General features: G+C 49.5%; 1 protein-coding gene across 1 annotated transcript; it reads right to left on the reverse strand.

Annotated features, from left to right (window-relative positions):
• Positions 1-5,886: 5,886 nt before the first annotated feature.
• LRRC38 (leucine rich repeat containing 38) lies at positions 5,887-39,771 on the reverse strand (the record flags this gene model as incomplete). The annotated part of the gene is made up of 2 exons (XM_079940254.1): positions 39,051-39,771; positions 5,887-6,140 (listed from the first exon to the last, which is right to left on the reverse strand). The coding sequence occupies exons 1-2, from the start codon at positions 39,691-39,693 to the stop codon at positions 5,887-5,889; spliced, it is 897 nt and encodes a 298-aa protein (XP_079796380.1). The 5' UTR covers positions 39,694-39,771.
• Between the last annotated feature and the right edge of the window lie 32,318 nt (positions 39,772-72,089).

Below are 72,089 nucleotides of genomic sequence, written 5' to 3' on the forward strand. Positions count from 1 at the left end.
AAACTGCTAAGAAAACGTTCCACCCAGCTACCTTGACAAAAATACCTTCCTAATGACTTGGAAGACCAGGTTTAAATGATGATTCTTGAATTCCTGGAAATCTGCACCAGAATATGGCAGTGTGGGGAGAGCTGAGCCGTATAAGACCTTCCCCTTTCTCTTCCCAGCCCTGGCTCCATCCTGAGCCTCTAAGGGTCTTGTGTACCCATATGTGGATACCTCAGCCTACACATCCAGCCTCTGTTCACATGCCTAGCCAACATCCACTGCCTGGCCGCTCAGTTCACCCTGGAGGAGGGATGCTGGGAAGGGACCCACCCCCGAGCTTGGGGTCATTTGTGCAGAGAATTCTGGGATCCTGAGGATGTGCTAAAATAGGGCACTGGTACTGGGTGGGAGTGTGCCCTTGGCCTCACAGATTCTTTACCCCAGAGGAAGAGGACAACTGGAGGAGAGCTGGAACAAGGCCCTCTAACGCACTGGACCCAAATAGGGGTCCATTGCCCAGGTCCAAGGGCCACACTGGTGGTTCCTGCTGTGTTCACAATGAGAGGAATTCATTTGTGATGCTGCCGTAACCTTCTGGTCATCAGATCTTAACGAGAGCAAGATGGTAAGACAAGATACTTTGGTGGTTTTGATTCTCCTGAATAGGTCTGAGATGTTGAACTTGAGGCTTAAAATAAACTCATTCTGGGTGCACCTAGCAAGTGCAGGTTGCTTTTCCTGGAGTCTAGCATACAACCCCAGGAAATGTGCCATTCTGTGCTGTCCCTGCCAGCCCAGCTCCTGCTGACCCGAGAAGGGAATATGCAGTTGGGCGTAGAGAGGGCATGCAGTGGTCAGAGCACAAAGCCTACTCCAACACTAACTAGCTTTGTCCCACCAGGTAAGTTATTCCCAAGACCAAATCAGATCTCTCAATGACCACATGGAGGTGATGGATCCATAAAGGTGAGACAATAATGGTACCTGCCTGTAATGGTTTATTTTACATGTCAAGTTGGCTAGGCCACGGTGCCCAGACGTGAGGTCAAACATTATTCCGGATGTTTCTATGAGGGTGTTTTTAGATGAAATTAACATTTCAATCAGTGGACTTTGAGTAAAGCAGATTGCCCTCCATAATGTGGGTGGGCCTCATCTCATAAGTTGAAGGCCTTAATAGAATAAAAGACTGACCGCCCCTGGGCAAGAGGGTGTGTGCAGCAGATGCCTCCAGACTTGAACTGCTACACTGGCTCTTCCCTGGGTCTCCAGCCTGCTGGCCTGTCCTGCAGATTGTGGACTTGTGAGCCTCCACAATCACATGAGCGAATTCCTTAAAATAAATCATATATATATATATATATATATATATATATATATATATATATATATATATATATATACGCATCCTATTGGAGAACCTGACAAATATACTGCCTTTACAGGGGTGAGTTGTACAAAGGGCTTGGTTCAGCACCTAGCATGGACAGTGCTCTCGATACACATGAACTATTATAACCGAGAGCACAGCTTTGGAGTCCTACAGCCACAAATCTGTTCTGGCTCTGTCATGTCCTGTCATCCACCACCTTCTCTGAGCTTTGGTTTGCTCACCTATGAAACTGAGAAATGGAATATTGCCTGCCATGTCAGTAAACAAAGGATGCACAGTCATCAGTGATTGTAGCCAGGGCCATGGCGATCCGGTGAGCCCTGAGGGAACTCAAGAAGGAAAAGAATACCTGCTATCTAGCAGCCATCAGACTGCAGCCACTCCCCCTCGGTGAGCCCCGAGGAAACTCAGGATATGAAAACACAGGATACTGGCCCCAGATAGGTGAGGTGCATATCAAAGGAATAATTTCAGTGAGCCCAGACTCTTGCACCTTCCCATATATAGAAAAGCACTAAATTCCTTCAGAGGTCTGGTTTTCTTTAATTAACAATAATCTTTCGACGTTCAGACTACCTACCCTTTGTTGCAAAATTCCTACATATCCTAGCTGCCCACTGTTGCCTCCTTGGAGCAGTTCTCAGGGCTCCTTGAGATGCTCCCTCCCCGGCTTGAAGTCCTAAACCTTCCCACCGCATAAAACATAACTCTCAGTTTTTAGGTTGTGCAGTTTTTTTCAGTCGGCAAAATGAGGACGATAGCAGCTCTCCACCTGAGTTGTGAGTATGCTTAAGTAGAGCTCAGGTTTTTAGAGCTTCTAGTACTGTGCCTGGAATTCATTTGTTTGCTTTTGCACCCCACATGCATACTGGTTGTGCCACTACTGTTCAAATGCTGGAGACACGAAGGGCCTGAGTTCCTGCCCTTGGGGAGCTCATGTTCTAGTTCAGAAAAGGTAGACAATAAACATGTAAACAAACAGGTGGGGTAACTTCACACCATGGTACACGCTGTGCAAAAGATAATACAGGATGGCGTGATGAGAGTGGCTCTGAGGAGGTGACACTTGAGACCCAGATGACACTAGTGGAGATCTGGGAGAGGGGGATGTCCGGAGCAGAGGAGGCCCTCAACTGGTATGCAGCATTACCACTGTTGTTAATGATAACTTGAGATGATACAGCAACAGAGAGCACTAAATCATCACCTGCTGCTTGTGCAATGTCACTTCTCCAAGGCGTTTCCCCAGTTGAGCTGTGGCTCCTGGTCAGTATATTTCCTTGGATTTGACCACAGATGTCCCTAATGTCCCCATGTCCCCAGTGTTTCACGGGAACTTTATATCCAGGAGATGACTGTTTCAACTGCCAATACTTGAAAACTCTTCTTCTTCCCCCAAATCATGTTCTTTTCAAAACTCTAGGTTGCAGTCCGCAGAAATGATGGTTCATTGGCACCCAGCAAGCCTTGGGGCCCCTCCCTTGCTCACTCATCCATTCAGTAAATGACCACCAGCCCCTACACTCTGCAGGGTGTGTGTCTTCCGAGCAAAGAGCTGAGCCTGCTGACCACAATGAACCACTTGAAGTGGACCGAAGGATTAAAATAGACTTATTAAGAGGGAATTCATCTATCAGAACCTATCATAACAAGGGTCTAGTGCAGTTTCCACAACTTGGGGTATCACCTCCCTAGGATTCTGGGAAAAACACAGTGTGCCTTCGGTGGGGGCCCAGTTGGATCCAGGGCCTTTAGTTGTGTCCCTGGTAGGATGCTCCCGGGAATGGCAATTGGAGACTGTGATGACAGACCGTAATTCCAACCCCGCACAAGTCTCAGCTGAGTCTGTGGCCAGGCTGGGGAGGTGCTGGTGTTAGATTGTTTCGTGTCCTCTGAGCACTCGGCCCCCCACTCCATGGTCTTTTCTATCTCCCCTATGATGGCCCATCAGTGCAGTTCTCTCTCCTGACTGAAAACTGTCTCCAGGAACCTTCATTCACAATAAGGTACAAATGATGGCTGGAACCTTTCGACAGGAATTCGAGCAGCACCTAACGGTTCGTGATGACCATTTTGTTTGTCTATATTGTTTCATCAATGGAAGCGTTACCTGCACTGAGGGTGGGGCCCACGGAGGTTGCCATGGAATCTGGGAAGATGCTGGCCCACTTCTCCATTTGCCCAGCGACTCTGAGAAGACAGCTCCTCTGAGCCAGGGGTCTCCTCCACTGGAGCCAGCAATGCTGGGGGCTAGAAAGGTGACCGGGAGTCTCCTTGAGGGTGAAGAGGAGAAAGAAGAGTAGAGACAGAGAGTGGAAGAGGAGGAAAGGAGAGAAGGGGAGAGGGAAGCAAGGAGGTGGGAGAAGGAGGCAGGATTCAGCTCAAAACGACCCAATTAGAGGCCCCCGAGTGACAGCTGATGTTATGCATCAATTTGACTGGGTCATAGGGTGCCAGTTATTTGGTTAAACATTCTTTCTGGGTGTGTCTGTGAGGGTGTTTCTGGATGAGATTAGGATTTGAATCTGTAGACTGAGTAAAGCGGATGCCCCTCCCCAAAGTGGGTGGGCAGCACCGAATCCATCAGGACCTGAATAGAACAAAAAGGCGGAGAAAGGAGGAATTTCTCTCTCTCTCTCTCTCTCTCTCCCTCCCTCCCTCCCTCCCTCCCTCCCTCCCTCTCCCTCCCTCCCTCCCTCTCCCTCCCTCCCTCCCTCTCCCTCCCTCCCTCCCTCCCTCTCTCCCTCTCTCTCTCTCTCTCCCCTTCCTCTCCCTCTGCCTGACTACTTGACCTAAGTTTTCTCCTGCCCTCAAACTAGAACTTAACCATTGCCTCTCCTGGCTATCAGGCCTTTGGACTCAGACCAGAACTGCACCACCAGCATTCCTTGGGTTTCCAGCTGGCTGGCTGCAGACTGTGGGACTTCTCAGTTCCCATAACTGCCCGAGCCAATTCCTTGTAATGCACATAGATGGATACGCAGAGCTCCAATTGATCCTGTTTCTCTAGAGAGCCCTGCCTAATACACCCATCCATCCACTCTTGACCGGTTCCTCCCACTTACTCTCTGTCACAAGGTCTCATTTCTTTCCTTCATGGCGCTTATCACTACCTACAATTATAGTTTTGTTTACTTGTTTGTTTTATATTCTACCCATAAGATTATTGAGGCCCAAGCGAGCTGGGGCCCCACCTTCCTTCTGGAAGGTGTACCCACAATTCCTGGACCAGGGCACTTAGCAAGCACTCAGTAATTCTTTGTGGAGGCAGAGATGCAAGAGAGCAATGAGGAAGAAACATAAGGAATATATTATGGGAAACAATGGAAAGATGCTTCCCCAAATATCCCAGGAGCTTCTCACCAGCCCCTCGTCTAAGTGTCAGCCCCCAGCAAGGTCCGACGCTGCCGATACCCATCATCTTGCATCAACCTGCTGGGTGCATGGCATTGTTTCATACTGTCTCCGAACCAAAGTGCTGCAGTCCACATCCTGGAAAACACTGCCTGTCACAGCCTATGCTCCAAAGAATGTCACACACACCCTAAGGCCACTGATGGAGGTTCTACAGAAGCCAAGTCCCAGGTTTTTTTGTTGTTTTCTTTTTTTAACATTTTATTGGTCCGATATAACCTGCTTTTTGGAATCCTGGCCTCCAGGAAAGTTTATCACAAGTTCTGGAGATGACAAGTCTGGAACGGTGCCAGCACAGAGAATGAACAGGCGTTATTCAGTTGAGGTGGGACTCGAGGCTGAAGGAGGTGGCGGGTCAAGATGGAAACAACTGCTGTGCTTCAGAGGGAAGAGTGACTCTCAGCAGAGGCCATCACAATTGTGCAGAAACGACTGTTCTTCCTTTACCAGTTGCCACCTCTTAGGATAAGGATCGGGGTTTGAGTTCTGTCAACAAATGTTTTTCTGACCTGCTCACCAAAATATAACAACAGACACCCTTTGGCCAGGTCCTAGCTTTTTCCTCGGTGCCACTTTAGCCACATGTGGGGCTGTTCTCTGCGTAACACCCTAAGGCGGCCGAAGCCCATTCCAGAAGGGGCAGAAGTCCCACTCCCGTGGAGACGGACCTGAACTCCAATCCCCACTGTCTAGGCTGCTGCCTCTCAGGAGGAAGGAGAAGCTGCCTGGTTCTGCGGTCCAGGTCAGAGAAATGGACGGCGCAAAGTCACCTTTGCAGGTGAGAGCTGCCAGTCTTCACATCCCCCGTGCTGTTTTCAGCTGTCACCTCTGAAACCTGACTCGGTCATCTTCTGCCCACACGCACCTCAAGCCGAGAGGCAGGCTCTCCTCGGGGAATCCTTCCTGGGCTCCTTCGCTCTGCGGATTCTAAACTCTGAGATCAGCGGTCTCAGCGGGTGCGCCCAGGGGGCAAGGCTCAGAGCAGGCGCTGCTCTGGTCACTGATGGTCAATTCTTCTCCGTTTTCAGCATTTCCCTCGGAGGAGCGCCACCTGCTGGGGGTCTGGAGAGCGAGGAGGGGGTGCAGGTGGTTCAGTCGTCCTCATCCTCATCTTCGTCCTCAGTGTCTTTGTTGGGGGCGCACCTCTGGAAGCATTGCACCACGGTGGCCAGAAAAAAGCTGGAGATGATGGCGGCGATGGACACAGCCACGCCAGAGAAGATGATGATGAACAGGTCTGTGAGCGAGAGGCTGAACTTGCACTCGCTGAAGCTGGCCTCCGACAGCTCTTGCAGGAATATCCTCCTGTTCTCCATGGGCAGGGAGCATTGGATTTCGTCAAGGCCTGTGAGAAAGGCAGGCAGAACGAGAGAGAGGTTTAGGCTGCAGCCCAGGATTGCCTACAAGTTAGCAAGGTGAGTGCTTACCAGGTGCAAAGCAGGCGCGTGCCCCCAAACACAAAAGGGGGAAAAAGTTGACTTGAATGCAATTTAAACGTTTTCAGAAAGCCTCAGGGGAATCACATGGAAGAAGCCAGAATGTGCTGGTCTCCCTTTCTTTAAGGTGTGGCACTCTTGATTTTGAATCACTCAAGGTGTTGATGGAAGGGAGCATAATCTTTTTAGGGTTTAGAAGCTCTGTAAACCGTAATCCAGATCTGGTAATACCCAGCGCCCTCGGGGCAGAGGGCAGGGCAAGGCTGTGGGATGCGGAGGGGCGGTGCCAACCAATGGCAGTACCCTCTAGTGTGTAAGGCAGCTTCCCAAGAAGAATGCCAGCCTCCTTTCCACTGCCACCCAGGAGAAACTGAACAGAGGATCAGTGTAGCGCTGTAGAAACTCCACTCACTACCCTAGAAGGGTTTTCCCTTGGCAGGAGTGGGGAAAATAAATATGTAGTTACGATGCTTGCATGAGCTCCTCTGTGCTTCAGAATCACCTGAAGACTATACCGAAATCCAGATTCCCAGGCTCCGCCCCCTGGAGAATCCAATTCAGCAGGCTGCACTGGGACCCCAGCCTCTGCATTTTTAAAATCCAGGTGATTCTGATGCCGCTGGTCCACGAGGCACACGTGAAAACATTATCTTCTAGTTGGTGAGAGAGACTGAGGGGTTTGAGAGAGAGTTCCTGGGACACCCACCCCGCTACAACCAGAAGAGCCCTTGTAAACTCTGTTTTATATATTGGGGTTCCCTTTAAGATCTCATGTGAAAAGTGTCTGGCTAATTTAAAAAGAAGTTTCAAATCCACAGGTCAAAAAAAATGTTACATCTGGGTATGTGCTGAGACAGGGCTTCATAGCAACAGCAATAAATGCAATCTAGAGCTTACCATGGGCCAGGCACTGTTCTAAGCACTTCACACATAATAAATAGTTTAATCCTCACAACTCTGTGAGATAGGTCCTGCCATCATCCCCATTTTACAGATGAGGAAACAGGCTCAGAGAGGTAAAGTAACTTGTCCAAAGTGGCACAGCTAGTAAGTGGCCTAGCTTGGACTCTAACTCAAACCATTGCCTCCAGAGACCTGGCCTGCAGCCACTGTGCCTCCAAAAGGAACAGAAAGCAGGTGTGGGGCTGGAGAGGAAAGCCAGGAAGAGAGGGGCCAGGGACATAGGAAGCCAACATTGTCTTCTCATGGCTGCCACCAAGAGGAGTGGTGGTGACAGCAGTTGTCGGTCACCTGGGGGTGAGGGACATGTTCTTAGTGTAATGGATTCATGGCATTTTAGAGATACCGCTGTATGACTGCTCCTCTATCAGTTAGCGGTTCCCCTCGGGGTACCCCATCTACCATCAAGTGAAATGGGAGGGCAGCTACAAGGACTGCAGGCCGGTGAATTTTACCCCTTCTACTTACTCGTAGGAGCCCAAAGCTGAGACTTGCCTGGGACAAAGGACCATCTGTAGATAGGGTGTCAACTAAGGTCTAAAGGATGAGATGGAAGCAGTTATGGAAGAACAGTCCAGGTAGAGAAGAAGGAAGCTGGCAAAGAACTTGGAGTTCGGGGAACCATGCAGCTGGGGCATCAGAGTGAGTTCATTCAGCATGAGCTGGGGCGGGAGAGATGGGCATGTGCTGAGATGAAGCCCCTGAGAACCGGGGTCTTCAAACAAATACTATGAAGAAAGGCCCACCTCCACCCCCAATCCTGTTATGGACTGGATTGTATCTCCCCCCACCCCAAATTCATATGTTGAAGCCCTAACCTCCAATGTGACTATATTTGGACATAGGGTCTCTAGGGAGGTAATTAAGGTTAAATGGGGTCATAAGGGTGGGGCCCTGATCAATAGGATTGGTGTCTTTATAAGAAGAGGAAGAGATAACAGAGAGCTCTCTCTTTCTCTGTGTGTGTGCATAGAGGAAAGGCCATGTGAAGAAACAGCGAGAAGGTGGCCATCTGCAAGCCAGGAAAACAGGCCTCAGCAGAAACCAAGCCTGCACACACCTTGATCTTGGACTTCTAGCCTCTGGAACTGTGATAAAATAAATTTCTGTTGTTTAAGCCACCTGATCTGTGGTATTTTGTTATGGCAACCCTAGTAGACTAAAAACAATCCTCACTGGACAAGAACAAAAGATACAGACTTGTGTTAGCATTAAGCTTTAAAGACTGTTCGTTATCAAGCATAATCTGCACATCCTGATGGATATACAATATGAACTACATACAAAGTCAAGTTACTGTCATAATTTCACGAACTTCGAATATAAGAAAATGCATGATATTAAAATGCATAAAAAGGTCAGACCTGTCTTTGATCTGGAAGAGGAGAGAAAAATAAAGTAATAGTACCTAATATTCATATTGCACTTACTACATGCAAACACTGTTCTAAGTTCTATATGCATATTAACTCTTAATTCTCACAACAACTATTATTCACCCATTTTATGAATGAGAAAACTGAAGCACAGAGAATTTACACACCTTGCCTTCAGCAACACAGCTTCACAGGGATGTGAAGACACCGTTTTGACGTTAAGCTCACCTGCCTGCAATTTCTGTGTATCTTTGGCATCCTTGCAGTTCTCAGGAAACCTTCAATTATTCTTTTTCAGTGCTTCCTGGTTTCAGAAAGCTGCCTTCAACCCATATCTAGCATAATCTGAAAGTCAGAATGATTCCTCACACCTCACTAATTAGCTGGTTTCTGTTCTGCAAAGAGCAGCCCTGCTAATTGCACAGCAATCCTGCCACCACCCTTTGGGTCTTTATTGTGTATCTTCCCTTCTAGCTCAGAAACAGAAGGTGGAGGAAGAATGACCGAGCTTCCTCCTTCCATCTGTCCTGACCCATCTTTTATGCAGTCTATAGCCAACCCACTGATGCTCTTCTCCCCATGGGAACTGTTGCTCAGCAACCATACTCATGTTCCCTCCTCTCCCTGAATGGATGCCTACCTTAGATATCCAAGGAATTAGCTGGACCAAAGCTCTGCAGGTTTCTCCAGTTTACACTTGACTACGTTTTTGACAATTTCTTTTCTTAAGCCAAGCTTTTGTTTACTTCTGAGCATTTTAAATGCATTTGAACAGAACAGGAGAGCTTTATGAAGAGTTATTGTGGGGTTCCCTTGCAGACATTATTTTTTTCAATGGAAAAGCAGGAAAATCAATTGACCTGCCCCTTCTTAACATCCACCCCACCCCTCCCTGCCAGCCAAAGATGTTACAAAAATAAAAAAGATGGACACTGATGGACACCATTGGACTACGTGAAGCTCAGTTTCTAAAACGAAGATAATATTTGCCATTTTCAAACCCATAACAGGTCATTATTAAAGAGAGAAAAGGTCTAGAAGTCATTTTTTCAATGAGCTGTATTAACTGGCAAACACCACCCCAACAAAACAACACAAGCCCACAGAGCCTGCCATTTGAATCCAACCTTTGCTGGCCACGACTCCTCAAGTCGCTTCTGATTTCTACGGTGTTCTTTGTGCCTTGAGATTACGCCTGGCATTTTTACAAAGCGACACTTTTACAAACTGTCATATCACATTTCTCTGTGGCTAGAGGAAGCAGGCTTGCTTGAAAAACCCCACACACAAGCCCACCAGGAGTGGGAGGCTCTGGACCCACGCTCAATGGAGCCATCACAAGATACACTGACTTAATGGGTTTCCGTAGCTCACAAAGGGCAGAGAAAAGAGAGTCAGCAGGACCCAGCAGAGGGGGGCAGGGCACCACTGCCGGCTGCTGTAAGAACACAGTCAAGGCCAACTGCAGAACTCAGGAGTTGGAGTAATCTGACTTTGGGGTCCCCTCTTCTCTCCTGCCGGAGCTACTCTAGACCAGGGTTTCTCAACCTCCGCGCTACCAACATTCGGGCCTGGATAATTCTTTGAGGTAGGAGGCTGTCCTATATACTGCAGGATGTTTATCATTATCCCTGTCCTCTACCCACGAGATGCCAGTAGCATCCCCACCCAGTGTGACAATCAATAATGTCTCCAGACAGTGCCACATGTCCCCAGGAGGAGGTCGGGGAAGGAGACAGAATTCCCTGGTTGAGAACCGCTGTTTTAGACTGAAATGCTCAGCTAAGTAGGTAAGCTTCTAAGGCAGGGCTGCTCTTGGCTACTAGGCAGACATTTAGTTGTTAAATGGATTTTTAATTCATGAATTAAACAAAATGGGTAAAGCTTAATGTTAGATACCAAAAAAGAAAAGAAAAGAAAGGAGAGAGAGAAAGAAAGGACAAAAGAAAGAAGGCAGGAAGGGGTGGGGAGGGAGGGAGGGAGGGAAAGAGGGAGGAGAGAAAAAGAGGAAGATGCAGTCCTGGCCTCAAGGAACTTAGGTCTAATAGGGGCAGCAGGACACAAGCATAAATAGTGATATTTTAGGAGAGAGAGTGAGAAGTCGCACAAGAGGTCCAGTGAAAGCCGGAGAGAAGTTGTGAGGAGAGTGCGGGGTAGGGGTCTCTGGGGGGAGGCCCGGAGGGACAGAGGGAGGATGGCTGGTCATGAGCTGTGGAGGGGAGGAGGGGAGTCCATGTGATGTCCCTACTTGATTTGGAATGTTCTCCCTCCTTTTCTTTTCTTTTTTTTTTTTCTTTTTTTTTTTGAGGTACGCGGGCCTCTCACTGTTGTGGCCTCTCCCGTTGCAGAGCACAGGCTCCGGACACACAGGCTCAGCGGCCATGGCTCACGGGCCCAGCCGCTCCGCGGCATGTGGGATCTTCCCAGACCAGGGCACGAACCCGTGTCCCCTGCATCGGCAGGCGGACTCTCAACCACTGCACCACCAGGGAAGCCCCTCCCTCCTTTTCTGAGCCCACCTCCTCAGCTGTCTGAGTTAAGAATAGTAAACAAGAACCAGTATTTATGGGGCACTTCATGTGTGCCAGGCCCTGCTCTTAGGGCTTTATACACATTAGCTCACTGAATCCTCAGGCCAACCCAAAGAGGAGCCTCTAGTCATCCCCACTTTACAGATGTTCAAACTGAGACACAGGGAAGTCAAGTGACTTGCCCAAGGCCACACTGCCAGGAAACAGACAGAGCCTAGACTGACACCAGCCACTATGCACTCCCACCCATTTTCCCTGTCAAGGAGACCTAAGGCTGAACCAGCCCCACCCAGGGCCTCAGAACAAGTTCCCTCCTCCAGGCAGCGGCTTTTTTTTTTTTTTTTTTATGGTGTAGAGCATTCCTTTCTTTCTTTTTTTTTTTAACATCTTTATTGGAGTATAATTGCTTTACAATGGTGTGTTAGTTTCTGCTTTATAACAAAGTGAATCAGCTATACATATACATATATCCCCATATCTCCTCCCCCTTGAGTCTCCCTCACACCCTCCCTATCCCACCCCTCTAGGTGGTCACAAAGCTCTGAGCTGATCGCCCTGTGCTATGTGGCCACTTCCCAATATCTGTCTATTTTACATTTGGTAGTATATGTATGTCCATGGCACTCTCTCACTTTGTCCGAGCTTACCCTTCCCTCTTGCGGGCCCTCAAGTCCATTCTCTAGTAGGCCTATGTCTTTATTCCTGTCCTGTTCCTAGGTTCTTCACGACCATTTTTTTTTTTTAGATTCCATATATATATGTCAGCATATGGTATTTGTTTTTCTCTTTCTGACTTACTTCACTCTGTATGACAGACTCTAGGTCCATCCACCTCACTACAAATAACTCAATTTCGTTTCTTTTTATGGCTGAGTAATATTCCACTGTATATATGTGCCACATCTTCTTTATCCATTCATCTGTCGATGGACACTTAGGTTGCTTCCATGTCCAGGCTATTGTAAATAGAGCTGCAATGAACATCGTGCATGACTCTTTTTGAATTATGGTTTTCTCTGGGTATATGCCCAGTAGTGGGATTGCTGGGTCGTATGGTAGTTCTATTTCAAGTGTTTTAAGGAACCTCCATACTGTTCTCCATAGTGGCTGTATCAATTTACATTCCCACCAACAGTGCAAGGGGTTCCCTTTTCTCCACACCCTCTCCAGCATTTATTGTTTGTAGATTTTTTCATGATGGCCACTCTGACGGGTGTGAGGTGATACCTCACTGTAGTTTTGACTTGCATTTCTCTAATGATTAGGGATGTTGAGCAACCTTTCATGTGTTTGTAGGCAATCTGTATATCTTCTTTGGAGAAATGCCTATTTAGGTCTTCTGCCCATTTTTGGATTGCATTGTTTGTTTTTTTGATATTGAGCTGCATGAGCTGCTTATAAGTTTTGGAGATTAATCCTTTGTCAGTTGCTTCATTTGCAAATATTTTCTCCCATTCTGAGGGTTGTCTTTTCGTCTTGTTTATGGTTTCCTTTGCTGTGCAAAAGCTTTTAAGTTTCATTAGGTCCCATTTGTTTATTTTTGTTTTTATTTCCATTTCTCTAGGAGGTGGGTCAAAAAGGATCTTGGTGTGATTTATGTCATAGAGTGTTCTGCCTATGTTCTCCTCTAAGAGTTTTATAGTGTCTGGCCTTATATTTAGGTCTTTAATCCATTTGGAGTTTATTTTTGTGTATGGTGTTAGGGAGCATTCTAAGTTCATTCTTTTACATGTAGCTGTCCAGTTTTCCCAGCACCACTTATTGAAGAGGATGTCTTTTCTCCATTGTATATTCTTGTGTCCTTTATCAAAATAAGGTGACCATATGCACATGGGTTTACCTCTGAGCTTTCTATCCTATTCCATTGATCTATATTTCTGTTTTTGTGCCAGTACCATACTCTCTGGATTTCTGTAGCTTTGTAGTATATTCTGAAGTCCAGGAGCTTGATTCCTCCAGCTCCGTTTTTCTTTCTCAAGATTTCTTTGGCTATTTGGGGTCTTTTGTGTTTCCATACAAATTGTGCAATTTTTTGTTCTAGTTCTGTGAAAAATGCCAGTGGTAGTTTGATAGGGATTGCATTGAATCTGTAGATTGCTTTGGGTAGTATAGTCATTTTCACAATGTTGATTCTTCCAATCCAGGAACATGGTATATCTCTCCATCTGTTTGTGTCATCTTTAATTTCTTTCATCAGTGTCTTATAATTTTCTGCATACAGGTTTTTGTCTCCTTAGGTACGTTTATTCCTAGGTATTTCATTCTATTTGTTGCAATCGTCTTTTAAAGAGATGTTCTGGAACTCTCCAGCAACCCTCCTGGTCCCCAGGCCCTGACCTGGAAAGGTCAAGGTGCTGGCATAGCCTCTCCCTGGTCAGGAGAAGTGCTCTGTGGGTACTGTGAAGTGCAGATGTGGAGGGAAACCATCCTGTGAGTGTTCGAACAGACCTCCGGGGGGGCCCTGGCTCTACCTCCTGATATCCTATGATCCTGGCCCAGGTCCTGTCTCCCCAAGCAGTGCCTTGTGATGATGCTCTGAGCATGTAATGAGGGGATATCTGAAAAGCTCTTACCAGGGTGCCTGGCCACCATTCAAGCTTGAAAAAGCCACTGTTAGTATCATACAGATTTTCAAGGTTTCAAATTGTGAGCAGGCCTGACTCCTGGTATCTGATGAGGGTGGCTTTGTTAGTCAGGGTTCTCCAAAGAAACAGAACCAATAGGATGAGTATACACGGAGATACTTATTATAAGGAATTGGCTCATGGAACTATGGAGCTGACAAGCCCCAAGATCTGCAGTCGGGAAGCTGGAGACCCAGGAAAGCTGGTGGTATAGTTACAGTACGAATGCCCACTGGCTCAGGACCCAGGGAGGGCCAGTGTTACCGTTCTATCCGAAGGCAAGAAGGAACTGATGTCCCAGCCCTAGGCAGTCATGCAGGAGGGGTTCCCCCCTACTCGAAGGAGGGTCAGCCTTTTTGCTGTAATCAGGCCTTTAACTGATTGGATGAGGTCCACCCACATTAGGAAGGGTCATCTGCTTTACTCAGTCTACTGATTCAAGTGTTAATTTCATCCCCAAACACCCTCACAGACACACCCAGAATAATGTCTGACCAAATATCAGGGGACCCACGACCCAGTCAAGTTGACACATAAACTCAGCCATCACAGTGCTCTCTACACTTGCAGCAGCAGCAGGAGAGATGCTTCTCTAATTACATTAGGATGAGGCAGAAATTTAAACGAAACTCTCCTTTCCTCTACTTGCTCAAGACATCTGAGATAGGGAGGTGGAACTCGTTAAGGATCCTTAATGCCAGAAAGATCTGCATGTCCAGAGTCATCCTGACTACAGAGCCAGTGGAGCCTCCTTCTCTGCTCTTCCTCCATCTCCTCCCTCCTCCTCCTCCCTTTCCTTTCCTTCTCTGTCTTATTCTTTGCAATTTTAAAATTTTGGTAAAATATGCATAACATAATGGTTATCATTTTAACTATTTTTAAGTGTATAAATTCATTGGCATTAAGTACATATACCATGATGTATGACCATCACCACTATTTATTTCCAAAACTTTGTCATCCCCCAAACTCTGTACCCATTAAACCGTAACTCCCCTTGCCTCATTCCCAGCCCCTGGCAACCACTCCCTACTTTCTGTCTCCATGAACTGCCTAATCATATAAGTGGAATCATACAATATTTGTCATTTTGTGACTGGCTTATTTCACCTAGCATAATGTCTGCGAGGTCCAGCCATGTTGTAGCATGTATCAGAAATTCCTTCTTTTTTTTTTTTTTTTTTTTTTTTTTTTTTGCGATACGCGGGCCTCTCACTGTTGTGGCCTCTCCCGTTGCAGAGCGCAGGCTCCAGACGTGCAGGCTCAGCAGCCATGGCTCACGGGCCCAGCCGCTCCACAGCATGTGGGATCTTCCCGAACCGGGGCACGAACCCGTGTCCCCTGCATCGGCAGGCGGACTCTCAACCACTGCGCCACCAGGGAAGCCCCAGAAGTTCCTTCTTTTTTAAGGCTGAATAATATTCCATTGTATGGTGACACCACATTTTGTTTATCCATTCATTACTGATGGGCACTTGGGTTGTCTCCACCTTTTGGCTATTGTAAATAATGCTGCTATAAACCTTGGCATACAATAGACTTGTTGAAGTCTCTGCTTTCAATTCTTTTAGGTACATAACTGAGAAGTGGAATTGAGGGATCATATTGTAATTCTACATTTAATTTTTTGATGAACGACCATAGTGATTTCCGCTATGGCTACACAGTTTATACTCCCATAAACAGTGCACAAGAGGGGCCTTCCTTGGTAGTGCAGTGGATGAGACTCTGCACTCCCAATGCAGGGGGCCCGGGTTCGATCCCTGGTCGGGGAACTAGATGCCGCAACTAAGAGTTTGCATGTCACAACTAAGGAGCCTGTGTGCCGCAACTAAGGAGCTGGCGAGCTGCATCTAAGGAGCCCAAGAACCGCAGTTAAGGAGCCCACCTGCCGCAACTAAGGAGCCCATGTGCTGCAACTAAGGAGCTGGTGAGCATCTACTAAGGAGCCCTGGAGCCACAACTAAGGAGCCCACCCGCTGCAACTAAGGAGCTCACGTGCTGCAACTAAGGAGCTGGTGAGCCGCAACTAAGGAGCCCTGGAGCTGCAACTAGGGAGCCCGCCTGCCACAACTAAGACCCGGCACAACCAAATAAAAATAAATAAATAAATAAATATTAAAAAAACAAAAACAGTGCACAAGGGTTCCAATTTCTCTATATCCTTGCCCACACGTGTTATTTTACATTTTAAAAAGTGGCCAACCTAATGGAAGTGAAGTAGTATTCATTTTCCTGGTGGTTTTGATTTGCATTTCTCTACTGACTAGTGATATCCAGCATCCTTTCATGTGTTTATTGGCCTGCTCCTTCTTTTTAAATGAAGGCCATAGTCTCCTAAACAGCCTGCATGGGGCATTTCATCAAGGATTAGCAGCCATGTTGCAAAAGGTTGGTCCCAGGTAAGTCAAACCTGGGTAGAAAACAGGGCTGAGAAACCCTGGGGGGACCCAGAGGCACACTGGGCAGATTTCTGAAAAGGAAGACTAGGCATATCTCCCAATCCAGTATCATTCACCTACTACTTCCTGTGCCTTCATCCACGCCCTAAACTGGGAAGAATGTGTGTGCAGGGGGTGGGTAGCATTTATTGAGCACCTGTTATGTTCTGATGCAGTGCACACCCCTTAACACACGTCATTTACAGTTGACTTCCAACTGGGAGGTGAGTGGCATTATCCTCAATTCATAGCTGAGGAAGCGGGTCTTAGAAATCTTTGGCAATTCACGTACTGTTAAATAGGGAAGCCCAAATTCAAACTATCCTCTCACTTTGTTTTACTCCAAAGCCTGTGTTTTTCCCGTCACTCTATGTTGTCTGTAACGCTGAAGAAAGTGACATCCTCAGCCTCAGGAAGTTTATAATCTGACAGAGGAGCCCAAACTAAAGTACATGAAGCAATGGGGAAGGAAGACAATATATGGTTGAGATTCGACTTTGGGCTTTACAGATTCAGAGAATGAAGAGCCAGGGTGTGTGGAAGGTCTGGTAATACTCATCCGTATTTATGGAATGAACACATACCTTTGAGTTCAGGGGATTCCTGGGGAGGAATGAGAAAGGCATTGCAGGCAAGAGGCCCGGATGGAATCTGGAAGTGTGGGTGAGAATGACATTAGAGGCGCCCTCCTGGGCTAGAATAGCGACCCCCAAATACAACATCTTCCCAAATGGCTGCCACAGGCTGATGTCCAGTGGCTGCGTGTGGAGTCGATGGAGCGCGTCATGGCCAGGATCTGAGAATCTGGATTAAGAGATTAAAGGATGGCAACGCTGAGCCAGGCTCAGATTGCAAAAGATTTTTTTTTTTTTTGTCAAAGCAACAATAGTGGTCTTTTACCTTAAGAATCTAAGAAAACATTCAAATCAGCAGATAAGGCAATGTTGTCACATGCAGACAACTGTCAGGCTGCCCTAATGCGACAGGACACATGCTGTGAGCCTGCTCGCTCATTCATGTCACCTGCTGGCCCCTGTGCAGGCATGTGAGTTTGTAACCCCCTGGGGCAGTGTTTCTGCCTGTCCTGCATCCCAGAGGCAGCCAGGGACTGCAAGGCATGGGCATAAGTTTAGGGTAAGACCACCCGCCTGTGACTAAGATCTCTCGGAAGCCTAGAGTCTACAGCTATGATCCTCCGGCTTTTGACTTTTACATAATGGTACAAAAATTTTTTAAAATAAGAAATAGGGCTTCCCTGGTGGCGCAGTGGTTGAGAGTCCACCTGCCGATGCAGGAGACACAGGTTCGTGCCTGGGTCCGGGAAGATCCCACATGCCGCGGAGCGGCTGGGCCCGTGAGCCATGGCCGCTGAGCCTGCGCGTCCGGAGCCTGGGCTCCGCAGCGGGAGAGGCCACAACAGTGAGAGGCCCACGTACCGCAAAAAATAATAAATAAATAAATAAATAAATTAATTAATTAAAATAACAAATAGAGGAGACTGACACAGGGCTGCAGCTGATAATTCTTCTCAGGACATTAAACACACTCACGCCATCATCATTTTATAAAAGAGAGAACATTGGTACACCATTAAAGTTAAGAAAGGCAGGATAACAGCAAATCAGTTAATACACTGGCCTTAAAAAACACTCACCACAGTGCCCTCATTGCTCTCATTTTGCCTGGAAAAAAATGACCACTGATAAAAGGCCACATTTGGGAAGCATCGTCATATTCCGTACTCTCTATCCCACCTGGAACAAGAGCCCGGGGACCACTTCCTTATTCTTCAAGACCAGAGGTACACCTGCAAACTACAGCTCCAGGCCCAAATCGCCCTTCCTTCCCTCTCCCACATGTATTTGTAAATAAAGTCTTACTGGAACACAGCCAGACCCCCTGGTTTACACATTAGCTAAGGCTGCTTTCGAGCTACAATGGTAAGTTTGAGTAGTTGCAAGAGATTCTATGGCTCACGAGGCCTAAAATATTTACTACCCAGCCCTTAATAGAAAGTTTGCCAACTCCTGTTCAAAACTCAACCCAGTAAACACCTCCTCTGGGAAGCCTGCCCTGAATGTTTCCTGTGCTCCCCCTTCCCCTGAATCAGACCCCTCCCTTCCTGGCCCCCCACACCTCCTCCACAAAAGTCAACTCCTCCACGGGGCGGCCTGTGTCTCTCACGTCTGCAGACACAGCTGCCAGCTCAGGGCCTGGCACACAGCACACGAACATCAGGAAAACTGGGAAAATCTAAAACAACTCAGAAATATCTGGGTGAGAAGGATCCTCGTGCATGGTTCCCAGCCGGGGTCCTGCAGGTGGGCTGGGGTTCTGTAAGCAAGGACTAGTTGTCAAAAGGCCAATCAGTCACTTGTCTGTGAGAAGGCCTCAGGGGCTATTTACTCGAACATGCAATTTGGTAGACAAAATCTTTCAAACTCAGGGTCTGGAAACATTAATACAATAGGTTCTTTACTGGCAAAAATGCTGGGAGCTATCAACTTTTGTGATTTCTCTGTCTTCTTCAGTGAAGTGCATCCGAGATGCGGAGACCTCTTCCTATTTACTACATATGATTTCTGAAATAATACTAGTAATAGCTGGTGGGTTCAATAGATAACTCAGTTCCCGCCCTGAGTTTAGAACTGAATGATTGAGAGACACAGGACTCAGGGGAAATAGGTGAGAACATCAGTTTTGTTACTGATAAAACTGCAGGAGCCTATGCTGTCTTCCTGTGTCTACCCTACTGGCTGCCCCAATTCTCCCTGCAGCAGCCAGAATGAGACTTTTACAGAAAAACTTATATCCCATCATTCTCCTGCTCAACACCTCCTACCACCACCGCCACTAAGGCTCCTCCTATTTCCCAAAGTGAAATCCACGATCCCTACCACTGTTCCCGCAAACCCCTCACTCCACCTTGCTTGCCATTCCTCAGACACCCCATGCACAGGCCTACCTCAGGGCCTTTGCACCTGTTCCCTCTGCCTGGCTCACTCCACTTCCTTAAGGTCTCTGTTCAGATGTCACTTTATCAGAGATACTCTCCCCAGCCCCACGATCACTCCCCATCCCCTGTACCTGGCTTTATTTTTCTCTATGGGACCACCTGACATGGTATATGTGTATCTATCTGTTTATTTCCTGCTTCCCTGCCCCTCTCCACTCAATTGTCAGCTCTGGGAGGTCGGGCTTTTGGTTTTGTTCCCTGCTGTATTCCCAGTACCTAGAACTTTCAAAAGTATTTTTGAATGATGTATGAATAAAGACAGGATTGGAGAGCGTGGCTTAGTTGCATGGCCACAGAGGGGTTCCTAGACCACCTCCCCAAACAGACAGTCCATCCCACCTAATGGCTGATGGTGCTGGACAAGCACAGGTCCCTCCCTTGCAGGACAGAAGTCCTTTACGCTAAATCCATCGCCATATACCTTGCAGCTCACTAGGACGAAGAAGAAGCTGTATGTATTTCTCCCATGCTTTTCCCTCTTGGGAGGTGGAAACATTCACTGCTCTTTGGACACAGATGGAGCAGAACAAAGTAACTCTGCAAACAGTGAGGGCAAATCAGCTATAACCCCCTGCAGCCTTACCACATGCTGGGTAGTCTTCTAAGCATTGCACTGTCTACACTCCTCTAATCCATAAAACAAGCTCTGTGGCTAGTACTATAGTGACCCCGGTCAGCAGACAAAGAAGCTGAATGCTACTTCTGTTACCTGCTTCCGGTTCTCCAGCTGAGAAATGATGGAGCCAGGATTTGGAGTCAGGCGGTCTGACTCCAGAGCCTATGCTGTTAGCCGTTACCCTCCCCTATTGTCTTAAAAATGCTTGCACAAGTTATTGTGGGGATACTGAGACCCAGTGAGTCACAGACTTAAGCCAAAGCTGCCCAGGAAACTTGTAAACCCAGTTTGGAACCCACATCACCTCCAGTGGTGGCCCAAGCCCAGAGTACTCCGCGGGGAGAGGTCATTCTAAAGGGTCTGGGTGTTGTCGTATTTCCTAGGACTGCGGTAACAAATTATCACAAACCAGGTGGCTTGAGACAAATTCGTTCTCTCGTAGTTGCTGAGGCCGGAAGTCCAAAATTAAAGTGCCCGAGGGCCAGGCTCCCTCTGAGGGCTCGAGGGGAGAATCCTTCCTGGCCTCTTCCAGCTCCTGGTGGCTCGTGGCATCCCTTGGCTTGTGGGAGCATCACTCGGATCTCTGCCTCTGTCGTCATGTGGCTTTCTGCTCTGTATCTCTTTCACATCTCTCTTTCTCTTACAAGCACACCTGTCATTGGATTTAGGGCCCATCCTAAATCCAGGATGATCTCACCTCGAGATCCTTAACTCAGTTATATGGACAGACTCTTTTTCCAAATAAGGTCACCTTCATAGGTTCCAGGCATTAGGGCTTGGACATATCCCTTTGAAGGATGCAATTCAACCCAGTCCAGGTGTCTTATGTGTAACAGTCATTTGTCATCCTTCAGCTTCTCACCTCCATCTCTCCTCATTTGGAGTCCGCTCCCAGATTTCATTTTGGGCAATCACCTCTCACCCCATGGGTACGTCTTAGTGAGACTTTCTTCAAATGCATGGCCCCTCACCAGAGTCTCTCTGTCCCAATACACTGAAACTTGAGTGGACTGACCAAAAAATATGGCCAGAGCCCGTTCAATCCAGCAGCCCCGCCCTGGAGAACTCCTCAACTGGTTTTTCCTTTCCAGACTCCCAGGGCTGCCTCATTCTTTTCTGAGCCTGCTTCCCCAGCTTTCTCTTCAGTTCTGTGAATTACCTGACGTACCTGCAATGAGTCCTTTTCTTGCTTACATCAACCAGAGTTGGCTTCTGTTGTTTACAGTCAAGAGGCCCAATAACCAATGGATTATATGAAAACAGAGTCAGGTCAGCCCCTGTTCCACAGTCACAAATCATCTCACTCTGCCCTGCTGTCCCACAAAACCACGTGTTTGGCGGTTCCAGGCTCTGAAGGAAGTGCAATTGATTCTGTGCAACCCATCTCCCCTCCTAGGGAGACAACTCAGGGAACAGGCACGACTGATGGGAAGCTGAGTTCCTACCTTCTGTCTTGTTAGGGGTCTTCCTTCAACACAGACTGACCTTCCACTAAAACAAAGTGGGCTCTGGCTCGTTTGGGTCCAGGCGGAATGTGGTTCACTGCTCCTTTGCTTCAGAAGCACCTCCTTCTTTCCACCAGGCACACTCCGAAGAGATGGGCCATTCCTCGTGCAGGGTGGCTTGGCTCCCTGCCTGCTGCCGCCCTTCCTGGTCCTCTGCCCTTGACTGATGACATCTCCCCAGCAGCTGACACCTGAGCTGGAGAGCGTGAATTGCTGCCACTCTCCCGAAATAGATGGTGACACAGCAGAAGGCAGAGTAAGATTTATCTCTCGCCCATGCCAACAAACAGGCCTGCAGCCAGGCCTTTCCCCTCATCTGGCCTCTCGGGAATTGCCACTAAGTGCCTTTTGTCATTAAAAATATATTTTTGCTTTCCTAATTCCACTTATTATGCAAAGCCTCTGTATACACTGAAACAATAGAAGTAAACAAAAAGAAGCGGGATAAAAGAACTCACAAATACATGTTTAACACACTGGCTTACACCTTGCTAGATTTTTTTCTTCTATGTGTGCATGTACTCCCCGGAGTAGAAATACACTCCGCCACTCTGGTGGATAACCGTTCTGGGAACATCTTTCATTCCACCAATATAATTATCAAACATCATTTGTAATGGCTACAGCGTACTTTACTGTGCAGATGAGCCATGATTTACTTGCCCAATCACCGAATGTTTCCAGTTTTTTTCTTACTAGAAGCAAAGCTGCTATGAGTACCACGTACACATTTTAAATTATTTCCCCAAGACACATTCTGCCAAGTTGGAGGTTGTGTGAGAGTCCCCGAACTCACGCCCATAATGGATTTTGTCACTTTTTCATCTTTGCCAACCTGATAAGCCATAAAAGTGCACACTGGTGATTGAATTTGCATTTCTCTGATTACCAGGAGAGCTGACCATTGTATGGTGTGCTCACCACCCACTTGGAGTCGTTTTTCTGTAAAGTGCCTGCCCAAGACCTGTGCTAAGAGCTTCGCAAGGCTTACCAAGGTACGAGAAGGCCCTGATGAGAAGAAACACTGGCGAGAGTCAGGCTGATCCCCTCCACCCAGCTCACTGCTGGCGCTACAGCTCCCAGGGAAGGGGGTTCCCTGTCCCACACCCGGGAGGAAGGACATTGTCCAGGACCACTGCTGTCGGTCCCATTGGCCTTGGCCAGAGTTCTCCACTGCCTCTTCCACTCTCCTCTTCTGCTCGTTGGAGTAAGAGGGCTCGGCCTGGGCTGGTGAAACACCCAGCCAGGCCCTCCCTGCCAGCCTTCCAGAACCCAAACCCAAAGGACCAGGAAAAAGCAGCAGCTTTGGTTCTTTTACATACACAGCCAGACTTTCAGCCTCCTGACGTCACAGCGTCATACAGAGTTAGACTTGAAGGTGCCCCTCCCCAACGTCTCTCCTTTACTTTACAGATGAGAGGCCCAGAGAAGTTGGGCAACTTGTCTAAGGTCACATGGAGTCTGGACAGAACCCAGGTCTCCTGACTCCCCGTTTAGCACTCTTTTGAGGTTCTTAGCTCAGGTTCTTAGCTCACTACAAGCACCTGGAGTTGCATGTGCTGTGGCCCCTGCTGCAGCCACTGCGTGTTACACGGGAAGACTGCACGAGGGGGCGTCGCAGAGGGCAGGCAGGGCTTGCTCATGCTTCTGGGGAGCACGATGCTGGGGAACACCAGCTCTCATGTTTCACAGTGCTGACCTTTGCTCCCTACCACCACCTTCATTAAGTATCACCACATAGGGGAAAATTCCCACTTCTCACCGTATCAGCCGGCAGACACTTCATCTGATTAAGTAATCAGCTGATTTCTACTAGAGGAAGACGCAGCTGCAGTTTTGGGTCAAGCGCTCCTGCTTGGTTCTGGCTCCGCAGAGCATGTCCTGTAGAAGGGGCAGCACGGAAGAGTGGATCCTGCACCAGGGTTGAGACTTGTGTCTGCTGTCCTCCACTCCAGCCTGACTCCCACCCCGAACCTCAGGACACTGACATTAGTCACACACACAAGCATGGAAAACTGACTGACTCACAATGCGGTTTGCCCAGACTGTCCTCGCCCGGTAAGAAATGAGCAGAGATGATCCTGACAGCTTACACTTTTATTCTCTGGGAAGCTGGCAAGCATTTCCACTATCACCACCACTGCCATCAACTTGACCACCACCATTGCTATATCCACCATCTCTGCCGTGATGCCCACCTTGGCCAAGTCCACCATTTCCAAAATGATGCCCACTCCCCCATGTCCTCCACCTCCACCCTGAGGACCACCTCCCCATGTCCACCTTCTCTACCTCACCCATGTCCACCACGTCCATCCTGATGCCCACCTCCCCACATCCGCCATCTCCACCCTGATGTCCACCTCCCCATGTCCATCTTCTCTACCTCCCCATGTCCGCCATCTCCACCCTGATGCCCACCTCCAGTATTTCTACCACCATCACCACCAGGGCTGCCACCTCCATCATCCATCACAGACATTTGTTACAAGTTGGGCCCTGGGCTGAGGATACCAACCTGTGTCTAGTTATTACAACTGATGAACTGGTTAGAACCTTCCGGCAAGGCCAGCATGAGGAAGTCTAAGACTGGCCTCGTGAGCCTGGTACCTCCCACTACTCATGGTGATTGATGCTCTATACTGCTCAGAGTCACCCACTGGGCCTCCCTCCTTAGACCTGCCCTGCTGAGCACCCAGTGTCCCAAGTTAATCTCTGTCAGTGGACTCACTGGCCAGCTGGAAGAAGCGGTCCCGGGGGTGAGGAGGGGTGTGTGTGTTAAGCGGGCCCCCTCAGATTTCACTGTGGAGGTGACGTTCTATGGGGAAGTCATATTTATTGAAACTCATCGTTTGCCAGGAACTATGAGAAGTACTTCCCCATTACCGTGTCATTTAATCCTCTTTCTCCACAGCCCTTTTGAAGAGTGGTTCTCATCTGGGGGTGATTTTGCCCCTCAGTGGGCATTTGACGATGTCTGGGGATATCTTTGGTTCTCACACTAGGTGGGGTGCTACTGGCATCTACTGGGTAGAAGAAGGGATGTTACTAACCACCCAACAGTGCCAGGGTGACCCCCAAGGCGAAGAATTAGCCAGCCCATACTGCCCATGATGCCGAGGCTGGGATGCCTGCTTTGGAGTATTTTTTTTGTAGCCCCATTTTTCTAATTTAAATTTTGTGGTAGAATTTGCCATCTTAACCATTTTTCAGCGTGCAGTTCTGTGGCATAAAGTACATGCACATTGTTGTGCCACTATCACCACCGTCCATCTCTAGAGCTCTTTTCATTCTGCAGAATTAAATCCCTGTTCCCATTAAACACTAACCCTCCATTCTTCCGTCCTCCCAGACGCTGGCAACCACAGTTCTGTGTCTATGAATTTGCCTCTTCCAAGGTGCCTCAGATAAGTGGGATCATACAGTATTTGTCCTTTTATGACTGGCCCCTTTCATTTAGCATCACGTTCTCAGGTTCATCCATGTTGTAGTGTGTGTCAGAATTTCCCTCCTTTTCAGGCTAAATAATATTCTGTTGTATGCATGGACCACATTTTGTTTATCATTCATCCATCGATGGACACTTGTGTTGCTCTCACCTTCTGGCTATTGTGAATAGTGCTGCTACGAACACGGGTGCAAATGTGGGGTAGGTTTTAGATGCAGAGACCAGGGCTCTAAGAAGTCGTGTGACTCACCTGAAGTCATACAAGTCGTCTGGGAGGGTCTGGACTTAAGGGCAGGCCTGGCTGTCATCACAGCCCATCCTCTCGCCACGACACCACGGTGTCCTCAGTCTTGGTCAGGCTCACTCACATATGGGTCATGGGTTGGACTTCACTTACCTTCCTCTCTCTGGAGTGACCTGGTGGCTGCCCCATCTGTGCTGCTCGTGACGACCACTCCAGGACATCTTCCCACGAGTGCTGGTACTTCCCTCTCAACCCATAAAGCTCTCTCTATGCCCCGGATGGCTCCGAAACAATTTACCAACACAGAAATTCTGATTTTTCTGGGAAGTCAGGAACCAGGCTGGATTTTTTTTTTTTTTAGATTTACGCTTCCTCTGGCAGCGGGGACCAGGGGGAGCCCCAGGATCCCGGTGGCGGACACCTTCACCCTGCAGTTTTCAGCGGGTCCTGCCTCTGTGGCAACTGCTGTCACTGGGGCCAGAGTTGTGGGCTGTTGGGAAGTGACTTCAGGGTACGGCGTTTGGGGGGGGGTCGTTAGAAACAACGTGTGCAGGTGGAGAGGATGCATCGTTATCTGAACCTCTCCTTTCACAGGTGGAGAAACTGGCCTGGGGAAGTGAAGTTACTTCCCCGTGGTGACAGAAAAATGCCCCCCAAATGACCACGTCCTAATTCCCGGAATCTGAGAAAATGTTACCTTTGAAGATATGATTAAGTTCAGGGTATGGACTGTCCAGGTGGCTCCAATGTAGTCACAAGGGTCCTTATAAGAGGGAGGAAGGTCAGAGTCAGAGAGGAGGTGTAAGGATGGAAACAGAGATCAGAATAATTCGGGGCCATTTGCGGAGCCCAACAGCTGGCCGTCCCTCCTCATAGAGTGTCACAATCAGTGTCCTTGTAGTTCGTAACCATGGGTCCGTCTTCAGAGGCCAAAACAAGTTGCTCACATTCAGTGACAGCTCCTCAGACATCAGGAGACAGGGGCTATGTCCTTCCACGTCTGTCCTTAGTTAAGCATCCATTTTCCTATGTCAATATGGTCTTATTCTCCAAATACAAAGAGTCTCTGGCAATTTCCAACAGACAGGAAGCCCAGGTAACTGCTTACAGGCTGCAGTTTGGTGAGGCCTGGGGGCTCCGGCCTTCCCTCCAGGCCTCCCCGCATCTGAAATTCTACACAGACTGTGCCTCCACAGTGAGCAGCGGTCCCTTCCTTCTGCCTTTACTGTATTTATTCCTGGTTAGCCCTCAAGTCACTACCACTTTGCTGAGAGTTAGTTTACCAAACTGTTTTCTCTAAGCAAGGGGGATGGTTCTGGAGGCCACCTCGACTCTGCCCTTCTCCCCTTTGCCTTGTGTTAGCATCCATCACTGAGTCATTCATTCAGTCAACAAATACATATTGAGCACCTAATATAGGCCAGCTCTGGGGTAAAAACAGTGAAAAAATCATTTGTGACTACAATTTAGTGAGGGGAACCAGACAGACCACGAGTAAATCAGTAATAGGTATTATGCAGCAGATGGTGACAGGTGTTATGGAGAAAGAGAAGCAAAGTGCGGAGGGAAGGAGAGCTGGAAGCGGCGGGTCGCAGGATTCAGTGGGGCTGGGAGGAAAGGCTTGGTGAGAAAATGGTATTTGAGCAAGCGGCTAAAAGGAATGAGGGAGAAAGTCATGTCGACATCAGGAAAGGGTGCTCCAGGTGGAGGGAGCAGCAAGTGCAAAGGCCCTGGGGTTGAAATATGCCTGGTGTGTTGGGGGAACAATAAGGGGTCTGGGTGCCTGGATCAGAGTGAATGAAAGGGGAGTCGTAGGAAATTAGGCCAGAAAGAAAGGAGGAGGTCAGATCATGGGGGTGGGGGCTGCTTATAAGCCCCTGGAAGAACCTTGGCTTCTAATCTCAGTGACATGGGAGTTACTGAAGAGTTCTGAGCAGAGGAAGGACGTGACTTGATATCTTTCTGGCAAGCAGGGAGGGGTCATTGTTCCAGATAAAGCTCTCAGAAGAGCAGAAAGTAGGAGCTGAACTTGCTTTCAACAGGTGTTTAGTCTACTCTGGTTTCCACTAATATGTTCGTCAGCTTTGATTTCCTCCAAGTCAAGGTTCTGAGTTGGCAAGACTCACTAAGTTTCGTTCTGCACCTAAAGCAGGAGCTGTGGACCTGAGAGGGTGGGCTTGCGGATAAAGGACCTGGTTCTGTCATGATATTTAAGAAGCCCTGCAATGGTTGGTGACAAAGACCCTGGCTCATCCCTCCCTCTATCACTTCTTGGCTGGTGACCTTGGCCAAGTTACATTAACCTGTCTGTGCCTTGGAGTTCTCACCTGTAAAATGGGGTGCGCCTGGCACTGACCTCTTTGGAAGACACCCATAGAGCTACACTGTCCACTACAGTAGCCACCAGCCACATGTTGAGAACTTGATCACGGCCATTCTGGACTTAGATGTGCTGTGAGTATAAAACACACCCAGATTTTGAAGACTTTGTAGGAAACAAAGAATGGAAAAGTATCTCATGAATGAGTTTTCTATTGATAAGTTGAAAGAATAGCATTTTGGAAGCGCTGGATTAAATAAGATACTGAAATTCATTTCACCTACTCGTTTGATTTACTTAAATGTGGCTACTAGCAAATTTAAAATTCTAGACGTGCTTTGAATCCTATTCCTACTGGGTGGAGCCGCCCTAGAGTGCTTAGCTCAGTGCCTGGAACACAGTAGACACGCAATAAATGGAGCCAATGGGAGAAGCCTGCTCAGGGCAGGAAGCAGGGACAGCCCTCAACCACATAAACAAGCGCCCGATTCGTTCCTTTAGAACCTTATTTTCCCACACGCAAAGGAAGTGAAGCAACTGGTTCTTGACATCATAAAATCCAAGGGCTGGATGCCATTTTGGAGGCTACCGAATCCATCCCCCTGCCTCTGGCAAGGAGGGTGTTTATCGTTATCCCCTGCAGTATCGTCCCAGGGCTGCCGTAACACAGCACCACAGACTGGGGGCTTTACAACAGAAATGTATTGTCTCATAGTTCTGAAGTCTAGAGGTCTGAGACCGAGGTGTGGGCAGGGCTGCTTCCTGCTGAGCGCTGTGACAGAGGCTGCTTCCCCTCTCCCAGCATCTGGTGGTTTGTTCGCAATTTTTGGCATTCCTTGGCTTGTAAAGGCATCACTGAGCTCAACCTTCACCTTCATCTGGTGTCTTTTTCTGCGTCCATCTGTGTTCAAACCTCCTCCTCTTTGTTCTAAGGAGACCAGTCATACTGGATTAGGGCCCACCCTAACGATCTCATCCTACTCAATTATATCTGCAATGACCCTTGTATTAATCATGATTTTTACATTCTATATTTTATATAGCTTTGGCATCTTGGGGCCTTGCCACCGGGGATGGACTGTCCCTCCTGGGGTTGGCCAGTTCCTAGAGACAGTAAACCCTCACCAGTGAGCACACCCTTGATATGCAAAGCTACCAACCCAAGTCCATACCGCACCCACCTCCTTTTATCAGGTTCTTGCAGTCCGAGACACTATCTCCCTGCCCTAAATCACCACAGGGCCAGGTACACGACAGCTAAGGATCACCCTTTTAGCCAGAGCCTCCTGAAATTATTCAAACTAGCCAACCCTTAACCTGCCTCCTCTGCTTACCCTGCCGTGCCCATTCCTTCCTGCAAAAACCACAATAAAGACTCTCACCTGTTTTTCCTTTCATTCCTTCTGTCTCCTGACCATCCCTAGTGCTTCCCCGTGTGGCCCTGCATGGCTTCCACTCTTCCTATTTCTAGAGATGTGTGAGTAGAAAACTTCATCCTTCAAGACAGTTATTCTCGGGCTTCCCTGGTGGCGCAGTGGTTGAGAATCTGCCTGCCGATGCAGGGGACACGGGTTCCAGCCCTGGTCTGGGAAGATCCCACATGCCGTGGAGCAGCTGGGCCCGTGAGCCACAACTACTGAGCCTGCGTGTCTGGAGCCTGTGCTCCGCAACAAGACAGGCCGTGATAGTGAGAGGCCCGCGCACTGCGATGAAGAGTCAACCCTACTTGCCGCAACTAGAGAAAGCCCTCGCACAGAAACGAAGACCCAACACAGCCAAAAATAAATAAATAAATTAAAAAAAAAATCTCCCCTAAGCATTAAATTCTTGTGATAAATTAAGCTTATATATATATTAAAAAAAAAAGACAATTATTCTGCATGCCCCCAGTTTCTTCTAAAACCCTTTGACATCAGTATTTCCCTGATCTTTCAAATAAACCTCGGGGTAACAGATGAGGGAACCACAGCCCAGACAAGTCAGGTGACCTGCCCAGGTCAAGGAGCTGGCAGCAGGTCCAGGGTGTCCTGACTGTCAGCTCTAAGCTCTCAGCCCCTCAACGGGACCATGTGGCATCTTCATTTCTGATGCAGACGATCATTTATGTTGGTTATGTTTAAAAAGGGACATCATCTCGTTGGTGTCTTGTGCAAAAGCACTGGCATTCTTTCTAATAATGTGAGGGGAGGGCCTTTTCTTCACATGACGAGGGAGAAGAGAGGAACATACTTTTGCACCTACTGATTTGAAAGAGAGATACCGGGGTGATGGGGCCTATATGCCAAGGGAACCCACCCAGGAAACCTGTGCTGGGAGCTGGGGGCGAGCGGCTTCCAGACCCTCTCATCCCACGACCCGGAGGAGGCTGGCTGGGGAGGGCACAGACCAAGCCAAAGTCAGAGACAGAAGAGGCCTTCGAGGTCATCTAGCCCCAGGGTCTAAAGCGGGTGGCTGGGGAGAGGAGCGCAGCCACCATCATGTTCCGGGGGATCCGGCCAGCATGGTGCCCTAGGTTGTTTCTCGTGTGCATGTGGTTCCCCTCCTGCCCCTCCCTCTCTGATGACTCCCACCTACAGCCCCCAGGGGCGTCTGGGTTCACCACTCATGATCTAGAGCAACTGAGAAAGAGGACATGACACAGGTCGACTGCTGGCTAACAAGGAAGTGGGGACAGGGACCCCGATTCCTAGCTCTCTGGATCCCGAGTGACCCGCAGCTCTCTCAGGGTCCTGACTCCTGCCCTTGGCATTTATCCCATGACCAGCCCAGAGGATGGAAGAGATGAGGCACCCGGGGGCTCCTTGATGGGCAGCCTCTGAAGCAGAGGGGCCAGGCTGAGAGCCACTGGGAGGATGGGCTGTGAACACACAGATAATGCCCGTCTCCCTGGATTGTAGACATCTGGGATTTGACAGGAAAGGCTTAAATCCGGTGGGATTTGTAAGCCTGTTTGCACATTTCTATGAATTGGATAAGGAAGAAAAGAACAGCTTCTACGTGCAGTGCTGGCGGAAGCTGCACTCTGAGCATCTTCACATGACATCACTCGAGGTCAAAGGGCAGGTGCTATCACCTGCATTTGACAGAGGGAACACCAGGGCCCAGGAATGTCGGGGGATTTATCTGCCGTCAGACAGTTCACTGGAAGCTCGGCCACGGTCACGGCTGCCTAGCTGGATGTCTAGTGCATGGCCTGCCCAGCCCCCATCCCTAAGCTCTGCCCGCCAGAGCCTCCTCCCCGGACCTGGAAATTGGGACCAAGACAGCACAGTCTCGCCCAGCCTCAGCTGGTCTCGTGAACGGAGCAGCGTATTTTTGGCCACATGGATGGAAAAATACAGAAAGTCCATCAGTATATGAAGGGGGGTAAAAAAAGTGTGAGAAGCAGAGGGTGAAAAAAGGAGGCGCTGTGTTCCCTGCAGCCCCTCGGGTCTCAGCCACGAGCTCCCGGAGGCCTGACTGTTCAGGACTTGGGTTCCTGGTGACACCCGCATGCTTACAAGACACCCTTCTGTCTGCTTATGTCAGAGGCAGCTGGTTTCCCATTCATTGGGGTAAACTGAGATCGGCGGCCTCAGTGTCCTGAATTCCCCCCACCAGCCATTCTCACTGCACCTCGCAGAGCAGAGGCTAACAGACTCCCAGAATGAATGGCCGCCCCGCCGTCTTGCCAGCGCTGCTCCAACAGGTGGGGCGGGCACAGCTAGCTCCCTCCCGCCTTCGCAGTGGAGAGCCTGAGCCTCAGGACTTGACCAGGATCACACAGAATCTGCTGAAGGAGCTAGAGAACCCCCACTCTGGGCTCTGTCTTTGCTAAAAGGTGATCTGGATATCCGTGGCCGGCCGAAGTCAGAGAGGGCGTATTTGGTGGGGACAAAAGCCAAGGCCAGTGATGTCGGCCTGTCCCCCCAATGGCCCTTGTGACGCAGCCCTCGGGCGTGTGCATTCGCCCACTCACTCACACATGCCCACTGCCCCACGGAGCCCCTTCTACGCTGGGCATGGCCCCAGGCACTAGGCACACAGCAGGGGGCGTGCTGATCTGGTGCTCCTGTTTCTAGAGGGACAAGACTTGTGAACGAGATAATGTGGACTCAGTGAGCGAGACGCCACAGACACAACCAGCAGATATGACAACGAGGAGAGGGTGGGGACAGGACTGCTTGGGCGGGGTGGTCAGGGAAGGCCTCTCTGAGGACGGGACATCTCCTGGGGACGTGATGATGAGGAAGACGCAGCCATTTGGGTTGGGAAACGTCTTAGCAGGAGAGGGAGCCGTAAGTTAGGAGGTCCTGGTTGGTCCCTGGCACCTGGCGTGTTCACGGGACAGAGGAGCCTCGTGGGACGTAGGAGGGAGCTGGCTTGTTCTAAGTGCATCAAAAGGTTTCCAAACATGCCATATACTGCACCAGCTGCTGGGGACTCAAGGACAAAAAGACACGGTTTGTGTCCTCAAAACAGGCCAGACCTGTGAACTGGCAAGCTCAAGTAGTGGCCACAGAGATAACAGCATCCAATGAGGTCACACAGGCCAGACTCCCAACCCGGCCTTGAGGCCCAGAGGGTTGGAGGCTGGAAGGCCAAGTAAAAACCAGAAGGGCAGAGAAGCAGAGGTGGGGAAGGGCGGGAGGGAAGAATTGGGGACCTGGCTGGCACCGTTTGGGCAAAGACCCGAGGGCAGGAGCCCAGGACACTCCCAGGACTGGACTGACACACTCTGCTGTTCTCCTACAGTGACCAAGTTCAGGATACGGTTTGGCTCACATAACCGTGAACACACCCAATTTTGGTCCTCACGACAGCCCACCCACGAGGAGGCCCTTCTGGGCCATCATCACACTGTCAGCCCAAAGGTGACAAGGCCTGCCAAGCACCTCACTCCCAGCTACCTCGGAGACCACGGGATTCTGGGACAGCAGGCACTGGACGGCCACTTGCCTGAAAGGCCTATGCCTTTGGGTATCTGAGTCAGATGGCAGCCTGTCAGCTTCAGGTAACAGTGACACTGACCTCTCCAGAGCAAATCCCCAACTACCTGTGCTCCCCCGGGACTGTCCTAGCTGGGAAGGAAGGCGGGTCCTCTGTCCACTAGCCCGGCAATGAGGTCGCCCTTTGAGTTAATTGATAGAACAGCAGGATGAAGGTGACATTTCCAGAAAGATCCAACGTTTGGGACAGAGTAGCGGGACCGGGTGGGGCTCTCCAGGGAGAAGAGAGACAGGGCAGGGCTGTCTCAGGTCATGTTTGCAGTTGACTCTCCCCCGGACTCCAGATCGTGGTGTCTGTAGAAGCTGACACCCGACTGGGACACGGGATGGTGAGAAAGGTGACGCCGGGGAATCAACTCTAATTAAGACATAAGTTAAAAACACATGAGCCTATGACACCAGGACATGTACAGGCCTGTGAACCGCAGGAGGAGGCCCCTTGCAAGAGCGAGCAAGACCTCAGTCAACCTCTGCCAGCAACGTGGTTCTCTTAAGTGTAAAACACAAGGGAGCGGTCCACTCCGCTGGCGAGCAAATCATGTAAATTATAGCAATAAGGGGATGTCATTGTTCTGTCTATTAAATTCGAAAGCATGTTTAAAAATAATAATACAGGGCTTCCCTGGTGGCGCAGCGGTTGGGAGTCCGCCTGCCGATGCAGGGGACGCGGGTTCGTGCCCCGGTCCGGGAAGATCCCACATGCCGCGGAAGGGCTGGGCCTGTGAGCCATGGCCGCTGGGCCTGCGTGTCCGGAGCCTGCACTCCGCGACAGGAAAGGCCACGGCGGTGAGAGGCCCGCGTACCGCAAAAAATAAAAAAAAATAATAATAATACATAAACCCGGGAGAGGCACAGTGAGACAGGTACTTTCCATTTGCCAACAGAGCCTGCTGTCTGGGGTGCAATTAGGCAAAAAGGTATCCAGAGGTTTAACATAACCATAGACCCTGACCTGGTGATTCCACCTCAAAGAATCCACCCCAGAGAAATAACCGGAGATGTCCACAAATTTATATGAATGAGGATGTTCAGTTCAGCACCGTGTATATACAAAACAGAAGAAAAAAAACAATGCACATTTCTAACAACAGGAGACAGGTTCAATGACTAGACACAAAATGACCTCTTACATGACCGTAAAATGTTAAATTTTCAAAGAGCTATAACGACAGGTAACTCTCACAACTCAGTAAGAGGAAAAGAGTCAGTAATAAGATATATAGTATAATATCAATTTGTTTAAAATATATATATGTGCATAAGAATAAAACCAGAACTAAACACAGTAAAACTTTCGTAGCAGTGGGATTCTGCGTGGTTTTTATTCTCTTCATGATATTTATCTACATTTCCCAAGTCTACAAAGGACCTGTTATTTTATAATCAGAAAAATAAAATGCTTTTATTTTCAAAGAAAACGAGTCACCTTGGAGTCACCTGGGCGAAAAGGACCTGTGTGACCTCCAGGCAAGCATCAGCTTGAGCTCCTTTGGCTGAATTACTGTTTCTTCTGTCAGTATGACAACAAGTCCCCACTCATCTGACCAAATCAGTCCCTCACGGCATCTGACATCAGGAAAGGGAGGTGGAGTTACTGGGAGATGGGGGGTGGGCTCCCCCAGAAGGCCGCGAGCCTGGCCTGCTAAGCAGGCAGGGTTAGTGATATAACTGGTGAGCACCCCACTCGCCATGAACCCCCTCCTCGACAGGACTCTGCCTGCAGGGTCCACTCTGCAGGGGCTGAGCCACACCACAGAATGCCCGGGTGCTCCAGGCACTACAGTGGACCTTGTCTCGGAGGCTTGTACCCACCCAAGGGGCCAGGGTGAACAGACTCACGGCATGACATGCAGCCGTGTTTAATTTCCCCCCAGTCCCCGCTTCGCCCAGCCCTCGCCTCCCCACAGCCTCCCTTGTCAAGGTCCCAGTTGCAGCTCAGATCTCTCCCCCGGGGCTGTGGGCTGTGTCCTGCAGGCCACACGAAGCCACGGCTGCAAAGGGAGGTGACAGAAGGTGCCTCACTATTCAGCACCCCTCACCCCCAGGCCCCAGCTCCTGCTTGGGCTTCTCCCATAATACACACTCCGGGCTCCGTGCGGTCTGTGTCCCCGGGGAAGCCTGCTGGCTCCATGCACCTCTGAGCACAGAGACAGCCCCTTGCCTGCCGGCTATGGTTCCTCATACCCAAGGCTGGGACATGTGAGATGTTCTGTGAGCCCACAGCCCCGGGCTGCCTGAGTGATCTGCCCCCTCCCCACCGCACAGAGACTACGGCCACCTGGATTCCAACAGAGGGGTCTCTGGAGGGACCTGGTCTCCCCAGGCCTCAACTTCCCAAACTTTAAGACACAGACAGTCTTCCCTTCCCTTGAAACCATAGAACTTTAGAGTTGGAAGGAACCTTAAAGTCCTCCTACCCATACTCCTTTGTTTACCAAAGAAAAATCTGAGACACAGAGAGACAGGAAAGTCGTATAACGTCACACAGCATTTCCACAGCTGCAGCAAAATGACTTCCCCCTCCAGCACAGTTTTCAAGCTTTAGTGAGTGTGCACTGCAAGCCCCTTTCAGGGGCTGGGGGTGGGGGGAATTAAAATGCAGATTCCCGGGCCTCACCCCCAGGCACACATCCAGTAGGTCTGGGGGCCCAGGAATCTGCATCTCAAACAAGCTCCCTAGGTGATTAGCACACAGGTTTCTCATCACCCGTGTGTTTTCATTCCCTACCCACCTCACTGGGCTGCTGTAATGGGAAGGCAATGGGAGGGGCTGGAGGGCTTTTTAAAGATCACTGTCTGCTGAGAAGGTGCTCATGCTTCCCTGTTTCCCCACACCTTCCCCATCTCTCCCTCTCTATCCTGCTGGTCACTTGAGCGATTTCCCAGGTCTCTTGCTTCCAGGTCTGGAGCCCTTCTACTGAAAGAGGGATGGTCACTGTTCCCTTGATGGTATACTGTCCCACTTGGCCCAGGACCTACTATCTACTGGGAGAACCACCAGACCAGGTGCAGAATCTGGGGCTGGAAGGTCAGCTGTCACCCATGAGAGTCGGGGATGGTAGGACAGTGCTGGGGCTATTCTCACCCTCCAGAAATTATCAGGAGTGGGGTCAGACGCTCCTGAGTGCAAGCTCTTCTCAGTCACTAACGATGTGACCTTTGCACCTCGTTTGCTTCTTGTTGGGGAAGTTGTGGGTAAAGGTACTTGCCAGGCGCAGGTATTGTATTAAAAGAGACGGCACTTGTAAACCACAAACCACCGCCATAAGGTAGGGCCACCGAGCAAAACACAGGACGGCCAGTGACGTGAATTTCAGAAGAACAGCAAGTAATCCTGTGTGTGAGAATATCCCAACGTGGCACGGGACACACTGATACTAAAATATTATGCCGCGTTGATCTGAAATTCAGAGTGAATTGGGCATCCTGGAGTTTTGCTCGTTTGTTTGCTTGTTTGGGGTTGGTTTGCTTGTTTGCTGTCGCTAAGGGGGCCAGTGGGCATTCTGGCAGGCGTCCCCTTGCTCTCTTCCTTCAGACCCAGCACCGGCAGGCCGGCTCCCCCTGAGTCCTCAGACCCAGATGCCTCCGTGCCCCGCCTCCCCATCAAGCCCTGGGGAGCCTGCACAGAGGGGACCGGCTGCCCCGACGGGTGGCTGAGCGCTCCCATTAGCAAGGAGGCTCACTGGCAGACGATCACATTTTTTTTTTTTTTTGCGGTACGCGGGTCTCTCACTGTTGTGGCCTCTCCCGTTGCGGAGCACAGGCTCGGGACGCGCAGGCTCAGCGGCCATGGCTCACGGGCTCAGCCGCTCCACGGCATGTGGGATCTTCCCGGACCGGGACACGAACCCGTGTGCCCTGCATCGGCAGGCGGACTCTCAACCACTGCGCCACCAGGGAAGCCCCGATCACATTTTTTGTGCTGTCAGGGCTAGTCAAGGTCACTTGCTCAAGGTCACTTGTTCAATTTGCTTCTCTGGGGGAGGAGGGACAGGGGAGGTGAAGGAAAGACAATGAGGGTGGGTCCCCTCTGCTCCTTCCTCTGAATTCCCTCCCCTGGGTGCCCGCCTAGAAAGCCTTGGAGCTTGTGCCCCATGGTGCCTGGCTTTCCTTCGTGGGAAGTGGGTAGTCAGCGTGGCCAGGGGCGGGGGGCGGGGAGCCAGGAGGCCCTGGTGCACTCCCAGCTGCTTCTAACTCTCTGTGTGACCTTGGGCAAGTCACTCGCATCACCTCTCTGGGCCTTCCAGAGAAAACGGGGTAATAGTAACAGCACTAATGCTTATTAGTACATACTGTGTGTCAGGCACTGCTCTAAGTACTTTATAGATAATACCCTTTCAATCCTCCGAACTAGTGAAAAGTAGAGGCAGGATTTGAACTAAGCAGCTCTGTGCCAGAGTCTGGGCACTTGGCCCCCTTGCCCGCTGCACCTGTGAAAATATGAGAGGCCCAAATGCAGAAGGAGGAGGGAAGGGGGTGACTGACACCTAGCGATCACCTAGATCATCTACTCCTTGCTAAGATTACCACACCCTCGACAGAGCTGACTTCGCGCAACCCTCGCCGCAAACACGCTGTGGGATTTTGATCTTCAGTCTGAAGTCAGAGGCAGGGAAACGGAGGCACAAAGAAGGTCAGGGACTTGTCTAGGGTCATAATCTGAGTCTACGTGGGAGCTCAGCTCTCCCACGCCAAGGCCTGGGCTAGGTGCTTCGCAACCGCCCCACTTCCGGTTCACAGAGCTCGGGACGCTGCTCTGGCCCCAGAACATGGGCAGTGAGGTCAGAGCTGCTCTCAGTGCTTCACCCCAGGAGATGCCGGAAGCCCCCATGCTGCCATGCTGCTGTCTCCGTCCTCTCCCCGCCTGAATGAGACCAACTCTTCCCCAGGGCCTGGACACTGTTCCTTGCTCTGGACCCGTCCATCCTTACCCCCAGCCACACATCCTCATCTGATGGCTCTTCGCTTTCCTACATTACAGACAGTAGGAAGGATAACATTTTATATTCTTTGCTCTTTAATTTACCCGCTTTATCTTGACAATCACTGGTCAGGTGGATTGGTCAGCACCACTGTGTCCCAATTTCACACAGGAGGAAGAGGAGGTTCAAAGAACTTTCCCAGAGTCACCCAGTTTTTAAGCCAGGACTCCAGTGTATACCTTCCAACCCAGGGCTCTGTAGAGGCCTCAGAGGGCAACCAAAGTACTGTAAAGATGACGAGACCGAAGCCCAGACAGGATACCTGTCCCGGTCAAGGTCACAGCCAGCCACGGCACAACTGAGACTGAAATCCACAGCTCCTGACCCATCACCCCTAGCCCTCGAGTGAATGATGGTGGGAGCCAATGACAGCACCTCAACTGACAGCTGGGGTTCATGATGCCAACTCTACCAAGAAGCAAAGGCAGATGCCATGAGAACCAAGGGGAACCGCCGTTCAACAGTGACGTCTGCATCTGGACCTTCCTGTCTTCTGGTGGGGAGGGTCTGGGGAGTGAGTGAAGGCAAAGTTTAAAGTCAGGCGACTCTGTACCTTGCAGGTCAGATCTTTTTATGACTTGCTCATGTGGGAGAGCCAGCCTGGGCTTAAAGTTCCAGCTCAGGGACCCGTGTCTGCAGAGAAGTGACGGCCCCTGATACCTGGGATTTGTGCTAGTGACAGTACAGAATGAATAAGCGAGCACAGGAATTCCGGACACAGATGAGCAGCATTTCTGAATTCTCAATAAATGGAAAAAATATATATTTACCCATGATAAATCCACATCTATGTCACCTTTTATACTGTGGGTCTTTCAGCTCTGGTTCCTGTTCTGACAAACCCTCGGGGTCAAGGTGGGAGGTGGAGTCTGGCTCTGAGAGGTCGCTGCTCACATGCTCACCAGGGGAAGCCTGGAATCCACTGAAAATAAGGGCATTTCACCCGCTCCCTGTCATGGGGCTCATTCTTATGTATGCTGGAGTCCCCTCTCCTCAGCTCTGCCTTTGCTTCCTTCCCACTGGCCTTCACAGGCTCTCTTACCTGCTGTGCCCTTATGTTCCTGTCTGCCAGGTGGGGACGTATGTCCATGTCACTGCCAGAAAAGTGCACGAGGCAAGCAAAGGGTGCCGCAGCCCACAAGACTGTTCAGCAATTTCACGTCTGGGCTGAAAAGCTACTGAACGGCCAATCTTTACTGCATGACTGGCTCTTAGCAAGCTGCTGCTTTTCCTCACCAGGAATATTCCTCACTCCTTTTAGACAAAGAGCAAACTGGGAGCTGAGAAACAAAGACCTACTCAGGTTACAGAAGCCCTTGGAGAGCTCTTAGAACTGGTGGGCTCCCTCCCCATGTTCAGTGTAGTGAGATGGGTGCTGAAATGCTACCCACGGAGTAGGGTGTCTTCCACTTAGGAGGGGCCCAGAAATAACCCACACCCACCAGTACTAGGACCCAAAGCCCCACAGGATGATCTCGGAAATCCAGGTCCCAAATACTACTGGAGAAACGGGGGAAAGCAGGGCAACCAGGCCCAGAATCTCCAGAGAATCCCAGATGTGTCCCTCCCCACTTCCCTTCCCTAGCAGAGTCCCAGGGAAAGTTCTGGGAACCTGGGAGGGTTACACCGGGAGCAACTCTCATCCAGGACAGTGGCCGTGGGCGCCCAGGCCTCCCCTTCCAGGCTCAACGCGAGGCCGCTGCCCTAGGCTCTCCCCGCGCGCTCTGCCTCACTCCTTCCCGCCTCCCGGTCCGGCCGGCAGGCTCACCTTTGGGCAGCTTGGACACGTTCTCCTGGATCCAGGAGAAGAGGTGGGCGAAGTCGCAGTCGCAGAGCCAGGGGTTCCCGTCCAGGCGCAGGGTGCGCAGCGCAGGCAGCGCGGCCAGGGCGGCCACGTTGAGGCTGCGCAGGTTGTTGTCGTTGAGCTCCAGCACCTGCAGCGACTCCAGGGTTTCGAAGGCGGCCTCGTGCACGCCCGCCAGGTTGTTGTTGGCCAGGCTCAGCTTGACCAGCCTCCCGGCCGAGCGGAAGGCGCCGGCGCCCAGCTGGGTCAGGTTGTTGTAGCTGAGGTCGAGGAAGGCGAGCTTGGCCGAGCCGCTGAACGTGCCCTCCTCCAGAGAGCGCAGAGAGTTGTTCCTGAAATCCAGGTAGACCAGGTCGCCGTAGAAGATGAAGAAGCCCTCGGGGATGTGCTGGATGCGGTTACCGGCCACCAGAAGCTTGCGCACGTCCAGGGGGAAGGGGTCGGGCACGCTGGGCAGCCCGCGGTCGCGGCAGTCCACGGTGTGCGGATCGGTGCAGGCGCAGCCCGCGGGGCACGCGGGTCCTGGCGGGAGCAGCAGCAGGAGGCTGCAGAGCCCCAGCGCGGCGCCGGCGCCGGCGGGGGCGCGGGGCGCGGCGCGGGGGCGCATAGCCGGGACCCGCGCGAGCGGCGGCGACGCGGACGCGGCTCTGGGGCCGAGCCCTGGCGCGGGGCGGCGCGCGGGGTTCCAGCGGCCAGACGCTGGGAGCCGGAGGGCTGCCGGGGCGGGGAGGGCTTGCGCCCGGGCGCGCGGGGCGATGGAGCGCAGCGCGGACCGACCAGGGGAGCCCGGGAGGCTCGGGCGGAGGGGGCAGCTCCGGGGAGGGAGGGCCGAGGGACTCGCGAAGGATTTACCCGAACAGGAAATTAACCCTCTGGAAAATCCCGGGAGAGAGGCGGGAGCGGCAGGGGTGGCGGAGTGGCCGTCCCAAACGCGGCCCCGCCCGGGCAGCTTATTTCCGACACCGGGCAATAAGACCTGTCTCGCGGACTTGGCGCGGAACACTCGACGACCAAGTTCAGTGACCAAGCGCCCCCAGCCCCAGTGGATTTCAGAGGGCGTGTCACGGTCGTGCGCCCCGCACCCCCGCGCCCGCCTGGTGCCAAAGCGCGCTCCCCGCGCGCCACCCCTTGCAAAAGGGAGCGCGACCTGGGTCCCTCTGGCTCTGCGCCAGGGCATTCCCGGCGGGCTCTCTCGGGCCGCGCCAGGGGCTGTTGATCCGGGGTTGGGCGGGGCTCCAGAGGGCTCCAGGGAGCTCCAGGGTGGCTGGTCCTCCTTCCACCTTTCCTCCACCGGCACTTAACCCATCTCAGTGAGACAGGCGGGGTCAACCAGGGGGCGCTGCCAGGGCCCCCGCTGTGGCCCGAAGGAAAGCCAGGGGCCAGTCAGCAGTTTCCACGCTGGCCCTGAGTTTGTCGGGGAACTGGCAGCCACCCGGGCGCGGATCTGCTGCTGATCTAACCAAGGCCCAGCCGAGAGGCTCCCTCAGAGGCCTCAGAGGCCAGGGTTCCCAGCTGTGTGGCCTCAGTTCCAGTGCTTCCACACTCTGGACCCCGTGTGCCCCATCTGTAAGATGGGAAAAGGTAATATGCATGACACCAGCTTTGGGGGAGGAACACAGAGTCAAGAAACAGAGTTTAAAAATGATCTTTTCGGGCTTCCCTGGTGGCGCAGTGGTTGAGAATCCGCCTGTCGATGCGGGGGACGCGGGTTCGTGCCCTGGTCCGGGAATATCCCGCGTGCCGCGGAGCGGCTGGGCCCGTGGGTCTTGGCCGTTGGGACTGCGCATCCGGAGCCTGTGCTCCGCAGCGGAAGAGGCCACAACAGTGAGAGGCCCGCGTACTGCAAAAAAATAAATAATAAAAAATAAATAAAAATGATCTTTTCCCTCTTAATTTCTACTCCATCCTCAACCAGCCCCCAGCTTTGGTCCCCAAGGAAGGTGGTCAGGGCGGTGCCAAGGCTGGAAGGACAGCAAGGAATGGCATGTGTAGCCTCAGAGCCTTCACCAGCCCCCAAGTCAAACTCCTTTCCCTTCCCAATCCCATTTAGAAACTTTTCTAAGGAGAAGTCCCCACAGAGCCACCAAGAGATTGTCCTGCTGTTGGCTATTTTGGTCCAAGTGTCCTGGAATTGATAAGCTCCCCCTGGACCAAAATAACCCGGGAACAGCTGTTGGGCAGCAGGCCCCCAGAGCCCGTGCCCTGGCCCCTGGCCCCTGGCCCCATGCAGATTGATGGAGCCTTGAATTCTGAAGCCACAAAGCTAAGCCCTGGCCTTTCTCCAAAGGTACACACAGCTTGACGCCTTCCGATGGATCAAAGCCTCAGCCTCTGGGACACAGGCAAGGGCTCAGCAGAGCCCTGGGTGAGGAGGGGTACAGAGCCCTGAGGGAAGCTCTGAGGCACTTGGGGGCCTGCCTACACCCCAGGCCTCCACACCAGACCTCCTGAGTCTCCTGTCTGTGTCCCCACTCTCCCAGGGTCCCCAGTTTGTCTTGGTCATCCCCCGCTGCAAGGGCTCAGCCCCCATTCTGGTCTCATCCCTTTGATGAGGCAGGTCTGGGGGAAACGTCTGAATCGTCCCAGAGTGGGTGAACACCCCAGGCTGCATAAATAATGCATTATTGCCGTGTCAAGGCAAAGGCAGGTGGCAGAACAAACGGGTCCCCCCATTACAACTCTCCAGGAACACCCTGGAACGATCGGTTACACCCTCCACCCCTCCAGCCTCAGGCTTGGCTCTGGTCCCTCACTCTAGCACTGAGGGGAACCTATTCCTTACCCGTCTGAGCCCCTAGCATCGTTGCTCGGGGCATCTGCGTTTGGCTGGGCTGCCATCCTACACACGTGCCCCCCTGGGCCTGTGTGTCTGAGAGCACCTACCTGCCTGCCAAGTGGTCTGGTAGGCTGGAGCCCTGGCCGGAGTGTCAGGCCCCTGGACCTGGTCCTGGCCCTAGCCTTAGCCACAAAACCTTTCACAGGCCACTCGACCTCTCTAGGGAAATACTGCCCAGTCGGGGATCCTTGGGCCCCCTGAGGATCAACTCTTTTCAGAATTTCAAAAACTCTGGTGAAAATTGGGCCTTTTCCTGTAAGGAGGTCACCCAGAGCAAATGCCGCAGTTCTTGGCAATGAACTCAGTGATAGCCCTAGTTCTTCTGTGTTGAGCAGAAACTGGTGACTTTGATTCATGGAAACAGATGAATTTCTACCTAATAAGTTCAGAGCATTTAGCAAGGGCCTGCAAAACAGGGGGTTGCACGGTTGTAAAAGAATCAAAGGGTCCCCGGTAATGAAAATGTTGAGAAATGACACTCTGGGCCTTGACTGCCTCATCCTGAAACTAGAGGGAAAATACCTTCCCTCTCCCCTTCCACAGCCACTGTGAAGGCAACGTGGGGAAATATTGGTTTGGAACGTGAGCTGAAAAGTGTTTGGAGAGACACTGCATATAAAAGTGGCGGTAAGTCTTGCTGTGGCAGGAACGCCTTGCTTCTTGCTTTGTGTCCCCCAAAGTGCCTTGAATCCAAATCGAAAGGCTTTTTTTGTGAATAGCAGAAGGAGCAGACATGGCTGGGGCTCATGGGGAGCAGACAGGCCCCCCATATTCCAAGACTCCCATGCCTTGGGAAAATGCAAGCTTTGCCACCTCTGATTTTCCCCCAGCAAGGAAAACATAGCTGTGACCTCAGCAAGGTCACACCGTGAGTCAGTGGTAGCTGCTGGAAATAGAACGCAGGCATCCTGACTCCCCTGCCGCCCCACTCGCCCTGCTGCCTCCCTGGGAAGGGGGCCTCTTACAGATTGAGGAAAAACACTGCAGGTGATGTGGAGAGACACCTTCAGAGACTCAGTTTATCGGCTCCATTTCTGTATTTATTCCCAGAGTCAACACACTTTGTGATGCCTGATCAAGAGGTTCAAAACAGGGGTGGGACAAATACCGGAGGTATCCTGATGTTTTCAGAACCTTCCCCAAATCACCAAGCAGAATCCCTCACCCCTCTTCCATGCTCCCCGAGCTACAGAGCACTTCCTATCTTATCTTGGAAGTGGCCCCTGTCTGACTCCCCCTGAGGTTGGGCCTTGGGGAGCTACGTGGTTGGGGTCCGCAGGAAATCCCCCACGTGGTGGCTGGTCCCTAAGCAAAAGCAAACCGGGCGTGAGGGCTTCCCCTTTGGTTGCCTCTAAATTAGCCCAAATCCTAGGCCCTAAATTGTAAACAAGATGATGCCAGTATGGTATGTGCGGGAATCTGAATTTAGGTGCAGAGGCTAGGTTTGAAGGATAAGACTGTGGATGGCGTTTGGTGATGTCATTTGGGTTACTGGCCTGTGTCACCTGTGATGGGTGCCTGGCTGACCTGGCACCCCGTGGGCCCTAGGAAGGGAGACGTGCTCTGGCCCTTTGCCTGGGGGCAGGCTGACTAAGTGGAACCAGCTCTCTGCTCCGAGGAGGACACTGCTCTGTATCCGTCCCCTCACTAACTGGCAAACCCCAAGCTCCAATTTGTTCCCACCCACTGCCCTTCTCCACCACCACCACCAGGGGGCACCATCCGCCGCTTGTACTGGTGAGAGCTGAACCCTTCCTCTCTCAAGGCAGCAGCTCTGTCTCCTCCCATAAAACTTGCTTTTGTTTTGCTCTCCTCTGGCAAGGCTGGACCCACTTTTTAGAAGAAAAGCTCCTGCCCCTGTTTCACTCCTGGTACTAGGAAACGAATCCTTAACCAGCCTCAATGGAGGCAGGGTGGTAGTCGTGCTTAAGAACATGGGTTTGGAGTCAGACAGACCTGGGACAAACCTGGTTCTCTTGTTCCTTGGCTCTGTCACCTTGAGCAAGTTGCTTAATTTCTCTAAGCCTCAGTTTTCCCATCAATGAAATGGGATAATACTAGTGCCTATTTCACTGGGTTGTTATGAGGATTAAATGAGATCTATCAAGTGCTTGGCAGTGAGTCTTGACATCATAATTATTTATTTCTTTGTTTTTTCACATATAGCAGGTAAATATTTAATGGAAGTGGTATTCTTTAGGTAAATAATTAAAGTGTTTATCTGGAATGTATTTTCTAGGGATGGCCTACATTCTAGGACTGGGTTTAGTAACTCTCTCTGCCCTGAACCTTATTCCAAATGTAGCATTTCTCAGACACACACACACACACACACACACACACACACATCCCCACCCCTTCAGCCCCCTCCAGCTCTGGCTGACTTTGTGAGCACAGTTATAGGTGAGCAGCTTCCAGCATCCTGGCTTGGTTGGCCTGAGCGTGGGCAGACCAATGAGACCAAGGACATGGGGTCAGTCCCTCAGCCTGGCACAAGGAGACATCTGTTCTCTGCTCACAGCCGGTGCTCCTAGTGCTGGCCAGCCAGCCAGCAAATGAGTGACCTTGGGTAAGGAGGATGGGGATACTGCCACCCCGTCTCTCCCAGGACAAAAACGCAGAGCACACGTCCCAACAGTCAAGGGCACCACCATCCCACAGGCAGGAGGCACATGATCTCCAGCAAGTTCGGGACTCATCCCCGCTTCCTCTTCCCTCACACCCACCTCCTGTCCACTAGCAAGGCCCTTTGGTACTATGTCTCTGCCTCCACTGGGATCTCCTTAGTCCAAACTGGCATCGTCCTTTACAGAAGTCCCACTGGCCTTCCTGCTTCCAGCTTTGTTCCCAACAAGGGAACACTCATGCTCCCCACTCACGCTCCCAACACTCAAGAAAGCCAAAGTGAATCTTTGAAAATATGTTACCTCCCAGTTTGGACACCCCCAGTGGCTTCCTGTCAGTGGTAGGCAGACTTCTAAGATGACCCCCAATGATCCCCACCTCTTGGTACTCCCTGAGTGAGGGCAGGACCCATAACTTGCTTCTAACATATTTAGCGAAGGTGACAGATGCCATTTCTATGATTAGGTTACAAGAGACGGTGACTTCCATCTTGCTATCAGACTCACTCTGCTGCCTCTTTGGCTTGTGTGCTTTGATGAAGCAAGCCGCCGTGTTGGAGTGGCCTGCGTGGTGAGGAACTGAAGGTGGCCTCAGATCTACAGCCCATGAGAAACTGTGTCCTGCCAACAACCACATAAGACCAGCAAACATTTTGGTTGCAACCTGTGAGAGACCCTAAGCAGAGGACCCAGCAAAGGCCAGTCAGACCCCTGGCCCACAGAAACTGTGAGATTGAAAATGTGTTTTGTTTAAGCTGCTATATTTCTAGAGAATTTGTTACGTAGCAACAGCTAGCTAATACACCTCGGCACTTGGAATAAAATCATCCCACCAGACCCTGCACCCTCTGGCCCCACATGCTTCTCTCACCCCATTTTGGACCCCTCTCCCCTTGGCTCACCACCCTCCAGCCACTCTGGTCTTTTCATACATCTAATTCATCACGTTTGTGCCAACCCCAGGACCTTTGCCTGTGCTGTGCCCTCTGGCTAGAATACTTCCCGCCCCCACCTCCCCCAGTTTTTGGCATGTTTGGTGCCATTTGGTCATTCGGGTCTTCTCAGCCCACATGTCACCTCCTCTGACTGGCCTCCACTGACCTCCCTCTCCCCGCCATCACTTCTGTGCTACCGCCTTGTTTTATTTTCTTCAGAACATTTGTTCCACCTGATATTATCTAGCTTGCTTGTTAGTTTACTTACTTGCTTTACTTCCTGGCACTAAAATAGAACTTCTATGAGAACCATTACATTGTCCCAGTTGCTAGAATCACCCCAAAAATATAATAGGCATTTGAAAAATGTTTAATTAATTAATTGCCGCCTACAAATGATGCTTCTCAACTAGGCCACCAGTTTCTCAACAGCTTCCAGTGGTATCTCACCTGGAGATGCCTATCTACCTCCTAGGGGGAGCAAGGACCTTCATCCCTCCAAATGTGGTCTTGGCTCTGGGCCCATGGAGGGGGAGGGATTCATGTGTGGAGGACAAGGTGTGCCAGCTGTACCCTTGAAGTAGCTTGGGTGTTTGGGGCTCCCCCCAACACATTTCTAGCTTATCTCTACTCCATCAAAGCCCACAGCACCCCATAAATCGCTTTAACACATCCACCTTCAAGCCTTCACATGCACTCTCTTTCCAGCTTGCCTCTCACTATGTTCCAAGTTTGGCTCAAGGAAACTTGGCCTCCTCCAGGGAGCCTTCCAGAGTTGCTCTGAACAAATTCCTGGTCCCCTTATTATCCATCCCAGGAGAATAGATGCTATGCTAGGTAGGGGGGTACAAGGATGAAGCAAGCACAGCCCCATGCTCAAGGAGTGCCTGGCTTAGGAGGCAGCCATAGGAAGAGGTAATCCCAATTTGGTTAGAGCTCAGGACTTACCCGTCAGCCTGAAAACTCCAATTCACGCTGCTTTATTAAGCACACTGAAATAGGGGCAGCAAATTTGGCTAGAGTCAGAGCTAAGAGCATCAGCCCTCGGGCCAGTCAGCCTGCATTCAAATCCTACTTCCATCACTTCTAGACTGCATCTCTTCTGCAAGTAATCTCTCACAGCCTCAGTTGCTTCATCTGTAAAATAGACACTCATAGTATCCACCTCTTAGGGTTACTGTGAGGATTAAATGAGATAGTGTACAATTGGCATGTAGCACAACATCCAGTGGGTGCTCAAAAGTAGCAGCATCCTGGCTGTCATCTGTTCGGCTGCCTCCTGCAACAAACATCTTTTGCCTGCTTAATATTCACAAGAAAGGCATTGACCTGGGTTCTTGGGAGCTAAAGATAGAATAGAAAGTCTCATTGTCAGCTGACTCACAATCTCTCTGAAGAGATGGGACACACAGCAGCAGCAGAGGGCAGACAATTCAAGGACTCACTGTGTACGATGACTGCCAACAAGACTTAGGAGTTTATAAATGTCACAGGCATTTGGAGGAGTCAGGGATGCCTGGACTGGTGTGACTGGAAAAGGTACCTCTTGACACCATGAACCATATTTTCCAAATCTGATTTCGGAGCATGTGGCCATGTGGCTTCATGCTCTGTACCCTGGCATACGCAGCGTTCCCTCCGCTGGTCCACCTGGCAGGCACCTGATTGCCCTTCAAGACACCATGCATTTCTCCAGGTGGCCTTGACCTTCTGAAGTGCAGCCCCCTTCACCTCTCTTGCTCCCCAGGCTTCTGTCACTGTCCCTTGCATGTGGTGTGGCATTTATCGATGACATGTTTGTCTCCCCTGCTGGATGGTTAGTGAGCTCTGGTGTAAGAAAAAAGGTCCTTAGGAACAAGGACAGCAGGAAAATGTCCTTGTGAGCAAAGATCGTGTCTTTTCCATCTTTTAATCTTGGAACCCAGCACAGGACTCTGCCCAGGGCAGATGCTCAATGTCTTTGCTAGATGAACAAATGAGTACATGCCTGTATGAATGAATGACTCTGCCGTGTGGAATGATAAGCGGGCGAAGACTGTTTGAAGTCTGAATTGCTTTGGAAAGCTCAAGAGGTATGAGTCTCTGGAATTATACTACAGAACCGTTCATTCAGCCCCACAAATACTAAACGCTGTTCTGTGGCCCCGTGGCAGCTGCTCCTTGCAAACCCTCCCCCTTCCCCAGTAACAATGATGGTGACCCCAAGCCCTCTCATTAACCATTCACAGGACTGCAAAGCCCCTTTACACCCATAATCCCAGCTGATCCTCAAAGCAATTGTCAGGTACGCAGGCCGTGCATCATTGTGTCCATTTTACAGAAACTGAGCCTCAGATGGCTCACTGATTACTCAGCTTGCACGGCTGGGGAACTCTAAGGATATTTGACATTCCCGCTCCAGGAACAAGTTTCCTGTGCTCCTTTTGCAGCTCTTGTGGTCTAAAGGGAGCTGTTTAATAGTAACGGGTGGTGGTAGGATGGCTGCTGACTGATTGGATACAGGGCCTCAGAGCCTGGAATTTTAACGTTTAGTTTGGACCAGCCACATACATCTGATTGCAGAGCAGTATTTCAGCTGCCCTCACTAGCCACCTCTGCCCTCCACCCCACAGACGTGCACACAGCCCCACAGGCATACATCCACCTGCACACGCCTCCCTCCTTCCAGCCAGGTGTGTCTTCCTGAGAGTGCACATGAGGAACGGAACGTGACATAACCCGAACAGAGTATAAAGCCACCAGCATTCTTGCTAGTAAATGCAGAGGCACAAAGCAGGCTACTTTTATGTGGATTTGCATGTAATTTGCATACATACCTGCATGCATTTCCCAAAGCCATCACACAGAGTTCATGAAATGAACAATTAATGGGTAAATCCACTTCATCTGTGCCAGCCAATGGCAGATATGGACACATCTACTATCCAAGCTGCCATGGCTTCTTTATCCCTGAAGTTTCTTCTAATTTAACATGAAATTGTTTTCAGAATTGCTGAAGACCTCAAAGGAAAACACAACATTTATGCAATAATCATGCTAACAATATCTAACGCATACTGAGTGCTTCCTGTGTCTGAAGCACGGCTCTATGAGCTCTAAATATATTAATCTCAGTAATCAAAAAGGTCCAATAACTATCCCCATTTTACAGGTGAGGAGACTGAGTTCCATGGGGTTAAGGTCAAATGTCTTGTTAGTGACTCAAGCACGGGCAGTCTGGCTCGGTTCGTTTCTGTAGCAAATATTAGTTTGAGCCCCTCCTACGAGCCAGGTATTATTCTAGGCACTGGGAACACTGCAGTGAACAAAGAAGACAAAGCCCAGCTGTTAGAAAGCATCAGGATATGTTAGTTAGGGGGAAGTTGGATTGCTGAACAAAGAGACCCCAACGTTCGTTAAATTAAAGAACAAAGAGGGAATTCCCTGGCGGTCCAGTGGTTGGGACTCGGTGCTTTCACTGCTGGGGCCTGGGTGCAATTCCTGGCCGGGAAACTAAGATCCTGCTAGCCGTGGGTTGCAGCCAAAAAGTTAAAAAAAGAAAAAAAAGTTAAAGAACAAGGAAGTGAATCTCTCTCAAGCAGTAGTAATTTAAGATGTGTGTCCCAGGCTGGTGGGCAGCCCTGCTCCACCTGGTCGCTGGGGAGAGCCCAGGTTCCTTCCAAGTCCTTGCTCTGCCAAGCACCTACGATGCTGTCCTCTCCTGCTTGAGTGGAGCTGGGCTGCTGCCACGTCTGTGTAGCTGTCAAGGAGGGTGGAAGGGAACATGCAGGGGCCACCCCAGCTAAAGCCCAGGCTGGGGGTGGGGGAGGGGAAGGTAACCATCGCTCCCGTTTCCTCTCTGGGAGTGAAAGCCTAGCCCCTGGCCACATCCAACTTCAAGAGGGACTAGGGATCAGGGTCTGGCCGGGGACCAATGAGGAGGAGAGGATGGATCTGGGTGGGCAACCGTCCGCCTTTGCCGCAGAACCACACCCACCAAGCAAAGGACTCTACTGGATAATGTCAGAGAGTGATGAGCACAGTGAAGAAAAACAAAGCAGGGGAAGGGGCTGGAGGGTCATGAGCTCTTAATCACTCTCCTTAACAAACACCCGTGCTCGCAGTGAGGGTTAGGCTTAGGAGAGTTCCAAGCACTCCCTGAACCAAACAAAGTCAATTCACGTCCAGCTGAGAAACCAGGGGCTCTGGCTAAGCAAGAGGTGACTGGATTTGACCTTCATAGAGTCCCTCATGCCTTTTACTGAGGTATTTTTCTTTATCAGTCATCTTACTCTCTTTTTAAAAGGCCTTTAAAGTACTTAGGGCAGGTACTGTCATCCCCCTTTGACAATGCGGGAGCTTGAGACTTGAGAATGATGAGTTCAGTTAGAAAATATACTACATTGAACTCCTTTGTGCCAAGGAACTGGGATAAAAAGGCAAACGGGGGGACTTCCCTGGTGGTCCAATGGTAAAGAATCCACTTTCCAATGCAGGGCACGCGGGTTCGATCCCTGGTCAGGGAACTAAGATCCCACATGCTGCGGGACAACTAAGCCCACGCGCCACAACTAGAGAGAGAAAACCCACACGCCACAACTTAGTTAGGCACGTTAGGCATTTCACAGATCTTACTGTTTACCACAAAGCAGAAGTTGGTAATCGGGTTTAAAAGTGTGAGTTTACGTAAGGAAAACGGTTAAGCACATAGAAGGAAATGGCCAATATTGACACTGGTAAGGACAGCAGGAACTTCGGGAAGCAGCCATCTAGCTGCCCAGTGGAGTTGGAAAGAGCAGAATCTGAGCCAGCGGAAGATGAAGATGGAGCAGTGATGAGGGGGTGGGGCGATTGGGGGCTGGAAGCTCCTGGGTGTCCCTGGAGGTCACTGCATTTCCAGTGACTGCCTACTTCACCTGTACCTATGGCTGACCCCCGCTCCCCGGCAGGAGGTAGGGGCAGGAAAGGAAGACAAAGATGTAGGGAGATGCTGGAAGTTACCTGTCAGCTGCTTGGCTGATGGCATTTTCCCTCTGCGGCATCTCATCCCAGCCGCCGTCACGGTGAGAGCCACAGCCCTGGGGCAGCTGCCCACCGCCGCATCCTGAGTCTTCTGGTCCCGTGGCGCTCTGTGAATGTGGTTCTGCAGATACACTTGGACCCCTGCAGACCCAGCCTGCAGCCCAGCTGGTCCCAGTCAGGAGTTGTCTTCTTCCAGCAACACCTGGTTTCTGGGCAGAGCCCGTCATTGGTCACTTGGTCATGCACTCGTCAGACAAATCTTTACCTAATACCTGCTCTGTAAACCAGGTACTAGGCTCTGCCCTCGGTGGGGTGAACAGGTATCTTACAAGCTGGTTCAGGGCCACGGAGACTTTGTGCTCCATTTTGGGGTAAAATGCCTGCAGGCCTGCTCTTCCCCATGCCTCCTCTCTCGTGCTAGCCGGACCACTTCCATCATGTGTGGTCCAGGCTGGACCACTTCCATCATGTGTGGTCCAGGCTGGGACAGCCGGGTGGGGACAGTGAGCACAGGGCTAGGTTGACAGATTGTGCAGTCACCCTGCCTGCATTTGAGTCCCAGGCTGTCGATAACTAACTATGTGATCTTGCCTCATTATTTAAACAGTCTGTGCCTCGTTCTCCTCATTTGTAAAATGGGAATCGTAGTACCTCCCTCAGAGGGTTGTGTGAGGATGGAAAGAAATAATATAAGCTTAGAGCAACCCTTGATAAGTATGAGTTCTATTATTATTATTATTGTCTCCACCATTTTCACTATTATATCCCTGGCTGCTGCTGCTTCTCCCTCAATCCCATGTCCATTAACACCAAGTCCTGGAGATTTGCTTCATATTTTCCTTGTATCCTTTTGCTTCCCAGCTGACCACAGTCCTGGTCTGGGAATGTTGCCCTCACGTTCTCGGTGGTTGGAAAACATTTCTTCTTCTAACTGGTTTCTTGTCTCCAGGCTTTGCCACAACCTAAATCACACTTGACATTCCTATCGCTGTGATCTTTCAAAAGAGAGCTGACTTTTGCCTATAGCCTTCTGGTCAAGAGATATGCACAAAGATGTTCATTATATTGTTATTTATAATGACATAAATTTTTTAGAAACAACCTGAAATATTGTCTTAGTCCATTTGGGATGCTATAACAAAATACAAGAGACCGGGGCAGTGGGCAGTGGGAGGGCGGTGTTATAAACAACAAAAGTTATTTCTCACATTTCTGGAGGATGGAAGTCTGAGATCAGGGTGCCCACAGGGTCAAGTTCCATAGCTGGGGAGGACCAGCTTCCCGGTTCATAAATGGCATTCTTCTTGCTATGTCCTCACATGGTAGAAGGGGCTGGGAGCTCTGTGGGACCATTTATAAGGGCACTAATCCTATTCACGAGGGCTCCACCCTCATGACCCAATCACCTCCCAGTGGTCCCACTCCCTAAGGCCATCTCCTTGGAGATTAGAATTTCAACATATGATTTGATGGGGGACCATTCAGACCATGGCAAATATCCAACAATAGAAGATTCCTTACATAAATGTCCACCTAACGAAATGCTATGCAGCTCTTAGAAATCTTATTTTAGAAGACTGTTCAGTGACATGGAAAATATTAAGTGAACATAGCAGTTTACAAAACATTATGTCCCAATTTTGTTTTACAGACATGCACACAGAGAAAAAAGAATAAAATAAAACCATTTATCTCTAACTGGCATTTTATAATGAGGAAAAGGGTATTGAAATCAAAATAAAAATTTTGATGGCTTACCTTTGTCTTTAGAGAAAGTCTGAGCACATGTCGAGGCTTTCAGTGTTCAGATGTGACCTCATCCTGGGGGGTCTTTCCACCCTAATCTCCAGCCACCCTCCCTCCTGCTTCTAAACACACTGGTCACTGGCCCTCGGTGCCTCTATCCCGCTATTGTCTCCATGCGGAATGCTCTTCCCTGCTCTGTACCACCTCCTTCCTAGGGCCCCCTTCGACCTGCACTGCTCCCCAGGATAGAATGGCTCCTTCCCTCACCTGTGTCCTCCTGGTCCTTGGTAAACCCTCAGATGCAACTCTAGCCTCACTGAGTTACAATTATTATTTGCTCACCTGTCTGTCTCTCGCATGAAACCATGAGCTTTGTAAGGAGAGATTCCAAGACTCACCCTAACCATCAGCTCCTGGCACGTAGAGGCCTGTCGTTTTATTATCTAGGGCACCCTAGTATAAGCCAGGAATACGTGTAAATAGTCTCTATGGTGTCAAATTCAAAGAAGCACCATCCTGTCCCTGAAAGTAATTACAGTACAGGTTCAGTCCTTGCTGCTGCTTCTCCAGTGACACTAAAGGGATCTAAGTAACAAGCCAGGGCAACTCTTTAGAAATCTCTCCCTGGTTCTCTTCTCCCCAACTCTCTCTCTCTTTTTTTTTAAATTAATTTTTATTGGAGTATAGTTGATTTACAATGTTGTATTAATTTCTGCTGTACAGCAAGTTGAATCAGTTATACATATACATATATCCACTCTTTTTTATATTCTTTTCCCATGTAGGTCAATACATAATATTGAGTAGACTTCCCTGTGCTATACAGTAGGTTCTTATTAGTTAACTATTTTATATATAGTAGTGTGTATAGGTCAACCCCAATCTCCCAATTTATCCCCTCCCCCCCTTTCCCCCTTGGTAACCATAAGTTTCTTTTCTACATCTGTGACTCTATTTCTGTTTTGTAAATAGGTTCATTTGTACCATTTTTTTTTTAGATTCCACATATAAGCAAAAATCCGCACAGCTGTTGCAGAACGCTCCACCCTCCAAATCCCTCACTCTCCACGCACTCTGAAGCCTCGGCCCGCTCGCTTTTCCTGTCCTTTCCCGTCCTGTCTCTTGCTTGTCTCTACTCATGGTCCCAATTTGATATCTCAAAAGCCCAGAAAAGACAGAAAGGACAGAACCCTCCCAAGCAGATGGAGAGGAAGTGCTGAGAAGTGAATACACAATCATTCCTCGGCTCCTGGGCTGTGCAGGTGGGAAGGGACTTTCTCCTTTCCAGTTCCAGCTGCTGGAATGCCCATTGTCACGTGACAGGTGAGCCGCAGATTCACGGCTGGCTAAGAAAGGGGCCATGCAACACGCAGACCAGCCAAGGCCATAGTGGCCACAGCCCTCCCTGGCTGATGGTGGGCAATGTCTCCTGCGACCTGGAGGGAGCTGTCCTCAGTGGGTTCACCCATCCCTCACAGAGGAAGAAGAGCAGCTTGGAGAAACGGAGTCTGGCTAACCCAGCCCCTCCCCTTGCTCTCCCCTGGGATCTGTGCGCCTCCAAGCTGGGGCTTTACAGAGGCAGCACGAAACTGGCCCAGCTCTGCGTATACGTGGCACCTTCGTCTGCCTGTTTCCACTGTGGGATGTCCACTTGCTCTCAGATTTAAGCCACCTTCTCCAAAGTTAGTAATACAGAGAATGTTCCAGACCTCTGTCCACTGACAGCTCTCTCGTTTCTCAGTTGATATAGAACTCAGGTAGGGACAAGGGATGGTATTTATCAAGACCCTCTGAACCTCACCACCTCCCTGCTCAGCCTTCCATCTGTTCCCAGCAGCCCAATCAGTGCAGACTACGTTTTCTTACTTTCTTTTCTAAGCTATATAGGAGTTAGTTTTAACCACTCCTGCCCAGAGCAACCCTCTTCATCTCTAGGCATCAGTAATCAATAGAAAATCCATAGTGCTATTTCCCTCTCCTTTTTATCCGATGGTCCTTGCTTGTCTCCTGGCTGAGCTCAAATCTGATTTTTCCTAAAGTTGCTTGAGGCTAGACCATTAGTTTCCTCTCTCTGAGCCCCAGTTTTCTCACCTCACATGCAGTATCTCAATAACACCCCCCTTTCAAGTTTGCCACAAGGATAAGATGGGGTAACATTTGTGAAGCTCCTGATTGATTCTAAAAAGCTTCACAAATATTGAGTCCTCTCTTTCCTGAGCCCCTGGAAACTGTGATCCATCCATCGTTCATTCAAGTATGAAAGAGCAGAAAAGTCGGACAAACCTGTTTTTCACCGAAAATGTTCCCTTCCTTGGATGGCATGATAAACCAGATGAGTTCTGAGTCCTTTGGAGCACTTTGTACTGGTCCTTTGGTGGGAATCCTACCAGCTTACGTACCTAGAAGACTGTGTATTTCTCTTGACAAGCATACAAGGAACCCATAGGTTTGGGGGATCCCAAAATATTTTGTTCTAAATTTTCTGCAACAAACTCTAAACAAATGTCATTTTGCTTATTCATTTAAACATCAAACAACTTGGTTTCCCAGTTGAATTCTGGGAGGCAAGGTTGAAAGAATATACAGCAGATTGGTTCTCTGAGTGGAGAAAATGATATTTCAACTGGCAGGTGGAAATAAATGGAACCAATTCTGAACAAGAAGTCTCTTACTCAATTTATCCTACTTTTTCCAAGAAATACCAGTCCCCCTTATTCTCAGCGCTGCCAACATTCTGTTTCTGGGTCTTGATGATAATTAATGATAGCTCTAATGGGATTATCACATTTGAAGGACTCTTTGAAGCGCTTAACCCATTTAAATTGAGCCTTATCGTGTTAGAAAGGTGCTGTAGCCAGTGATGTGTTGGTAAGTGTTTAACCATCTGCCTCTCCAGAAAAAATATATTCCAAATATACTTATGCATAAACGAGTTAAAATTTTGCTGACATAAAAGATGTAGAGCACACAATTTACAACCAATAATAAATTATGCAATACATTTTCTTGTAAATTCCATACACCCAACTAATTCTCACAGAATTTTTTTTGCGGTACACGGGCCTCCCACTGCTGCGGCCTCTCCCGTTGCGGAGCACAGGCTCCGGACGCGCAAGCTCAGCAGCCATGGCTCACGGGCTCAGCCGCTCCGCAGCATGTGGGATCCTCCCGGACCGGGGCACGAACCCGTGTCCCCTGCATCGGCAGGCGGACTCCCAACCACTGTGCCACCAGGGAAGCCCATGTTTTCACTGATTTTTATAGAACTCTTGAGCTGTAGCAAATCTCTGGTCGCAATTCAACCATAATTTGGCAAAATCAGACTACAAATAACTTCCTGATCACTATCTGACTCAGCAAAGCAGTCACTCCTGTAGTTGGTTGTTGGCTATAGTTCTAGCATGGATATTCATTGATCTCTTCATTTGCATTAATAACCAAAATAAAAGTTAAACCATGAAGGTATAGGTTGAGACTTCATTGATCATGTGAGCAACTTCTTTGCTGAATCAGGTAACTGTTCCTACACTGGAATATTTCCTTAATTTTTCTGGCTGGTCTCAATATCATAACCACAGACACAAAACCCTTTTCAGTTGAATCTGCGTTATTAGTGCTTTCCCATCACTTTCTTAAGTCTATGCATTTTTCAAAAGCCCAGCCAAGTAAGCCCTGATATGTAAGTGTTTTCCAATTTCTGTGGTACAAATACTCCGATCATGGTAACAGCTAGCAACCAGCATGACATTACTGAGTATGGAGCTGCGGGGAAATGTATAGTAAGTAGAACACCGTTTAATAGACTTTCTGCCATGCAGACATCTGAGATATAAATAACCTCCCAAGCATAGATAATAGTAAAATGTAGTTAAATAATTAGAAAATGATGTGTTGAGTATTTATTGCCTTTAAAAAAAAATCATTTTAATGTGTTCAATTCAGTAGCATGAAGCACATTCACAGTGTTATGCCAACATCACCACTATTTAGTTCCAGAATTTTTCAGGACCCCAACTGAAAACCCACACCCATCAGGCAGGACTTCCCATCACCACTCCCCCACCTCCACCCCCAGACTGCAGCAACCACTAATCTACTTTCTGTCTCTCTGGATTTTCTTGCCCTGGATACTTCATATAAAGGGAATCATACAATATGTGACCTTCTGTGTCTGGCTTCTTTCACTCAGGATAATGTTTTCAAAGTTCTTCCATATGGTATCGTATGTCAGTACTTCATTCCTTTTCATGGCTGAATAATATTCCATCCCATATGTGGATAGACCACATTTCACATACCCATTCATCTGGGGATGGACATCTGTGGATGGGTTGTTTCTGCCTTTCGGCTATTGTGAATAGTGCCGCTGTGAACAGTTGCAATTGCCTTCATTTTTGATATAATTTATTTAATTGTAAGTTTATGGCATTTAATTTTTAATAATGGCTGTGTTTACCACCAGCTTGCAAAATTCCTGATCATTTGGTGATTGGCTTTTGGGAGCAGGCAGGAGCTGGTTCCAGGGCGGGCACCGGTTATCATTCTCCACCTAGCTCCAGACAGGAGACAGAGTTCTGAACTTTGAGCCAGCAGATCTGTGTTCTGGGGTCAGTGCAGCCTCTTCCGCACTGTTGTCTTAAGCAAGTCATGAAGCTCTCTCGTCCTCCTCGGTCTCATCTCTGAAATGATGCTCTTAGGCTAGATGATGCCTAATATCCCTTCTTGGGGTTCTATAAACAGATAGGGTGGAGGGCGTGGTCCCTGGAGAAAGAGAACCAGACACGGCTTTGTGGACAAAAGAGAAGCCATTTTTGCCTAAGCCATCTTGTGATCTAAGCCTGGCCGCAATCCTTAACCTAGAACAGGTCTCAGTAAAAAAACGATCTTAAGGGCATAAAAGAACAAACTGTTATCAGGCAAAAGAAGTAAGGATAGCAAAGATAACAAATCAGCTGTAAAGGCCCCCAGTTCCCTTTCAGTGGGGGAGGTGAGCCTAAGGCACTTTCTTTGAGCTATTTTGCAGAATTTAAACCCCCCTCAGGTGCTCAACCACCAGGTCAACTGGAACCTAAGGGATGAGGATGGTGACCTTTTCTGACCCTCATGACTTCAATCATGGACTCTGCCTGCTGCCCAAGCCCCTTCATGAGTATGCTCGTACCCTTAGCTTAAAGCTCCCCCAGTTTTGCTGTTCCGGGTGACCCTGCTTTGGGTAAGATCCCCGGGGTTCTCCTTACTCGCTACAAGTAATAAATCCTTCCCTCTCCTGATCGTGGCTTGGTTGTCTCTTTTGGCTCGACTCCCACCAAGAGGCGAACCCAGTTTTTGGGTAACAGTACCTTCTAATGGGTTGGCCGTGCTGGGTAAATAGATGAAACAAACTCACATTAGCCGCCCCCCACCCCAGCAGTTCAGGAGACTGAACATCACTCTTCTGCAGGTTTGGAGCATTGGCTCCATCCCCGTGGTAGACATGCTCTGATTGTCACCCCACCATCCCTTCTTCTCTTCTCTTCCCAAGATTTTTCCTGTTGGTGAAATCAGCCCCTCCCCCATTCTCAGACTTGCGTTTGGGGCACTGACCTGAAAAGATTCTCTTCTTGACCAAATTCTAGTCAGGTTCCTCTGACCTCTTTTCCCACCAGGCCTTGTCCTTGGGCATGTCCTCAAGAGCTTAATTTTAGCAAGAATCTTGCTAAGTCAGTTTAGCCAGAACCCTCACTCTCAATATCTGACCAAATTCCTCACCCCCCCCCCACCATCCCCCAGGTGATATCTGATCACCCTGGCCTGATTTCAGCAAGATTCTGTGAGGTCAGTTTACCCAGAATCCCCCCTTAACTCTGATGTTTCCTCTCAGTAATTTTCCATATACTGACCATCCCTGGCCCCTGCTTCTTGGCTATAAATTCCCACTTCTTGCTGTGTTGGGAGCTGAGCACAATTTCTCTCCTCTGCTGCAAAACCCCATGGGAGCAGTCCCTGTATCTATTGCCACAGTCCTGAATAAAGTCTGCCTTTCTTTTATTTATTTATTTTATTTTTGGTTGCTTTGGGTCTTTGTTGCTGCGTGCGGGCTTTCTCTAGTTGTGGCGAGCGGTAGTTACTCTTCATTGCAGCGCACGGGTTTCTCATTGCAGTGGCTTCTCTTGTTGTGGAGCACGGGCTCTAGGCAGACAGGCTTCAGCAGTTGTGGCTCGCGGGCTCTACAGCATAGGCTCAGTAGTTGTGGTACACGGGCCTAGCTGCTCCGCGGCATGTGGGGTCTTCCTGGACCAGGGATCAAACTCGTGTCCCCTGCATTGGCAGGTGGATTCTTAACCACTGCGCCCCCAGGGAAGCCCCTGCCTTTCTTTTTTAACAAGTGTCGTGAACAGTTTAACAGACCACACCCCATCTCCGTGTGACTCCTTTGGTTCTGAATACATGACTCAATTGGCTCTAAGAAGATGCCAGAGGCTGTTTTGCTGGGGCTTGTGGGAAAGAGGAGCATCCTCTCCCTCCCTCTGTTGAGATGCTGTGGTGTGAGGATGTGGTGCTTGCAGTTTCTGGGGCCATTTTGTGGTCTTGTGAGTATTTATTAAGCACCTTCTGTGTGCAGGCAGGGCCCTGAACCAGTGTGGAGCTTGCAGATGAATTGTTGGGAAGCAGAGTGGGGGGCCAGTGAGAAGATGTGCGGTCTCTCTGGGCCTCTCAGTTACATGAGCCAATAAAGTTCTACTTTTCTTGAGGCAATTTGAAGTTTGAGTTGGGTTTTCTGCCTCACACAACTGGAAAAACAACAATAACAGCAAACAATGGATACCACCTCCATTGGAATGAGAAATGGAATATTTCCTGCCATATCAGTAAACAAAGAATGTCACAGTCATCAACAGCTGCAGACCTGCAGCCCTCCAATGTGAGCCGGTGAGCCCTGAGGAAACTCAGGAAGGAAAGAATACCTGCCACCTAGCAGCCGTCAGACTGCAGCCACTCCCTAAGGTGAGCCTTGAAGAAACTCACGATATGAAAACACACGATACTGGCCCCAGATAGCTGAGGTGCATATCAAAGGAACGATTTCAGTGAGCCCAGACTCTTGCATCTTCCCATATACAGAAAAGTGTTAAATCCCTTAACTTGGGATATCTGGTTTTCTTCAATTTAACAATAATCTTTTGATGTTCTGACTACCTGCCCTTTGTTGCAAAACTCCTGTATATCTTGGCTTCCCCCTCACTTCCTGGGAGCAGTTCTCAGGGTTCCTTGAGATGCTATCTCCCGGTGTGAGGTGTGAAGTCCTAAAAATTCCCACCGAATAAAACATAACCCTCACCTTTTAGGTTGTGCATATTTTTAAAGTCGACAGGAACCAGCAACTTCACTATTGTTTCAATCTCAGGCCAGTTGTAGTCAGTGCTCTTGATCTAAAGAGGTCCCGGGGAAACAGTGGGAACAATTAGAAAGACCATCCCCAGGGTGGGGATGAACGTATAGAGGGCTGAAAAAAGTCACCTTTGGATACTGGCCTTTGTCTCCAGTTCCTGGCACAGAGTTCCTAAAACCCTTGGAATTTCCTGAGTGATAGGAGTATCTTTTGCTATTCCTAACAAAACGCTCCTTTATATCTCTGGTGTGTTTTCTCTGACACCACACAGTTCTTCAGTTCTTTTCGTGCCCAACCATTCAATTCAGTTCTGACACAAGCCCCTTTAGATCACACCTGAGTTCGTGCTAATGCATGACTTAGGGTGGCACCCTTAGACAGCCTCAGGGTAGGGACGGTCACCGGAAGGACCAAGTAATTAGAGGGTGGGAACTTTCAGCCCCACCACTGACCTCCTGGGAGGGGAGAGAGGCTAGAGATTGACCCCTATAAAAACTCTTGAACACTTTGATTCAGAGAGATTCTGGGTTGGTGAGCACATCAAGTGCTGGGAGGGTGGTGCTCCCAGAGAGAGCATGGAAGCTCTGCACACCCTTCCCCATGCCTCGCCCTATGCATCTCTTCCATTTGGCTACTTCTGAACTGTCCTTCATAATAAACCGGTAAACTTAAGCGTTTTTTTAAGTTCTGTGAGCTGTTCCACAACCTGTCAAAACTGAGGGAGTCATGGGAACACCGGATTTATAGCCAGTCAGTCAGAAGTTCAGGTGAGACTTAAGAACTCCAGGTGGATAGTGTCAGAATTGAACTGAATATCCGGGCACACTGTTGGTGTCCAAAGAATTGGAGAATTGTGTGATGTCAGAGAAAACACACCAGAGACATAAGAGAGAGTTCATTATAATCTTTCCCTTCACTGATTTCTAATTCTTAGTAAATTAACCCAGTAAAGAAAACATGAAATGAATAACTAGCAGTTTGCAATCTGCTCGTGAGATCAGAAATCGAATTCAGGGATGTCCCAGGAAGCACACTCACTCTGGTTTCTCTTCCCCAGAGATACCAAGGTGGGCAAGGTGCCAGCCTCCTGAATAAAGCAGCCTTTCCTTTCCAACCAATACATGATTCTTGAGCACTGGCTTTTGTGAGCAACAAAGCCCGAGTTCAGTAACAATATTTTATGGCAAGACAAGGAAAACTTAAACATAGGAAAATTCTCTCTGCCCTTTGGCCTCCTCTCTCCCCTCGGCTGTTGTGTATCTGAGTTATGCATCCACCAAACCTCCCCATTGGCAGAAATACCTGCTCAACTATAGAGAGCAATATTCTCCTAAGCACCGAGAAGACAACTCCTTAAAAAATAGCATTCCTTCCTGGTCTCGTAAAGGGGTCATCAGGACTCACAGCTGCGTACTTACAGATCTGCATTGTGCAAACTACCTACGCCATTTACTGTACAACTCTCGGTCTCAAAAACCTCTATAGGGCTTCCCTGGTGGCGCAGTGGTTGAGAGTCCGTCTGCCGATGCAGGGGACGCGGGTTCGTGCCCCGGTCCGGGAAGATCCCACATGCCGTGGAGAGGCCGGGCCCGTGAGCCATGGCCGCTGAGCCTGCGCGTCCGGAGCCTGTGCTCCGCAACGGGAGAGGCCACAACAGTGAGAGGCCCGCGTACCGCAAAACAAACAAACAAACAGCAACCAAAAAAAAACCTATATAACTGTGCTTTGCCTCCAAAGGACGGAAGAGTTCTCAGAGTTTTTTGATGAGTTTTTTCATCGATACAAGTCTTCTCCCTAGCAGTTTACATTTGGGTCTGTTGATGAATGAAGTGGAACAGACCTCAAAAGTGACCAGATGGGGACTTACCTGGTGGTGCAGTGGTTAAGAATCCACCTGCCAATGCAGGGGACACGGGTTTGATCCCTGGTCCGGGAAGATCCCACGTGCCGCAGAACAACTAAGCCCATGCACCATAACTACTGAGCCTGCGCTCCAGAGCCCGCGAGCCACAACCACTGAGACCACGTGCTGCAACTACTGAAGCCGTGTGCCTAGAGCCCGTGCTCCACAACAAGAGAAGCCACCACAATAATTCTGCACACCACAACGAAGAGTAGCCCCTGCTCACTGCAACCAGAGAAAGCCTGCACGCAGCAACGAAGACCCAATGCAGACACAAATTAACTAGCTAATTAATTAGTTAATTTTTAAAAAGTGACCAGGTGGTGGAATGGAAAGGTGAGTGGACACAGTTAAACCTACGATCACTCAAGGAAAGGAATAGACTACACTAAACGAGCTATGGATGTGTGTGTGTGAAGAACCATGTCAGTCAGCAAGCATTACTGAGCACCTCCTCTGTGCACGCAAAGCCCTAAACCAGCCCTAGAACAGGAACTCAGAAGGAGAGGAAGGCGGTGGAAGACACAGTTCTGAGCCATAGGTGTGAGTCCTTGGTTCTCAACAGTCATTAAACTCTAGTCTTCAGTGGCTAGTTCATCATGGAAACGCTCTTAAGCATCACTGGGTTTAAGTGAGAAGCACTTAGGCAGAGTCCCTCAAATCAGACTGGAGATGCTGCATTTGGAAATTCTCCAGAGTCTATTAGGAGGCTAGCTGTCTGATTCTTTAGGGAACAAAAGACCTCACCGGAGGGTGGTTTTTATCACCTGAAAATATGAGAAGAGGTAAAGGGAAATGCTTCATAAGAAATGACACCTAATTACCAATTTCCCATTCCAGTTCCAGGCCCTACAGGCCAAGTCCTTCTGGACATCTAGTCTACCCTCCACCTTCAAATGCAAGGCACACACACACACACCAACACAGAGGTTGACTCAAGGCCTTTTTCTCAGCTTCCTCACAAGCCCTGAAAGAGCAGAAAATGAGCTCTGCGTTGTGATGCTCCATCTCCCACTCCTGATTAGTTATTCCGGAGCTGCTGATGGGTGACACTTGCCTTGGCATTACGGCGACTTTCAATATCCTGAAGTGTAGAACTCAGGGAGGGAGCCCTCTGCAAGGAATGACAATGCGTATTAAAAAAAGGAAAAAGAGCAGAGCTGCTGCCTGGAAAACAGGGATGCATCTTTGATGAGAAAGCACCTTGCAGATGAGACTCTCAGAAAAACAATTTTTGAGGCAAGTGTTTCTGAGAAATTGTACCTGTAGACAGGCAACTATTTTGCCAAAAGACACCACAGTAGTGTCTGATTATGAAGGAATGAAGGGACGAAAAGGGAACAGGGAACTTTTCATCTCATCTGGATACACACGCTGCTCACCTTAGGGAATAGACGTGTTCCTGAAAAGTTAACTGCAAATTGGAATTTTTATAACCTAAATCATGCTTTTTCCAATATCACCCTTGAAAAAAAGGGGTCCACAGAATATTTTAAGCGCTAGGATGTAATAAGACCACAGCTAAAACCTTTTAACATGATCACTTTTATAGCTAAAACTGACCATTTTCTATATTTAAAAAGTTACATTTCAAAAAAGCTGAAAGACATGCAATAAAATAGCTAGGGTTATTTCTCTCTATGGTACGATCGTTTCCATGTCAACCACCATTTCCTAGGTAGGTTCTAAGTTTGGGGCACCAAGTGAGGCATTTGCACATGATATCTAAGTTAATTCCCACAATGGTTCTGTGAGCTCGATCATTATTTCCATTTTTTTAATGTAATAATAAAGTTTAGGGAGATTAAGTAACTCACCCATGCTCGCGAAATGCAAGTGGCAAAGCTGGGATTCAAACCAGGTCTGGATGTCCTTCGTTTGGTATATTTCCCCTCCACCTCAGATACCTGGTTTAAAGGTCTTAAGTAACCAAACAAGCAATACCCCCAATGTAAACAACCTCAGCTGCTACATGAAACAGAACACGGTCCCAGATTCTAACACGTTCTTCTCTCCAGAGTCCTTCAGGGAGGTGAGACACCAGTCACGCCTTTTGCCATTCAGATGTCGTTTCCAAACCATTGATGGAATGTGTTGGCTTTCAAAACAGCATGGGCGAGGCTAAATGGGTGACGAAGACCCCACCACTCAGAGCTCGGCTGGAAACGAACAAGAGTGAAGCCCATCCATGGAGCACGTATCAGGTATGAAAGGGTTCAACCACCGAAAACCCCCAAGGCCTGCAGAGTCTGGGGAGCCCAAGCTAGGGGAGCAGTTACTGGCTTTGCACGTTGATTTTCTAAGGATGCCTGTGCTCCTGTTTCACAGCTGTGTGGAAGCTGGCCTCCAAGACAGCCCCTAGTGGTCCCCTTCATGGAGTTCTCACCCTTGGGGCCCCTCCCACACTGTACTGAAGTGGTCCCTGTGGCCACTAGCTCATGGCATGTCAGTTCTGGTATTAGTTATGAGACTACAGTGCCCATCTCAGATCTCTCTCTCTCTCTCTCAAAACGCTCTCTGGGAGGGAGACAAGTGCCATTGGTGAGGACACTCAGGCTGCCTGGAGAGAGCTTTGCAACACGGCAAAGAGCTCGATGCCGGAAACTCAGCCTCTGTGCACCGGTGCTGAACTGAATCCAGGAGACAGAGCTTGGAGTGAAATAGAATAGCCTTATTGCTTTGTCAGGCAAAGGGGGACACAGTGGGCTCATGCCCTCAAAAACTGCATGTCGCAACTTGGGGGGATTGATGAGGAGTATTATAGGAATGGTTCAAGGGTGGGGTTGCTAATAAGGATCGGGGTGTGCGCAGGGTCTGCATTCCTTGAATCTGGTCTCAGGTGGTCTGATGAGCTGTGTTTCTCAAGGTTAGCAAACTATGACCTTCTCTCTCGAATGAAGAATGCTTCATTAAGGAGTTCATCTTCCAGTTGTTGGGGGTTTTAGTTCTGTGGAAGAGCTCAAAGATATTGTCATGTGTATCCCTTTGAGGAGGAAAAAATCCCCTCCCTTCCCTGATTAGCAACTGTGCGAATCTGCCCTTTGGAACTCAGGGAAGGTCATGGAGGCTGGAGTCTATTCCCTACAATCAAGAAACAGGGGACACAGAAAGGCTTCCATGCCCAGCAGCCCCACAGGGTCCTGCTTGGTTTCAAGCTGAGGTCTCCTACCAACGGTCAGCAAGAAATTGAGGGCTCCCACCAACAAGCACGGAAGTGAGCTTGCACGTGGGTTCTCCAGCCCCAGATGACCTCAGCCCCGTCCCACACGGCGACTGCAACCCCCAGAAAGATCTTGAGTCAGAACCACCCAGCAGAGCCACTCCCAGATTCCTGACCCACAGAACCTGTGAGATAATAAGAGTTTGTTGTTTTAAGCTGCCAGGTTTGGGGGTAATTTGTTATGCAGAAATAGAAAACTGGTATAAGTTGTTTCCTTTTCAAAGCTTCCTCACTGTGGACATTGAACCTTACCTGGCCAGGTGGTACCCACACTTGACAATTTCTCTCCTCCTTCCTCAGGCTCCTTTTACCCTCTTGGCCCTTTATTTTGAATAACTTCATTAAGGCAGTGACTCTCAACTCAGGGCCACTGCAATTAACCAGTGCACTACTTCAAGGGACAGTAGCTTATGTGAATGGTGGTCCCTGGAAGTGTGGGGTGTACAGCTTGGTGTGGTATCCCTACCCACACTCCACCAGAAAAAGTGCCCGTTCTGTTGGATGGAGCAAATGGGGCAATTCCTCCAAAGATTACAGATGAGAGGGGTGGTGATAAAGTGATTCCTTTCCACTGGGGCTGGCGGACCCATCTTGAGGCTGTGGGCAAAGCCCAAGGATTTAGGTCACCATCTTTCTTCCCACCACCATGATGGGGTGGTGATCACGAGCTTGGATGCTGGAGTGGCACAGACAGGTCCACTTCCAACTGTCCGTGATATTAGCTGGGCAACTCAGCACGTGGCTTCACCTCCCTCTAGGACTCAGATTCCTCAGCTGTCAAACGGGAATAAAAATGACCCACCCCCTCAGGGAGTGGCTGGAGGTTACAGTGAGTTCACATACATAGCGTACCCAGTTCAGTGTCTGATGCCTAAACAACAGCAATTATTATTATCTTCTGGTTCCCCCAGGTGAGCCCCGCATCCTGCTTGTTACATAGCAGACACTCAATAAGGATTTCTTGAATTAATTGAATGAAAGTCTTCATTTCTCCGAGAAGGGGACAGCCCTCTAGTTCTGGGTAAATCAACAACCAACAATAATGATAATGATTATGATCAAGTCACACTTTTAACTGAATAATACAAAGCGTACGGTACAATTTGAACCCTTTGTCTCACAAACCGCAGCCTTAATCAGGTCACTTTTTTCCACACTGGAGAAATTTCAGAAGAAAAGAAACCACGTCCTTTGGCAAAATACAGAGTCAGAGGCAGCAGCTGTGCGGCTCCAGATGCCCTTGGAGGGCTCTGGATAACTCTAACCTGAAGATGCGCATGCAAATATTTAGTCAATAACTTAAGGCTGACTTAAATCCAGCTGCTAAGTGCCCCAAAGCTATAAACAGCCCTACCTGGATGCTTGGCCCTCCCTCTGTCCCCAGGATTACATCCGCAAGGTTCCAAGTGGGAGAGAAAATGCCAGTCATTCCTTCTCAGGCTTCAGGACACATGTTGGATCAGCCACTTACGTCAGAGGGGAATTCACTCCCCCTGCTCTGGTCTAGAATTTCGCAGCTCCTCAGTGGCAGGAAGGATGGGCCACATACTGGACACACAGCGGTGCTGGTGTGGCAGTGGAGGGAGAAGCTTTGCCTGGGGTTGCGCCAGAGAGTTTAGTGAACTATATGTAAAACAGAAAATCAGCAGGGACCTACTGTATAGCACAGGGAACTACACTCCATATCTTGTAATAACCTATAATGGAAGAGAATGTAAAAAAAAGAATATGTATATTTACATATATATGTATAACTGAATCACTTTGCTGTACACCTGAAACTAACACAATGTTGTAAATCAACGATATTTCAATAAAACTTTGAAAAGAGAAGAGAACTGCCCAGGTCTTGGGGGCCCAGCTCCCATGTCCACCTCCCCTGCCCCATCAGGCTCACACTCACCCACCCTCCCTCCTGCAAAGGTGCCCCAGCGCCCCCAGGGCCATCTCTGCACAGGCAGACAGCCAGCTGTGCACAGGTGGTGTGAACAGGAGGAGACGGACAGCAAGCACAGGAGAACTAAACTATAAGGTCACTGCAGACAGGGACGGTATCGTGGGAGCAAGGGAGACCAGGTAGGGCTGCTTTGGGCAGGTGCCCAGGGGAAGAGCCCTCTGAGGAGGTGACATCTGAGCTGAAAAGACCTGGGTGACTCAAGGAGCCAGACGTGCAAAGACCGAGGTCTAGGCAGAGGCAGGGCCGGCCATGTCATTCTCAGGGTCCTGGGCTTGAGATGAAAATGTGGGATCCCGTTCAACACGTATTAAGAATTTCACGTTGGTGACAACGGGGCATTAAACCAAGAGGGAGGCCCCTACAAGTTCAGGGTCCTGTGTGACCACATGGGTCGTATGCCCACTAAGCAGGCCCTGGGTAGAAGGAATAGTCGGCCTGAGAGCCCTAAGGCTTGGTTGGTCTTGGAGAGTTCCAGAGTTAGAAAGAAGGCCAGTGTTATTTACAATAGCCAGGACTTGGAATCTACCTAAATGCCCATTGACAGACGAATGGATAAAGAGTATGTGGCACATATATACAATGGAATATTACTCAGCCATAAAAAGGAACGAAATTGGGTCATTTGTAGAGACATGGATGGATCTAGAGACTGTCATACAGGGTGAAGTAAGTCAGAAAGAGAAAAACAAGTATCGTATATTAATGCATATATGTGGAACCTAGAAAAATGGTACAGATGAACCAGTTTGCAGGGCAGAAATTGAGACACAGATGTAGAGAACAAATGTATGGACACCAAGGGAGGAAAGTGGCCGGGGTGGGGGGAGGGTGGTGGTGTGATGAATTGGGCGATTGGGATTGACAGGTATATACTAACATGTATAAAATGGATAACTAATAAGAACCTGTTGCATAAAAAATAAATAAAATAAAATTCAAATAAAAAAACAACAAAAAAGAAAGAAGGCCAGTGTGTCTGGAGGGCAGAAGAGGGTCAGAGGGTATGCAGGGAGGGGACCCCTGAGAAAGATGTGACCAGAGCCTTTGCACAAGGGAGGGACTGGATCTGATTAATATTTTTAAAGATCCTACCGGCCACTGGGGAGAGACTGGTGTGAGGCGGGTCTGAGGCGAAGATGGGAGCCAGGTTAGAAGGCAGAGATGGCGGTGGTGGAGACAGACGGCCCCAGACTAGCCGCAGGGCCTGACGGTGCTCTCTCAGGCCGGCACTCATCCCCTCCCCTGGGCCTGGACGCTCCGAGTGCCCTGCACACTCACACTCATCCCTTAACTCCGTCTCAGACCTCCACACCCAGCCCCGTCGGTGTAGCCCGGCCTGCAGCCTGGCCCTGCCTGTGCCCAGCACCCACCTCCCCGCCGGGACCAGGAAATCTTTAGTGTTTCCGGTGTCTTGCAGAGTGCCTGGCCCGTGCTGGTTTGTGCTCAGTAGCTAGCTGTCCAGTGAGTGAATGAACTTATTAACGCATTTTAGAAAAATAAAAAGGGCCCTGCTCCAACCAGGCAAATCTGAACCTAGACCTTGACCGGAAAAAGAGGGCTTCTATTTCCAAACCCAGCGCATTTCCCTCTCATTAGATGTTAAAAAAAAAAAAAGGAAGAAAGAAAGAAAGAGGAGAAGCTGACACCCGAGGCTGTGGCACCCAAATTACAGCCTCCGACTATTGTTGATGCTATATTTGTCTTGTCTCCAGGCGTCATCCTGGGGGACAGGGCTTAACATGCCAAACGGTCCCTCTGGCTGCGGCACCCCCAGGAGGAATGTTGCCCTACTGCGCCCTCTCGTGGCGAGGGTGGACACTGCATATGTCCCAAGCGGTTTTTCCAAAGACTGCAGGAAGAACAGGATGGTTTTGATGATGAAGACTTAGAAGGAGAGGTGAGCTGCCAGAGAGGCTTGGGAGCTGAGGTCCTCTTGGGCTGGTGGTCTCCATTCACCTGGGATGTTACTTATCCTGGGTCGTCCCCCAATCTCAGGGTTGCCAGACTGTACCAAAGCCGGAGGACAGTTCTGCTGGACAGGGGATGGCAGCCTTTGCCAGAGGAGGACAGACACACTGAGCTTCTACATGGCTTTTTATGGTCCCTTCACAGAGCTGTTTTATTTACCTGCTGCATGGATGAGGTCTAAGAAAAACCCATATCCACCATGTAATTTGGAGCTAAGTACATGATGGATGCCCAGAGATTTAAAATTAGCCAAGTAAACTTAATACCGGGGCATTATGCTTGCTTTCAAGCGCCTGGATGTCTGTTAGGGAGGCATCACTCGGGAAGGACTCTTGATAAAATAATCAGATTCTATTCTCCCTAGAAAGTAAAAAAAGGGACCCACTCTGAAGGGGACCAGTTGTCCCAAATGTCCTCCAACTAAAGCAATGAGTAGAGCTGGTAGTGCATGTGGGATTATTATGCGGTTTGCACAAATTAAAGCGAGGTTTCAGGTGATTTCCAAAAGGCAAATATACCTTTGCTATTTTATAAACACATCCCACTCCGCTTTCAAAACTGAGTGTCTCCCCACTCTATGGTAGGTGGGGTGGGGCAATGAAGAGGCTCGACCCTTGACACCTCCTACAAGTTAATGATAAGAAAAGGGATGGCATCAGTTCACATTAAAAGCTAGCATATGAGGGAATGCTTATCCGTCTGCTCTTTACTTGCATTATTTCATTTATTTCTTACGACTTCATGAGGTAGATATTATTATCTCCACTTACTGAAATGAAGAGGCGAGGCTTAGCCTGGTTAAATGACGTGCCCGTGATCACGCAAGAGGAAGTAATGGCAGAGTCAGGATTCAAATTCAGGTCTGCAGGACGGACGCTCAAGCATCCTGCACTATTTTCTCCCAGAGTAGAGTGGAGCCCACCAGTCTACCAGCTACACCTCAGATCCTGCCTTCTGTTGGAACTGCAGGGAGTCAAGCAATCACACCCTTCACTGCCCTTTAAAGTGCGCAAGCGATTGAGAAATAGATTGTATTCGTATCTGTTGCTGTGTATCAAGCTATCCCAAAATGTAGCAACTCCAAACAACAACGACCATTCATTACATCACGGTTTCTGAGGGTCAGGCATCTGGGAGTGGATTAGCTGAGTGACTACAATGCAGGGTTTCTTATGACGTTGCAGTCAGGAGGTCAGCCAGGGTTATGGTCGGCTGAAAGCTCAGTTGAGGCTGGAAGATTTCCATCTAAGCTCACTCGCTTGGTGTTGGCAGAAGGCCTCATTCCTTGCCATGTGGGCTTCTCCCTAGGGACACTCATGATATGAATGGTGGCTTCCCTTAGAACAAGTGATGGGGAATTAGAGGGCTCAGAAATGACATACTATTATTTTTGCCATACGCTTATGGTCGCAGAGACTACCCTGATACACTATGGCGCTATACAAGGGACCACCACCATCATCATCTAGCATGTGACAAGCAGTGCACTAATTCCTTCACAGGAATGACCCCATTCCATCCCCACAACCCTCTGCAGCAGGTACTGTAACTATCTACACTTAATGGGAAAGGCAAGTTAGCCTTAGAGAAGTTGTTGTGCTCACGGTCACATACTTACAGGTGGCAGAGGTGGGAACTGGAGCAAGCATTCTGACTCCACAGCCTTGCTTTTAAATCCCATGCCAGAGAGGCCATTCAGTCAATATTTGTTGAAAGAGATTAACTCAAAAATAACTTTTGACTTACAAAAAGAAAAGAAAGCCTAAATAAGTAAAGTTGTTGGACCACAGCATGTTCTAGAGAAAACCTGATGCCCACAGTGCTTTTTCCGGGTCTTAGGAATAAACTGAACGTTGAAAAAGTGATAGCATCTTGCAAAATAATTAGTTTCCAGGAGGCAGAAGCATAGGCCAGGACATGGCTTCGATTTCGGTGTAGAGCTGCTTCTCACTCCCACTCACTTCTGTAGATGCTGCTTCCGTGGTTAAAACAAGGGCTGTCCGTGAGATCTGAGCAAAGCAGGAGTAGGTGAGAACTTTGCTCCCCTAAATGACCACTGGAGGCTAGCGCAGTGGTCATTGCAGATGGCTTGTTGGCTATGAGCACCAGGAAATGGGGATGGGTTCATGCTGCACTTCCCGAGAAACAGAAACCCAGAGTTTGTTTGCTTATGAGACAAACAAATGAAAGGCCAAGAGACAAGACGCTTAGAGACTTAGTGCTTCCACTTGAATTTTTGGTCTGCCTGGGAGCAACTGCCCACTTGCTGTTACCCACTGGTGTCTTGCATGCCTCTTGGGCCGCCCCTAGTCCCCACCAGCTGTGTCCATCTGGCTACACCAACTCATTTAAATGTCTTAACCCAACCAGAGACTAGAGTTCACCAATGGCCATGAAAGCACCAATTATGCGTAAGACACAGGGCAGGGCTTATGGGGAAACAAGGTCTCGTGAGAGACATGGGGAGACATGGCCTCCTTGGGGGAGGTAAAGGGGAGATAAAATCTCATGGGGAGACAACGAGGTATAAGGGAACACTTACCCTGTGGGGAGTTGATTTGGGGTTTTCATTTGTCCTCAAGGTGTTTGCTTCAGTCTTGGTGTGATTTAGGGGTCATGGCACAGAATAAAAGGGTGATTAGCAGGAGAGAGGCTAAGAGGCATTGGCCACAAGGCTTTAGTCCTTCACAGGAAGGAGGGAGCGCTTGGGGCTGGGCTGAGGAGGGATGCTTTCAGGGGGGACATGGGATCTGAGGAATTGGGAAGATATAGCCCAGTGTTCCGCAACCCTCATTCTCACATGATTTTGGCAATATTTGGCTATAGCCTGTACCATTTTTTAAAAAATATTTATTTATTTTTGGCTGCATTGGGTCTTCGTTTCTGTGTGAGGGCTTTCTCTAGTTGCGGCAAGCGGGGGCCGCTCTTCATCGCGGTGCGCGGGCCTCTCACTATCGCGGCCTCTCTTGTTGCGGAGCACAGGCTCCAGACGCGCAGGCTCAGTAGTTGTGGCTCACGGGCTTAGTTGCTCCGTGGCATGTGGGATCTTCCCAGGCCAGGGCTCGAACCCATGTCCCCTGCATTGGAAGGCAGATTCTCAACCACTGCGCCACCAGGGAAGCCCCTAGCCCGTACTATTATTTATTTGAGATTTTCTTTAAATTGAATCATTTTTTCACATATAAATAGATTCCTCTTTAAGGGAAACTTTAAATCACCACAGTAAATGGAAATCCAGTAGCACTTTCCATCATTGAATGTAGCCATAAGCTGGAGGCAATGAAAATTAATCAGTAGTATTAAATTCTAGCCAGACACTATTGTTGGTGAAGTCTCTGACTCTTAACAGGTGTTACAGAGGCATTAAAGACGCAAGAACACTTAATTCACACTTTCTCCATGATATAATCTGAAGATTAGAAATGAACAGAATTCCTCTTGCAG

Source organism: Stenella coeruleoalba (assembly GCF_951394435.1).
Source record: "Stenella coeruleoalba genome assembly, chromosome: 1".
Lineage (NCBI taxonomy): Eukaryota > Metazoa > Chordata > Mammalia > Artiodactyla > Delphinidae > Stenella > Stenella coeruleoalba.